The sequence below is a fragment of the Nomascus leucogenys genome, chromosome 15 (assembly GCF_006542625.1).
Source record: "Nomascus leucogenys isolate Asia chromosome 15, Asia_NLE_v1, whole genome shotgun sequence".
In the NCBI taxonomy this organism is placed as follows: Eukaryota; Metazoa; Chordata; class Mammalia; order Primates; family Hylobatidae; genus Nomascus; species Nomascus leucogenys.
In genome coordinates, this window is record NC_044395.1 from 67708714 (window position 1) to 67780802 (window position 72089).

The 72089-nt window shown below is 37.0% G+C and overlaps 4 protein-coding genes and 1 pseudogene across 4 annotated transcripts; 3 read left to right on the top strand and 2 right to left on the bottom strand.

The window, feature by feature from the left end:
• Positions 1 to 13272: 13272 nt before the first annotated feature.
• Positions 13273 to 15336, bottom strand: LOC115838604 (annotated as a pseudogene).
• Positions 15337 to 16104: 768 nt separating this feature from the next.
• LOC100602783 (olfactory receptor 10A5) lies at positions 16105 to 18060 on the top strand. Its single transcript, XM_003254875.3, has one exon. It carries the CDS (start codon positions 16118 to 16120, stop codon positions 17081 to 17083), a length of 966 nt encoding a protein of 321 aa, XP_003254923.2. The 5' UTR covers positions 16105 to 16117; the 3' UTR covers positions 17084 to 18060.
• A 14214-nt stretch (positions 18061 to 32274) lies between these two features.
• Positions 32275 to 33684, top strand: LOC100603125 (olfactory receptor 10A2). The gene has a single exon (XM_003254876.3). The coding sequence runs from the start codon at positions 32289 to 32291 to the stop codon at positions 33240 to 33242; it is 954 nt and encodes a 317-aa protein (XP_003254924.1). The 5' UTR covers positions 32275 to 32288; the 3' UTR covers positions 33243 to 33684.
• An 11633-nt stretch (positions 33685 to 45317) lies between these two features.
• Positions 45318 to 47747, top strand: LOC100587986 (olfactory receptor 10A4). The gene has a single exon (XM_030829662.1). It carries the CDS (start codon positions 46590 to 46592, stop codon positions 47562 to 47564), a length of 975 nt encoding a protein of 324 aa, XP_030685522.1. The 5' UTR covers positions 45318 to 46589; the 3' UTR covers positions 47565 to 47747.
• Positions 47748 to 60365: 12618 nt separating this feature from the next.
• On the bottom strand, positions 60366 to 64910 carry LOC100603472 (olfactory receptor 2D2). The gene has a single exon (XM_030829234.1). The coding sequence runs from the start codon at positions 62566 to 62568 to the stop codon at positions 61621 to 61623; it is 948 nt and encodes a 315-aa protein (XP_030685094.1). The 5' UTR covers positions 62569 to 64910; the 3' UTR covers positions 60366 to 61620.
• Positions 64911 to 72089: the final 7179 nt, after the last annotated feature.

Sequence of the window (72089 nt, forward strand, 5' to 3'; positions counted from 1 at the left end):
TGGATAATTTTTGTATTTTTAGTAGAGGCAGGGTTTCACCATGTTGGCCAGGATGATCTCGAACTTCTGACCTCAGGTGATTCACCTGCCTTGGCCTCCCAAAGTGCTGGGATTACAGGTGTGAGCCAAGTCTCCTAATCCTGTTAATTCTTCGTTGGAAAAATTCTTACTCAAACTTTGGTTCAATTCCCATTTTCATTGCTACTGCCATGAGCCTAGCCAAGCCCTTATTTCTAAATTGTTATCGTAGAGGCCACCTCACTGTCCTCAAATTCCATGCTCACTTCTGAATCCTCCTTTACATATACTAATAAGTACTGGATTTACAGTAGTGACCAAAACTGAGTCCTTGTCCTTAGAGACACTGTCACCCTATGAAAATTAAATAAAGAATTTACAAATAAATATATAATTATATATTGCTATTATTGCTATGAAGAAAAAGAACAAAATTCTCTGAGAAAGAATAAATGGAAATCCAAATACAAAAGAGTTAGAAAAGTGCTTTCTGGGGAAATGACAACAGAAAATGACGAAGTGGTATCAGAAAACTGAATAGGAGTTAACAAGGTGAAAATTAGGGGGAAAGGCATTAAAAAACAAATGTATTAACTTACATAAAGGTCCTGAGGCAGGAGAGTTTGGTGTATTGGAGAAAAAGAAGCCAATCTGACAAACATTGAGTGCGATTAAAGAAACAGTGTTGATGGCAGTAATAGTGGCAGTGATAGTCATCATATAGTCAGCTGGAATGCCCCTTCTCTTCCTTGATGGCAACCTTCAAGTGCAAGGTCAAATAGTATCATGATACAGCCTAATCATATATGACATTCACCAGGGTTTGGCATGTTTCCTACACTTTATCTCATTTCCTTTTCACAATGGGTATTGAGACATGGATTAATTTTAGTATGTTTATTTGAGTCATAAGGCAAGAAATTATTGGGGAAATAATCAGAATGAAAGTGTTGTTTTGTTTCAGGTATCTCTCTTTTTCCAAAAATTTTAATAAACATACATGATAAAATTAATTAAGTATGAAACAACACATAATTAAAATATTTCCCTCTCAATGCTGACCTTTCTGGTTCCCCACATCCCTGTACCAAAGGCAATAATATTAACAAATTTTTTGTGTATCCTTCCAGAAATTTTCTATTTACAGTCAACTCTCTATATCTTGGGCATTGGTTCTAGGAACCTCTCCACATGAACTGATATCTGTGCTGTGGAGACAAAAGTGACTCCATCTTGGATACTAATTTGTCATGTTGACTTTGGATTAGCCCAAGTTTCATGAATACTTCCTGATTCCTATTTTATTTTCCATCCTTAGTGTAAGAACTTGTACTCACTATAAATTCTGCCTTTGTGATATTATCATACAAGTTATAGGCTATGATGAATATAGCATTCTTGTCTGTTCCAGAAGGTTGCCTTTAATTGTCTTGCACAGAGGACATACACCCTTTCCCTATGGTATATAAGCCCTTGGTCTGAGGGTAACAGGTGCAGAGATCTACCTGTTTTGCTGCTGCCCAAGACCATACTTCTATCCATAAGTTCCCCAATAACTCACCTTTTACTGACAAACTGGATTTGTCTGCCTTGTTCTTTGGTTTCTCGGCTCTTTCTGCACATTTGAGGGTTGTTTTCCATATCGTGCCTAATAGAACTCAAGTGATAGAACAAATAATGCACAATATAGCACCTATGCTGTATTAGATTTGGCTTCTGCCTTCTTTAGCATCCCTATAGCCCTGACTCACAGGCATTATATTGATGACTATGCTAACCCCTGAAGACTTGTCATTACTACAGCAACACCTGGATGCATTGTGTACCATTCTCCAATGGATAGGATAGGTCATCAACCTGCAAAAGTTACAAGGCCCACGGCTCGCTGTAAAGTTCTCAGGGGTCACTTGGTTGGGTAAGACACATCTTATCCCAGGCACACTTTCCTTGGGTAAGACACATCTTATCCCAGGCATAGTCATTGACAAAATACAAGTTTTACACATCTAAGACAGTTAAACAGTTACAAATTTCCTAGGTCTTTTTGGATATTTACTTTGCATTTAACCTAACGTTTGTGTCCCCTATGCCAACTAGTAATGAAGGAATCTAGTTTGTGCTGAGATAAAGAAGAAGAGGACGCACATTAGAAGGCTAAAATACTAGTGGCTCAGGCACAAGGCTTAGGGTCCCCCCTTCTGGGGATACCAATGTCTTTGGATGTGACCATAATCCCTGAGGGACCAGTTGGGCCCTCTGGCAAGTCCAGCATGGGACAACGGTTCCTTTAGGATTCTGGTCACAACAATGAAAGGATGCTGAAACCTACTATTCCCTGATGAAACAACCAGTCCTGGGGGTAGACAAAGCTTTATGACAAGTTAAACCAGTAACTGTTGCTTTGCTGGTAACAATAAGAAGAGTTTTCCCTACTAAAGCCTGAATAGAAGTGTTGTTTGCTAGGTATGTATCAGCTATTGCTCAAGCCTCCACTTTACGAAGTGGCATGCATACCGGCAACCTGTAGTGGCTTCTCCACAAGTCCCTTGGGGAATGAACTACATGCTATCTTAGGGCCAGTATACTATGAGGCCTGTGCTGCCCTTCTTGTGAAACCCCCACAGGAGATACCTCCAATGGTAGCCAAAGGCATGGCCCATTTTCCTGAAAATATTTGGTACTTAGATGGATACAGCTGAGGTAACCCTTGTGTATGGACAGAAGTTGCTGTACAACCACAGACAGATGCTATCTGGTTTGAGATGGGAGTGCAGCAAAGCAGACAATGGGCAGAACTCTGAGCTATATGGTTGATTTGTACCCATGAGCCATGGCCTACAGTTATCTGTATAGACAGTTGTATAAAAATATACAATTTTTAATCAATCCCCTATTGATGGAATTAAGGTAATTTTCCCATTCTTTTGCTGTTAAAAATTGTAGTCCAACAAAAAAAATCATACTTTTTCCTCTCTCTAAAATTGTGATTCTGAAAGCCTGAATCACTATTTCTATCTTATGCTGCTCACTAACCATTTCAAAATCTTAGAGCCTCAATTCATTTGATCAACATTTGGACAAGAAATTATATCTCATACACTTTTCTTAACCATGACCAGCCTAAGATTAGCCAAAAAACCCCCAAATTTTATACTAAAGGAAGCCTATTTGATTGTGTCCTTTCTGTCAGCAGTTTCCTATTTCTCTCATCTCAAATTTTGTTTATAATGACTAGTCTTATGGACTTAATCATTCATTTGTTCAACGCCTGAATTCTGCCATTCAAATTTTGCTTTATGAGCACAGAGACTTCACATGTTTTGTTCATTTCTCTATCTCAGGGTCTAGAGCAATGCCTGGCATGTAGCAATTACTCAATACATATTTATTAAATAAATGAAAAATTATTGCCATATGATAGGTTATAGTAATATAATGTTAATGTGAGATATTTATTCGTATATATGTTGTAACATAATATATTAATATGATTGCTAATATATGTCATCTCATCACACCAATCCTATAAAATAAGCCTTACAATCTTTGTCTAAGCCATATGGAAACTGAAACTCAGGAAGTTTGATAAATGACTAAATACCTAAAGTCAGTGAGTTTGAGAGCTGGTTTTAAACTTAGATCACTAAGAATCCAAAACTTTTGTACTTTACTTTGCACAACCCTATATCCCTAGAGTATGGTTTTTCTTTTTGAATTCATCCTTTCGACATCCAATGTTTCTTTGGGCCCCAAAGGACAATAGATTCAAGAAAGGCCAGGTGCTCCTGAGGAAGGGAAAGAAGAGGAGCTTCGGTGAGCCCAGAAACATCAGGGAGGTGGCCGATGGGGATAGAGGTGCCAGCCCTTCAGCTGTCCCTGAGGACAAAAGAGGCACGACTGGGAATAATTTTCTGAAAGCCAGGACAGGGAGCATGGCCAACCCTCCTACTGTGCTCACTCACCTCTGACATGCCACTGACACACAAGGCAGCAGTGAGCAAGCTACAGCTTCAGCCATTAATAGCTCAGCCAGAACAAGGAATAGGACTTCCCTGATTTCTCTTTTGACTTTGCTGAAACAGAGAGAAAGCTCTTCGATTACATTTATGAAAGATGTGCATGAAGGGCATGCATGAAGTGTGGAAGTCAGGCAGAGCTGAACAAGGCACATGTTCTTGTTGGACACAGGTAAGCCTTTTTGCCAAGGACCTAATTTACCAGGGGCCACTCTCCAGCTTCAGTTGCTCAACTGGACAAGGTTTGAGCAGGGTTTGTGGGATACTTAATTTTATTCCTCTGCTCACACTAGGAAGATCTCATCAGTTCCCCTCTTCTCTAGGTCTGTTTTCTTTGCCTATATTATAAGGTAAGTGAGATCTAAGGCTGCAGAAGAAATAAATGACTCAGGATTTTTTTCCTAACTCTACCCTGTAAAGCTTTCCAGGTTAGAAAAATTTTAGTAGCTGGAGCTTCCATAGGACATACACCTCTTCCAGGTCTTGGTTTTCCTCACATTAATTCAGGGAAGACTTGCCTCACTAGAACATTCATGAGGCAGAGGACATCAGGAGACACTACTTCTTTAGGGAAGTTTTATGGTTACAGAAGGCCTAGGAGAGTGGGTTTCTATTCCAGGGACAGTTGCTCAGATGATTAGCAAATAGTTGTTCCTGGGGAAGTTCTAGAGGAACTGTCAAGGAGCCTGGGGGCTGGCCATGGGCCATCAGCTTCTTCAATGTCTCCCACACTGGACATAGGTTGCCAGCTCTTCTTCCCCAGTAGGTTCCAGAAGTTCTGTAGGAACCTCAGCAAGCCCTTTCATCTCTGCCATTCCTCCTCCACAATCCTCTCCACCAGCATCACACACAACACAGCCGTCATAAAATGGAGCTTCTAGTGAAAGTGGATTTTTGTTTGTTTGTTTGTCTGTTTGTGAGATAGAGTCTCACTCTGTCGCCCAGGCTGGAATGCAGTGGTGCGATCTCAGCTCACTGCAACCTCCGCCTCCCGGGCTCAAGCAATTCTCCTGTCTCAGTCTCCCAAGTAACTGGGTTTACAGGTGCCCGCCACCATGCCTGGCTAATTTTTGTATTTTTAATAGAGACAGGGTTCACCATGTTGGCCAGGCTGGTCTTGAACTCCTGACCTCAAGTGATCCGCCTGCCTCAGCCTCCCAAAGTGCTGGGATTATAGGTGTGAGACACCGTGCCTGGCCTGAAAGTCGTTTTAGTAGGATGTAGTTGGATATGAAATCCAATGGAAACTTAGGAATAACAAACTTCCTGAAATTCATGTATTTATTCTTACACTGATTCATCCAAAAATACACATAAATTGCTTAATATGGACAAGCATTAGGATTATTCCTATAAATAAAATAAGCAGTTTCTGGTCTGAAGGATTTTACAGATTAAATTTAAAAATTCAGATATCAATAGATAACTAAAATACAACTGAATAGCTAAAGAATTTTAAAAGCATACAGGAATAACCCTATCTGGAAGCATCACAGGGGAGACACATTTTAGTTTTTAAGATGAGAAGGAAGAAGTCAGCCAGGTGGAGGAGGGGGCACATGCAACCACAGGTGATGTCATGAGCAAAGATATAGACAGGGATTAGCAAACTACAACTCATGGGCCAAATCTATCCAGCCCTGTTTTATATGACCCACAAGCTAAAGATGACTTTTCACTTTTAAAATTGTCAAAAATGTCAAAAGAGTGACAGTTTATAGCATCCTAAAATTAAATAAAATTTTAATAAAATTTTGATGTCTATAAAGTTTTATTAGAACTCAGCCATGCACATTTGCTTAGGTATTGGATATGTTTATATACCTAATTATATATTTGTATACCTATATTATATATGTTAGGTATCATATATGATATTTATTTATTTTATGTGTGTGTGTGTGTGTTTATCTAGGTATTGAATAGTTATGACAGAGATCACATGGTCCACAAGCATGAAATATTTTATGTCTGGCCTTTTACAGAAAAAGTTTTCCAACTCCTGGTATAGAATCATGAAAAGAAGTAATTTGTTCAATAACACACAAATATGTTTATCCTCAGCATTAGTGAAGATTAAGGTACCTGTATGACAAAGGGACAAAAAAATGAGACCTAAGGGATATGTTGTATTCATATTGCATATCTTGCTAAAAACCCAGGTGTTGCTTTTATTATTTTTTCTGATTATGGTTTTGAATGCAGACTCTGCCTTTTACTGCCCATGTAAACAAGTTACCAAATTCTTTAACTAACAAATTACATAATGTATCTGAAGTTCAGTTCATTCAGTGGCAATAAGGGGAGAAAAATAACAGCGTCTAGATATTGTAAGAAGAATGTGAAAAAGGAAAAAGTAACATACATAGCATAATTCTATTATGTATTAGGCAAATGCTTCCAACTTGAGGTCACAATTTTTATTTTTATTATTACTGCTTTTATTACTGCTATATAATATGTGTAGCTCATTTTAGAATGCTTGAAAACCCAGAAAGCAAAATTAAGGAGATAGTCCCATCTCTCTTCCTACCACTTGAAAGTTACTATTGCTAAAAATTTGCATATTGCTATGCACATATTAATGAGTTTGGAATTTTACATGTAATCATATGTATTTTTGTGTTTTTTTCCATTTACTATTATATGGTGAGTATTATTCAATAGTGCTAATGTTCTTTAAAAATGACATATGATTACATGACATTTCCTTAAATGCTTGGGTCATAATTGACCCAATCATTTGTAGATTACTGACACAATTTTGACACTAAAATGATGCAACATTGAACACACTTATATGTGAAATCATTGTGCCTTTTGCTTGTGCGTATATGTGTGTGTGTGTAAAGAACACTTAAAACATGGATCTACTCACTTCAAAAAATTTGAGTACACAGTACTGTATTGTTAACTATAGGTACCATGTTGCAGAGCAGATCTCTAGAACTTATTCATCTTTCCCAACTGAAACCTTGGAAAGCAACTCCTGACTTTTACCCTCTCCCCAGAACCTAATATACACCACTCTACATTCCGTTTCTGTAAGTTGGATTATTTTAGATACCTCATGTAAGTGGAATCATGCACTGTCCTTCAATGACTGGCTTGGTTCACCTAGTATAATCTTCTCCACATTTATCCCTGTTGTTGCATAGAGCAGGCTTTCTTCTTTTAAGGCTAAATAATATTCCATTGTAGTTATATACCACATTTTCTTTATTCACTAACCTGTCAGCAAATGTTTAGGTTGTTTTAATATCTTGGCTATTGTGAACCACGTTGCAGTGAGCATGGGAGTGCACATATCACTTCAAAATCCTGATATCAGTTCCTTTGGATATATTTCCAAAAGCAGGATTGTTGGATGTATTTTTAAGTCCTAGAGGATCCTCCATAGTTTTTTCTGCAGTGGCTGCAACATGTTACATTCCCACCAACAGTGCACAAGGGTTCCAATGTCTCTACATCTTCACTAAAACTTGCTTTGTTTTGTTTCTTTGTTTTTGTCTGTTGGGTTTATTTATTTGCTAATAGCCATCCTGACAGGTGTGAGGTGATAACTCACTCTGGTTCTGCTTGGCATTTCCCTGATGACTACTGATGTGGAGCATCTTTTCATTGCCTGTTGGCCATTTGTATGTCTTCTTAAAGAAATATCGATTCAAGTCTTTTGTCCATTTTAAAATCAGCTTACTTATTTCCTTGGCTACTGAGTTGTAGGCATTTATTACATATTTGGGGTATCAATCTTTTATCAGATATATGGTTTGCAAATACTTACTTACATTCTGTAGGTTGTCTCTTTATTGACTTTGCTGCATAGAAGCTTTTTAGCTTGATGTTCCACTTGCTTAATTTTGCTTTTATTGCTTGTGACTTTGGTGCCATATCCAAAAAATCGTTGCCAGACCCAATGTCATAAAGCTATTTATCTATGTTTTTTTTTCCAGGAGTTTTGTAGTTTCAGTTTTTTTTTTTTTTTTTTTTTTTTTTTGTGAGATTACGTTTCCCTCTTGCTGCCCAGGCCGGAGTTCAATGGGGCAATCTTGGCTCACCGCAACCTCCGCCTCCTGGGTTCAAGTGACTTTCCTGGCTCAGCCTCCCAAATAGCTGGGATTACAGGCATGTGCCACCACACCTGGCTAATTTTTGTATTTTTAGGAGAGATAGGGTTTCGCCATATTGGCCAGGCTGGTCTTGAACTCCTGGCCTTGGTGATCTGCCCACCTTGGCCTCCCAAAGCACTGGGTAGCTTCAGTTCTTATATTTAAATTTTTAATTCATTTGGAGTTGATTATTGTATGTGGTATAACAAAAGGTAAAAGAAAATTTCATGATTTTGCATATGAATATTCAGTTTTCCCGAAATCTTTTGTTGAAGAGATTATCCTTTTCTCTATTATGTGTTCTTGGCACACTTGTTGAATATTGGTTGACTATGTATGTGTGAATTTATTTCTGGTTTCTCTGTTCCACTGGTCTATGTAGGCTTTTATGCCCCCTCTACCTAAATTCCTACTCTTTGAAAATCTGTAGGAATCTTTTGCCATATATCTTAAGACATTTTCTTATTTTTAATTTTAATTTTTTTTAAGTTTGGATTTTTATGTTTAAAATCATTTAATTTTTATTTGGGCTAATCAATCATCTTTTTTCTTTTCTTTTTCAATCATCTTTTTTCTTCAGGAATTTTGTTTTAGTATACTGCTTAGAAAGACCACAAACATATATAATAAAATATAAACATATTTTCTTCACACTCAACTAAAGCTTAATTTCAACATTTAAATCATCATCTATATTGAATGTAATTTTTTATGATAAAAGGTGAGAGTTTAACTGGGCTTGTTTTTGCATTGCCCCAGAGCTCTTTATTGTATTTTTCTTGTATATACACTATTTCTGGCCTTCATTATGTTTTCATGACTTATCTAATACAAATACAGTATACTTAAAGCATGTGTAGAGATATTATATAATATTTTCATGTTATAAATAATGTAATAAAATATTAAAAAGTTACAAAGTATTTTAACATATGGTCACAAACAGGAACTTTTTAATTTTGGAATTACTTTAAATATTTTTAATAATTTGACAAAAATTTATGTTTATAAAACCATTTCTCTAGTCATAAACACAGTATGACACTAAATTTGTTCAAGATTAGATTATGACATTTCATAAGGGCTTTGATTATTTTAAATAGGATACTAATTATTTCCTGATATGTTTATTTCAAAATTTTTGAATTTTATTGATAACATGAAATTTATTTTTTGACTGTTTTTTCCTTGTATATAAGAAGAATAATTCATTCTTAAAATACGTTGTATTACTTCAACAACTTAGTTGTCTGTCATTGAACAAGTTTTCTTCTGAAAGTAATAATTCTGTATTCCTTTTTTTTTGGAGACAGAGTCTCACTCTGTCACCTAGGCTGGAGTGCAGTGGCGCGATCTCAGCTCACTGCAACCTCCATCTCCTGGGTTCAAGCAATTCTCCTGCCTCAGCCTCCCGAGTAGCTGGGACTGCAAGCTCATGCTGCCACGCCCGGTTTTTTTTTTTTTGTATTTTTAGTAGAGATGGGATTTCACCATGTTGCCCAGGCTGCTTTTGAACTCCTGAGCTCAGGCAATCCACCCGCCTTGGCCTCCCAAAGTGCTAGGATTACAGGCATGAGCCACCGCACCCAGCCCCCCGTTTTCTTTTCCAATGTTTATACCTTGTTTATTATTCTTATTACTTTGGCCAGAATTTTTAAACCAATAGTGGGATTAAAATTTCAACAATATCTATGATCTTCAGAATATCCATAAATGCCCAAAAATTATATATAAAATTTTGTACATATGAATATATGTACATTTGGGAGGAAAAAGAGTTAATAACTGTTGTCAGATTGTAAAAGGGTTCCATAATCCCCAAATTCTCAGAACCATTGCTCTATTATTATACTACTAATCTCACAACTGACTGTTGTTTATATAATATTCAGGTTTCATTAAGAAAGTAGTTTTCTCTTCAAAAGTTATAAAACTTTGCTGTGCTGGATTTTTTTTTTTACAGATGAATGTTGAACTTTCAAACAGTTTTAGGATTTACTGAGGTTAACTTTTTTTATTGAAATGTTGATGATATAAATTATATTTGATTATTTCTTAATTACAAACCATATTTGCATTCCTATAATAAATCCTACTTGGCCATACATATACAGTTTTGGATTTAAAATGATTGCATTTTATTTCTTAATTTTGCACTTATATTTACAAGTCAGATTGGTCTTTGGGTTTTTTTTTGTGTGTATTATATTTGCCGCCTTGAAAACAGGTATAGGTAATTGTCATATTATTAATTGGAAAACACTGCACCTTTTTCTTTGTTCTGAAACAGTTCATCTAAAGATAAATCACAAGATTTACCTGTTCCCTGAAGGAATAAATTACCTCATCCATTAAACTATCCGTGTTAATGGCCTTTTTCATTGTAATCTTTTGATAAAATTACTTCGAACCACTCGTTTTTTATCTGTTTTATTCAAGGCCGAACCTTACATGCTACTAGAAAGCATTTCATTTTAAAAATCAGACATTTATTAATATAGTATTTGCTTATAATTTTAAAAGTTTCATTCCACATCTGAGATTATTTTACATATTTTATTCCTAGATTACATATTTTTGTTTTCTCCATTATTTCTTCAGTAGATTTTCCAACAATTTATCTTTACTTAATTTTTTTTTTTTTTTGAGACAGAGTCTTGCTCTGTCGCCCAGGCTGGAGTGCAGTGACACCATCTTGGCTCACTGCAACCTCTGCCTCCCGGGTTCAAGTGATTCTCCTGCCTCAGCCTCCCGAGTAGCTGGGATTACAGGTGCGTGCCACCACGCCCAGCTAATTTTTTGTATTTTTAGTAGAGACAGGGTTTCACCGTGTTAGCCAGGATGGTCTGGATCTCCTGACCTCGTGATCTGCCCGTTTCAGCCTCCCAAAGTGCTGGGATTACAGGCGTGCGCCACTGCACCAGGCCACTTAAATCTTTCTCTACCCTCAAAATTAAAAGGAAACTAGAACAATGATTAAGATATTATTGAGCATATTTCCATAAATTTTGTTGTATAGTAAGAAATATTTTGTTTAAAATTATTAGCTCAATAATTTTTATTTTTTACTATCATTTTGTCTATCATTTCTCTACTTTGATCTGCCATTCTATGTTCCTAGAAATTTATCTATTTTTATTTCCTGAATTTTTTATTTATTCTATAATTTTTATCATTTCATAGTATTCCTCAATTTCTCAAACATTCTCTTAATTCAGTTTCCTTCAGTATCCAGGACTGTTTTTCACAGTCTTTTAATTTCCTAATGACATTGTTTTATTTCCAGGTGTATTTTTCTTACAATATATTGAACATATTTAGGACTACCTATTCAACAGTATTTTGTTTTATGCTGTTGGTAGTACAGATTACAGATGCTTACATGTTTCTCCTATTATTAACATTTTTTTTTCAGAAGAGGGCCATCTCCTTTGATATCTTAGATATGTCCCATTAGTTTAAATTGTTACGTTCCTATCTCCCATGACTTTACTCTGTTTATTCTGAAGTACAAAAGTCTAGATTGTCTTATAATAAAACAGTAGTTTCTAATTTATATACTGTGTTTACTATCATGGATCCTTTTGTTTTATTCAAAATTTTATAGGTTTGTGTGTGTGTGTGTGTGTGCATGCGTGTGTGTGAAAGGAGAAAGAGAGAGAGCTTGAGCAATTACACTTGCTCAAATCTCCAATATTTTACTCAAAATTATAAATTTTGGTTTTTTGCTTGTTAGTGCCACAGAGCAGTCTAATTTCAGTGTGATATGTATTATTTTAAGAAATAATTTTTTTCTGCATAGATTCTGCAATGTTTTGAATATATTCTTGAAAACCAAATTGTTCATGGGGGCACACTGGTTGTTAGTCATTCTTTGATTTTTGCCTGCTGCTTCATGAGTTCTTGCTATTATCTAACTGATTTCTCTTTGCTTAGTAACATCTTCATTATCTTTCTTACTATTTATTATTCCAGCTCCATCTGTTTGGCTCACTTTTTCAGGGACATTAATTATTTGTTAAATTGTTTTCTGCTTTTTAAGTTTCATCTTATATTCATCTATTTCCCCATTTTCTGCATCTTATAGGAGAGAACTTCAAGCCTTTCTATGTAAGTTTTCTATTTTAGGCAGAGTCAGAGTCAAATCCATTCTTTACTGTTTTCAGTAAAAGTTTTGTTTCTGCTATTGCAGTTCAGTTTCATTACAATACTTTCAAATTACATATAGCACTCTGTTTATGCCTATTTTTTTAAGGACTGCCCAAAATGTAATTTTATTTTTGCATTCTTTATAAATAAAAAGCAACTGATAATCATTTTCCTCTTAACTTCGATGAGCATATTTTCAGGAACTACTGAAAGACTTCAAGTATGTTGTTCGTAAGGAATAGTTTATAATTACTGAATTTTACGTTTTTGCTTAATATACAAAATTTCTGCTTAATGTGTTAAGCATATTTTTGCTTAACATATTTTGTAAACTATAGTTAGCTCTCAGAATGTCTAAAGTAAGCTACCTTTATTGTCATTAATAAAAATGAGTAATTTAAAACTTCATGGACATGTAACATTTTAAATACCCAACTTCCTTAACATAAGGTAAAACAGTCTCAGGCAGGCTGCCACTGTTTTTTTTTTTTTTTTAATTAGAGGCAGGGTCTCACCATGTTGCCCAGGTTGATCTCGAACTCCTAGACTCAAGCGATCCTCCCATCTCAGCCTCCCAAAATGTTGAGATTACACGTGTGAGCCACCACACCTGGCCTGGGAAATTTTTTTTAATGTATGTGGTAATGCACATTTAGTATATGACCAGGTTAATTAAGAAGTCAAAAAACACATTAAATTTAAGAACAAATAGACTGGTTGTGGTGGCTCACGACTGTAATCCCAGCACTTTGGGAGGCCAAGGCGGGTGGATCACTCGAGGCCAGGAGTTCTAGACCAGCCTGGCCAACATGGCAAAACTCTGTCTCTATTAAAAACACAAAAATTAGTCAGGCATGGTGGGGCGCCCGTGATACCAGCTACCCAGGAGGCTGAGGCATGAGATTGCTTAAACTTGGTGGGCAGAGGTTGCAGTGAGCCGAGATTGCGCCACTGCACTCCACCCTGGGCAACAGACTGAGTTTCTGCCTCAAAAAAAAAAAAAAAAGTACAAATAGTTATTTGAAAAACTTCTGACATTTGTTTACTTCTGGACAAACAAATAAGTGGGAAGAGCCATCAGTATAAACCTCTTTTAATTTTAGTCTTTATCATTAAAATTGATAAAGTTCTTAGAACTGAGTTCTTAGAACACAGAACAAATTTGAATGCATTTGTGACAGTTTAATAATTTATATGTCTCATTATGATCTTTTAATGGGAAGTTTTAAAGCCAAAGCATAATTTACTGCAAAGATAAATTAGAAAAGGCAAATAAACTTTTGAATAATATGTTATAATGACCTGGACAAAACTGATTATTAACTAGTAATACAATAATTAGCACATGCAACAGATTGAGAAATTGAATCCTGTGCTATATACTTGTAAGTATTTTGTCAGACATGATATATATTTAATGTTTCTATCAATTGCATTCCTTTTGCCACATATATTAGTTTTTATTTAAAACAAGAAAACAATTCTCTTTCCTCCAGATTCTCATATTAATCGGTACAAAACATTGCAATTTTAGTAAAAATTGTTTATTACAATGTTATTTTAGAGAGGCTTATTCCTTAAACTATCAAAAATGTGCTTAAAAAATCCAAATTATGAGAATGATCAACTTCAATGGCTTCCTCTACATCCAGCTTGGCTTCTCCATGTCCCTCGTCTGACTCATCAAGAGAGGCCAGGGCCTCATTTTTGTCACTTGTAAAAGTTTCTCATGATATATCATCATCTTGAAAATTTAGACTTTTAATAGCTTATTTAATTTTTTCATTGTGTTCTCCTCTTCCTAGCAGCTTTTTAATTTTCATATTCCTTTTGATTTTCAATGTAGAAAATATCCTTAGTTTGTTCCTTGCTGATACTAGGAGTGTTTTTCAAGAGATTCAGAAAATCTCCACCCAGTGTTCTTCTTCAAATACTATTTATTATAAAGAGGCCACCATTTTGTTCCACTTCAGCAGTTTCCAGCTGAAGTTCAGTTGCCTTTTGTTCCCAATAATCCTCACTGCTTGAGCCATCAGATCTTTCTTTGGTTCCTGTAACCTGAATAACATTTCATCAGCCACTTTCTCTTGAGAATCTTCCTCTGTGATCTCGTATCGAACTTTATAGTTCATTTTTGGTTCTGATCTGTTCCCTAGCCTGTCTTTGACAGGTTGTTTCCTTTTGGGATGACTTTGCCCCTTTTCCTCTTCCTTTGATCCCATTTTTTTGTTTGTTTGTTTTTGCCACCATGCATATATTCAGCTAGTTCTTTGTCTCGTCCTTTTGTATGCTCTAGAGATTCCCTCTTAAGTTTCTTAGCAAGCAAATAATCATAGGTCTCAGATTGTCTGCTTCTGTCAGTAGTGCCCTCCATTCCCAAGATACCAAGTTCAGTGGCCACTGCATCTTAATTCTGTTCCTGCAGTACAGCACCCCATATGTTGTTAACCTTCTTTCCTCCAGAAACAGGTGGTTTCTGACTGCTCTGGCCAAACTGAAAAGACTCTGGTTTGGGAGGAGAGTTTAGATATTTCCATTCTGGTTTGGGAGGAGAGTTTAGATACTTCCGCTTCCAAAGACAGCTATCATCATCTGAATCAGAAAAACTCTCTTCACTTGAATCCACACTTTCAACAACTCGGTAATGTGATACTGGTGCACATGTAGTTGCCCTGCTCTGGAAGGCCCTCATAAGCACTGTCCCCACCTAGCACTTTCCACACTTGCTGCAGCTTGTTGCTGGGTGTGACCATTATGTCGGAATCTGAATCAGGTTGGAAAGCAGCCCATCTTCCATGTTGCTGGCCTCCAACACCATCTTCCCATGGTGCCTATGCCTATATTTTAGCCAACATTATTTTCATCTCTGTTGCCTAGAAAGCCTTTAAAGATTACGTTATGTGTCCCTGTGCCCCTTTAAGGTACTATATATTTTTGTATTTTGACTTTCATTGTGATGTGTTATAATTGATTATTTAAATATTTTATCTATTAAATTCTAAGCTTCAGTGAATAATCATTGTATCATCAGTGCTGCCATAGAAATTGAATAAATACAGACTCTCCTTTTATATCATTTAAGATTCTATCTCATTTCATAACTTTTTATCCTTGAATGTTTTCCTTTGAAACTTCACTCTAATGTTTCTTATATTTTTTATAGTTTTTTTTTGTGGGAGTGTGTTTTGTCTTTTCCAATTTTCCTGTTCTTGAAAGAGAAGTAGTCAGAATCTCCTTGGACACACTCACTTTCCACAGAATTGTAGTACAATACTCCTCTCAGATCTTAATTTTGAGAGTCAGTGGATTATGCAGGTACTAAGAATCAGTTGTCAATTATAGATATGCTGGACCAAAGAGGAAACTGCTAACATTGTTTCCCATAGTCTGATTTGGCAAGAAAGAATAAGTATTATGTGATTTGAAGTGGTCTACAATTCTTACATTGAGTGAGGGGGAAAATGCATTAAAACAACCACACCCTATAAACATTATTCTCACTCATCCTTTCCCCTCTATTATTTCTACTTTGAATAACTTCAAAATAAAATATGATACAAGATCAGATTTGTTTTAGTAAATAGGCTAACAAGATATAAAATGGAACATAAAAGAGAGGAGAAAGGTGACCTATTGCTCATTTCAGTGCTTAGGCTCTGATCACACTTTACTGTGTCTTTATTCTTAGCCAACACAAGACCCTTCCTCTTCCAGCTGAGGTGCTGACCTTGCCTCTACCCCTGACATTAAGAGAAAATCTGAAAAACAGATTGAAAATCTGACTTCCAATCAAGAATCTCTCTCCAGGACCACAGCTGGGGATTTATGCCCATACTTATGGCTATAGGAAACTGGACAGAAATAAGTGAATTTATCCTCATGAGCTTCTCTTCCCTGCCTACTGAAATTCAGTCATTGCTCTTCCTGACATTTCTAACCATCTATCTGGTCACCCTGATGGGAAACAGCCTCATCATTCTGGTTACCCTAGCTGACCCCATGCTACACAGCCCCATGTACTTCTTCCTCAGAAACTTATCTTTCCTGGAGATTGGCTTCAACCTAGTCATTGTGCCCAAAATGCTGGGGACCCTGCTTGCCCAGGACACAACCATCTCCTTCCTTGGCTGTGCCACTCAGATGTATTTCTTCTTCTTCTTTGGAGTGGCTGAATGCTTCCTCCTGGCTACCATGGCATATGACCGCTATGTGGCCATCTGCAGTCCCTTGCACTACCCAGTCATCATGAACCAAAGGACACGGGCCAAACTGGCTGCTGCTTCCTGGTTCCCAGGCTTTCCTGTAGCTACTGTGCAGACCACATGGCTCTTCAGTTTTCCATTCTGTGGCACCAACAAGGTAAACCACTTCTTCTGTGACAGCCCACCTGTGCTGAAGCTGGTCTGTGCAGACACAGCACTGTTTGAGATCTACGCCATCGTCGGAACCATTCTAGTGGTCATGATCCCCTGCTTGCTGATCTTGTGTTCCTACACTCGCATTGCTGCTGCCATCCTCAAGATCCCATCAGCTAAAGGGAAGCATAAAGCCTTCTCTACGTGCTCTTCACACCTCCTTGTTGTCTCTCTTTTCTATATATCTTCTAGCCTCACCTATTTCCGGCCTAAATCAAATAATTCTCCTGAGAGCAAGAAGTTGTTATCATTGTCCTACACTGTTGTGACTCCCATGTTGAACCCTATTATCTACAGCTTGAGAAATAGTGAGGTGAAGAATGCCCTCAGCAGGACCTTCCACAAGGTCCTAGCCCTCAGAAACTGTGTCCCATAGACCTTAGGAAGTAAGGCTAAATTCTATTGAATGACAATTAGTTTCATGTTTGGGACACCTCTCTGCCTCTCTTCACATAGCTATTGGAATGAAACCCAGCTATTGAAATGGCTACTGGAAAGCTCTGTGGAGAGAAGAGAGCCCAGTGTTGGTGTAAACCTGTCATTATCATCTGCCAAATTTCTTTACCTGCCCATGATAGATTTACTCTGTTTTTCTTATTGGTGCAATTGGCACTTTGAGACTTCTGTGGCCAAACCATTCGAGATATTTACTTTGCTAATGAGCACAAATGTGACATATATTGTGGACAATCTGAAACTACTTGTAATATGACTTTGGGGATACACAATGGGCAAGACAATGACAAGTATCAAATGTCATCTTGGCCATCATCTTGGTTTGGAAAATTCTGACACCATTTGGTAGAAAACCCTATAATACTTCTAGTACATAATTCTTGCTCTTCATTTCATTTTACATACCCCTAAGGAAGTGTTGGATTTTATGTTTGTTGATATTTAGCAAGGATAGAGAAAATAGGATCACTAATCCCCATACATGTTCCTTTATAAGCCCAATAGCCTTAAAAGACTCCTTCCTTAGGCTATTTTTCCCGGGTAGAATGAGCTGTTTCCAATTGTCTCTTGCAAATTCAGTTTCAGGTTCTTAATCCTTGTTAAAGTAATTTCAAAATTTCACAAACATAATTTCAATCATAATGCTGCTTTTTTCAAGGCTTACAGTGTATTTTAGCTGACTCCTATATTTGCTTAGTGCCTTTAAATTTTAAGTTTTTATATATTGTTGATATGAAAATACAAAATATCATAAAGCACAATCATTGCCATCAGAAGTGAATAATTTAATCAACAATGAGGGATTTAGATGAGGTAATTGCTAAAAGCAAATTCATTTTACAATTAAGCAAAGTAAGATTCAAGTTCTTCCTCCCCAGAAGCCAAGCAGATGCCAGTGCCATGCTTTTACAGCCATCAGAACTATGAGTCAATGAAATCCTTTTTCTTTATAAATTGACCACTGTCAGGGATTTCTTTATAGCAACGCAAGAATGGCCTAACACAGAAAATTAGTACTGGCAGTGGGGCGTTGCTATAAAGATACCTGAAAATATGGAAGCAACTTTGGAACTGGGTAACGGGCAGAGACTGGGGAGTATGAGGGGGCTCAAAAAAGACAGAAGGATGAGGGAAAGTTTGGAACTTCTTAGAGACCACTTAAATGGTGGTGACCAAAATGCCAATAGTGATATGGATGGTGAAGGCCAGGCTGCTGAGGTCTCAGATGGAAATGAGAAGCTTATTGGGAACTGGAGCAAAAGTCACATGTGTTATGCCTTGGCAAAGATCTTGGCTGCATTCTGTTCATGCCCTAGGGATCTGTGGAAGTTTGAACTGAAGAGTGATAATTTAGGGTACCTGGTGGAGGAAATATCTGAGCAGCAAAGTGTTCAAGATGTGATCAGTCTGCATCTAACAACCTATGGTAAGATATGGGAGCAAATAAATGATTTAAAGTTGGAATTTATATTTCAAGGAGAAGCAGAGCATAAACGTTTGGAAAATTTACAGCCTGGCCATGTGGTAGAAAATAAAAGCCCATTTTCAGGAGAAGAATCCAAGCAGGCTTCGGAGCAACAGTTTGGTAGAGAGATTTACATAACTAAAAATGAAGCCAAGTGCTAATAGCCAAGACAATGGGGAAAAAGTCTTGAAAGCATTTCAAATACCTCTGTGACAACAACTCTCATCACAGGCCCAGAGGTCTACGAGGGAAGAATGGTTTTTGGGTTCAGGACCAGGGCCTCATTGCCCTGTGCAGCCTCAGGATACTGTTCTCCACATCCAGGCTGCTCTGGTTCCAGCTGGGGCTCAAAGGGGCCAAGGTACACCTTGGGCCACCACTCCAGAGGGCACAGGCCAAAAGTGTTGGTGGCTTCCATTTGGTGTTAAGGTGGCAGGAACACAGTACAAGAGTGAAAGAGGCTTGGCAACCTCCACCTAGATTTCAGAAGATGTACGAGAAAACCTGGGTACCCAGGCAGCATCCTGCTGCATGGGTAGAACCCTCACAGAGAACCTCTACTAGGGAAGTGTTGAAGGAAAATGTGAGGTTGGAGGCCCCACACAGAGTCCTCACTGGGGAATTCCCTAATGGAGCTGTGAGAAGGGAGCCACCATCTACTAGACCCCAGAAGGATAGATCCACCAGCATCCTGCATCCCACACCTGGAAAAGCACAGAAACAGAACTGCCCAAAGCCTTGGGAGACTACCCCTCACACCAATGCACCCTGGATGTGGGACATGGCATCAAAAGAGATTATTTTGGAGCTTTAAGATTTAATGACTGCCCTCCTGGGTTTCAGACTTGCATGGGGCCTGCAGCCTCTTCCTTTTGGCCCATTTCACCCCTTTGGAGTGGAAATATTTAACAATTGCCTGTACCACCATTGTATCTTGAAAATAAATAACCTGTTTTGATTTTACAGGTTCATGGCTGGAAGGAAATCACTTCCAAATGAGACTCTGTACTTGAGACTTTGGACATGTGAGTGAGGCTAAAATGAATTGAGACTTTTAGGGGACTATTGAGAATGTATGATCGTATTTTGTGATGTGAGAAAAACATGAGATTTGAGGGGTCAGGGGAGGAATAATATAGTGGGACATCTATATTATTCCTCCCCTGACCCCTCAAATCTCATGTTTTTCTCACAATCTCATGTTGAAATCCCTCTAAATCTCATGTTGAATTATAATCCCCAATGTTGGAGGTAGGGCCTAGTAGGAGGTGTTTGGGTCATAGGGGTGGATTCCTTAGGGCTTTGTGCTATCCTCATGATAGTGAGTAAGTCTCATGAGATCTGGTTGTTTAAAAGTGCATGATACCGCTCCACCCATCTCTTGCGTCTGCTCCAGCCATGCAATGTGCCTGCTCCTGCTTCACCTTTGACCATGAGTAAAAGCTCCCTGAGGCCTTTCCAGAAGCTGAGCAGATGCCAGCACCATGCTTGTACAGCCTGCAGAAACATCAGCCAATTAAACTCCTTTTCTTTGTAAATTACACAGTCTCATCTATTTCTTTATAGAAACCCAAGAATAGCCTAACATGTTGTCATTTCTCTCTTAACTTTGCTTTTGGTAATATTTTATTCCTCAGGCTTAGGTGTCATATTTGGGTCTGCAAAAATATTCTTTTGTTACTTCTATTAATGCTTCTTTACTTTCATTGTTTAGTATTTAAATCTTCTTGGAATGTGGAATTTATCTGCTAGGAGGTATTTTTTTTTTTTCTCCAATAACTGGCCTTATAGTCCTAACATAATTTATTGAAAAATATGTTATTTCTCCTACTAACTGGAAATATCAATATACTCTTACATATAGTTACAATATTCATAAGAATATGCATAGGAATTCTAGATAACACTAAGAAACTTAAAATTTAATGGTCTTAAAGTTTTCAGAAAGTTAACAATACTGTACTTATTACCATGAAGAGAGAATAGAAAATTATCAACTTCAAGGAAACTTCAAAACATGTCAACACAATTGCAATTCATCCAGTTGGGTTGCTCTAAATTTTATAAATAACTTAAAATGGTAAAGTATTTATTCTGACATTTGGCTTTGAGCAAGTTCTAGATGTACTGGGTAGTATTTAAATAAGTGGCCCTATACTTATTAAAAGTTGTGAAAATTGCCCTAGAGGGAAAAAAGGAATAACAACACATATCATAAGAAAATAATATTTTAGGGGTTCCTTAGATGATGATATGTAAGCTAATTTTTGCAACTAGGTTAAGAGGTAGGAAAATGGCATTCTAGACTGAAAAAGATCACATAAGTCCCAGGTAAGGAAGAACTTGGTGCATTCTGAAAGTGCAAGAACACTGATATTTGCTGAAATGTTGTAAATATGGGAAAGAAAGGTGAAAAATGGCTTGATAGGTAGACAGAGGTCAGGTCATGGAGGAATTCCTTTTGAGCATGTTAAAGATTTTGGAGTTTAAACTGCATGCAGTAGTGCACTAGTCCCTTTTCACACTGCTATAAGGAACTTCCTGAGACAGGGTAATTTACAGAGGAAAAAGGTTTAATTGACTCACAGTTCCACATGGCTGGAGAGGCCTCAGGAAACTTGCAATCATGGTGGAAGAGGAAGCAGGCCTATCTTACATTGTGGCAGAGAAGAAAGAGAGAAACAGAGAGAGAAAAGCCCAGGGGAAACTGCCATTTATAAAACCATTACATCTCATGAGAACTCCCTCACTATCACAAGAATAGCACTGGGGAAACTGCCCCCATGATCCAGTCACCTCCCACCAGGTCTCTCCCTCAACACCTAGGGATTACAATTCAAGATGAGATTTGGGTGGGGACACGAAGTCTAATCATATCATTTCATCCCAGCCTCTCCCAAATCTTATGTCCTTACATTTCAAAACCAATCATGCCTTCCCAAAATTTCTTCCGTCAGATACCCTAAATCATCTCTCTTAAGTTCAAAGTTCCACAAATCTCTAGGCCAGGGGCAAAATGCCACCAGTCTCTTTGCTAAAACATAACAAGAGTCACTTTTGCTCCAGTTCCCAACAAGTTCCTCATCTCCATCTGAGACCACCTCAGCCTGGACTTTATTGTTCATATCACTATCAGCATTTTTGTCAAAGTCATTCAACAAGTCTCTAGGAAGTTCCAAAGTTTCCCACATTTTCCTGTCTTCTTCTGAGCCCTCCAAACTGTTTCAGCCTCTGCCTGTTACCCAGTTCGAAGTCACTTCCACATTTTCAGGTATTTTTCAGCAACGCTGAGCTATAATGGTGCAAATTTACTGTATTAGTTCATATTCACACTGCTGATAAAGACATTCCTGAGACTGGGCAATATACAAAAGAAAGAGGTTTAATTGGACTTACAATTCCACATGGCTGGAGAAGCCTCATAATCAGGCAGAAGGCAAGGAAGAGCAAGTCACATCTTACATGGATAGCAGCAGGCAAAGAGAGAGAGCTTGTGCAGGGGGATTCCTCTTTTTAAAACCATCAGATCTCATGAGAGTAATTCACTTTCACAAGAACAGCATAGGAAAGAACTTGCCCCCATGATTCAATTACCTCCTACTGGGTTCCTCCCACAACATGTGGGAATTCAAGACGAGATTTGGGTGGGACACAGCCAAACCATATCAGTTACCCTTTTCTCCCCTTTTCATACTGTACTCTTTGTAAAGAGGTCACCATGATAAGCCCACACTCAAAAGGTAGGGAGTAATGTTCCACCTCCTTATGGGCAAAGTAACTACATAAATTATGTTGAATTCTTTCAGACAGACTTGTTGAGTCTTCCTCATTTATTTCTTTATTCAATCATTTATTTACATCATATATACTCATAAGCATTTATTTTATATGTTGGTTTATAAACCAATACTACCTTATTTGTTGCTCAAATATTCCAGCTTTGGCTACTGGGAGCTCTTCATTTGGTTTCTGTGTTCCTTTGACATACCCAATAATGTCGGGTTTTTTTTCATCACTTTCTTAATTTCTGCATTACAAGAGTCTCCAGGATCATCTTGCATATTTCCTAACTCAGTCCTAGAATCAGCCATTTCTCCAGGGAACACGAGTTCCTGCTAATGGAAGACTGTATTAGAAAGAAATATTTGGGTGTTAGGTGTCCATCTTAAGTTTTTACATAAATATTAATGCATATCCCCAGTTACATTGTATTCCATTGTAGTCTATGGAAAATCCACAAGTTTTGAATCACTCTCCTATTAATGAAATCAAGATTTTTTTACATTATTTTGCAAGAAAATGTGCTGCATTAGCAAAAGTATCAACAGAGTAAACAGACATCCTATAGAATGGAAGAAAATATTTGGAAATTATGCATCTGATAAAGGTCTAATATCCAGCATCTATAAGGAATGTAAACAAATTTATGAGTAAAAACCAAAGAACTCCATTAAAAAGTGGGCAAAGAATATGAACAGACACTTTTCAGAAGAAGACATATATGCGGCCCAAAAGCACATGAGAAAAAGCTCAATATCATTAGAGAAATGCAAATCAAAACCACAATGAGATATCATCTTACACCAGTCAGAATGGCTATTATTAAAAAGCCAAAAATTAACAGATGCTGGCAAGGTTATGGAGAAAAGGGCATGCTTATACTCTGTTAATAGGAGCATAAATTAGTTCAACTATTGTGGAAAGCAGAGTGGCAATTCCTCAAAGAGCTAAAAACAGAACTACCATTTGACCTAGCAATCCCATTACTGGTTATATACCCAAAGGAGTACAAATCACTCTACCATAAAGACACATGCATGAGTATGTTCATTGCAACACTATTCACAATAGTAAAGACATTGAATCAACTTAAATGCCCATCAGTGGCAGATTGGGTAAAGAAAATGTGTTACATATACACCATGGAATATTATGCAGTCATAAAAAAAGAACAAGATCACGTCCTTTGCAAGAAAATAGGTGGAGCTGGAGACCATTATCCTTAGAAAACTAATGAAGGAACAGAAAACCATATACCATATATTCTCATTTACAAGTGGGACCCAAATGATGAGAACATATGGATACAAAGAGAGGAACAACAGACACACTGGGGCCTACTTGAGGGTGGAAGGTGGAAGGAGGGAGAGAATCAGGAAAAAATAACTAATGAATATTAGGCTTAGTACTTGGGTGACAAAATAATCTGTATGGAAACCTCCCATGACATATACCCCTGAATTTAAAAGTTTTTTAAACAATGATGCTACATTTAAAAAATAATTTCGGCCGGGCGTGGTGGCTCACACTTGTAATCTCAGCACTTTAGAAAGCTGAGGCAGGTGGATCACAAGGTCAGGAGATCGAGACCATCCTGGCTAACATGGTGAAATCCCATCTCTACTAAAAATACAAAAATAAGCTGGGTGTGGTGGTGTGTGCCTGTAATCCCAGCTACTTGAGAGGCTGAGGCAGGGGAATCACTTGAACCAGGGAGTTGGAGGTTGCAGTAAGTGGAGATCATGCCACTGCACTCCAGCCTGGTGACAAAGTGAGACTGTCTCAAAAAAAAAAAAAAAAAAAAGAGAGAATTTTTCCTTTCTCCAAAATGACTGGCTTTTAAAAGCATGGATCAATTTAATATCATTTTATCTCTATCTTGTACTGTTCACTAGCTATTTCAAAATTAGCCTCAATTCACCTGCAACACCCAAGAGACTGGGGATGATGTCTCCTACATTTTCCTTAACAATGACCAGCATAGGACCAAATAACAACAGCAAAAATTCTTATGCAAAAGTCTACATGTCTGCGTCCCACTTTCTGTACAGTTTCCTATTTCTTCCTTCTGGATTCAATAACAGCTATATTAGTCATATGTTCTTAGTTGTTATCTTATAATTTACCTAATTGTAGTTCACATTTCCCCATTAAAATGTAAGCTTTATGAATACAGGAACCAAATCTATTTTTGTTTTACTTCCATAACCTAATGCTTAGGAGAGTATTTGACATTTAGTAGATACTTAACGAACAATTATTCAGTGTGCGATAGGTTTAACTAAAAAAAGCCATTTAATTTCATCATAACACTAACTCTGTAAAATAAGAACATTTGTTATCTTTAAGAAATGTGGAAATCAAAGCTCAGCGATTTTAACAAAATTGCTAAGCATTACGCGCCAGAGTTCCAGTGCTGAGATTAAATTTAGGTTGCTCTGACTTCAAATTCTTATAGTGCTTCTCTACACAACGCTGCTTCCCCTAGCCTGGAGTTTGGTTTTTCTTTCTTGAATTTTATCCTGTTGGCATCTGAAATTCATTGTATTCTCAAAGGATGGTAGATTCAAACAAGACCAGGTCCCCTGAGGAAAGGAAGGAACAAGCCTATAAACACCTGGGGAAAAATACAGGTGTCATCCCTTCGACTAGCCCCAAGGACAAAAGAGGCACAGGTGGGAACAACTCTCCCAAAACCAGGACTGGGAGCATGGCCAAACTTCATAGTGAGCTTACTTGCCTGTGACACACAAGGCAGCAGTTAGCTGGCTACAGCTCCAGCCATTAATAGCTCAGCCAGGACAGGGAATAAGACTTCCCTGGTTCTTCTTTTGGCTTTGCTGAAACAGAAATAGAGCTGTTATATTACACGCATGAAGGACATGCATGAAGCATGGATGCCAGCCAGAGCTGAACAAGGCAGATGTTCCTGTTGGACACAGGTAAGGCTTTTTTTTTTTTTTTTTCCACCAAGGACTGAATCTACCAGAGGCCACTTTCCAAGTTCAGTTACTCAGCTGCACAAAATATGATCAGAGTTTGGATACCTAATTCTATTCTTCTGTCCACGTTGGGAGATCTCATCAGTTCCTCTCTCCTTGGGCATCAGTTTATTCTATGTCATAAGATAAGTGAGATCTGGGCTCACAAAAAAGACTGATATTACCCAGGCTTTTTCCAATTCTGTCCTCTAAAGTTTTCTGAGTCAGGAAGCTTCCAGGTCCCACAAACTTCACAGGACATATACCCCCCTTCAGGTCTTGATTTTCATCTAAGTAACACTAAAAAGACTTGCCTCAGTGGAACATTTATGAGACGGAGAACATTGGCGCAAACTACTACTTTACAACAACTCTACAGTCAGAGAAGACCTAGAAGAGTGGGTTCCAGGTCCTGGGACAGTCAGGTGATTAGCAAAGGATGTTCCTAGGGAAGTTCTAGAGCAAGTTTGTCCAACCTGTGGTCCATGGGCCACATGCGGCCCAAGGTGGCTTTGAATGTGGCCCAACATAAATTCATAAACTTTGTTAAAACATTATGAGATTTTTTTCCTTTCTTTTTTGCTCATAAGCTATCATTAGTCTTAGTGCATTTTATGTGTGACCAAGAAATTTTTCTACTTCCAATGGGAAGACAAAAGATTGGACACCCCTGTTCTAGAGGAAATGGCAAGAATGCTGTGGGCTGGCCATGAGCTGCCAACTTCTGCAATGCTTCTCCCACACTGGAGACAGGGTACTAGCTTTTCTTCCCCAGTAGTTTTCAGAAGTTCTATGGGAATCCCAGCAAGTGTTTCTGCCCCTCCTTCTCCCCAGTCTTCTCCACCAGTACCACATACAACACATGTGTCATGAGGCTTCTAGTTAAAGTGCAGTTCTAACAAAAAAAAAGACAGTCATTGAGAAAAAAAAAATCCTAATGGTGAATAAAAACTCCAAGAATGAACTTTGTAGAACTCGTGTAATCCTTTATACAATCAGCTGTCCAAAAACACGTATAAATAGCTTACTTGGTAAAAACACTGGGCTTCTTCTTATAAAGATAACTAAGATAGTTTAAACTATGGAGAAGTTTAAAGAGTGAGATATATATTGGTAGTATATATAGTAAATAATTAAAAAAGTATATATAGTAAATAATTAAAAATATTTTTAAAGGATAGAGGAAAATAGAGAAGATGACTAATCCTATCTGGAAGTATCACATGACAGACAGAGCTGAGTTTTGAGGATTTGAAGGAGTCAGCCAGATAGAGGAGGGGACGTGCAGGCAGAAATAATGTCACATGCAAAGGCAGGGGCAAGCAAAAAGAACTGTTTGGTAAATAGTAAGAAGCTCAACAGTGAAGCAGAAGAAGGAGAGATGGATGTGGGAGACCAAAGATGACATTTTGGGTGTAGCTTAAGTTCATTTCATATGGCTTGTTGAAAACCCCAATTTTTTTTTTTTTTTAATTCTAGCTTTCTCTTTTTTTTTTTTTTTCCTTTTTTCTCATAGTTTTTTTTTTATTATACTTTAGGTTTTAGGGTACATGTGCACAATGTGCAGGTTTGTTACATATGTATCCATGTGCCATGTTGATTTCCTGCACCCATTAACTCGTCATTTAGCATTAGGTATATCTCCTAATGCTGTCCCTCCCCCCACACATGCACACGTATGTTTATTGCGGCAATATTCACAATAGCAAAGAGTTGGAACCAACCCAAATGTCCAACAAAGATAGACTGGATTAAGAAAATGTGGCACATATACACCATGGAATACTATGCAGCCATAAAAAATGATGAGTTCATGTCCTTTGTAGAGACATGGATGAAACTGGAAGACATCATTCTCAGTAAACTATCACAAGGACAAAAAACCAAACACCGCATGTTCTCACTCATAGGTGGGAATTGAACAATGAGAAAACCCCAATTTTTTAATTATAAATTTTTCTCTGTTTTAAGTTCAGGCTCTGCCATTTATTTTCCATATAATTACAAAATTTCTTATATATATAAATATATATTTAATTAATTTAATTTAATTAATTAATTTCATTAATATATATTTATATATAAATGAACATATATGTTCATCTTACAATGAATGACATACATTGAATATTATGTTTTATTATAATATCTTGGTTACATAAAATTACATATCAGTTTGAAATTTGTTTATTCATCTCTAACATGGAGAGGATAATGGCACTTAAATCCTAGAGTTGTGAGAAAAAAATTAAGAGAATTACTATAAAGCACAAAGCATAAATCTATTACATACTCAGGGAATATTGCCAGCTTCATCATTATTATGATCATCATTTTCATTTTCAATGTTTTTATTGCTAATGCAGAGCAAATATACCTCACTGTAGAAAATTTGGAAATCCAGAAAAATAAAAATAAGAAAATAAATCCCCTCCTTTTACCACTTGAAATAGGTCACTTTTACATTTTGCATATAGCCTTTCAGTCTTTTTATATAGCATATATTTTTAAAATTGTAAATGTATCACATGTGTGCAGGCTGTGTTGTTTTTCATTTAATATTATATGGTGATTATTATATGACAGCATTAAATGTTCTTCAAAAATGACTTTAAAGATTACACGGTATTTCCTTAAATACATGCTCCATAATTGAGCCATTCATTCTGTTGATCATCATTTTCAGTTTATAATTATAATAGTCAGCACTGAACAAACAAATAATTGGCTATGCTTACTAAATATTCACACTGATTCAATAATTCTGACCCACAAATATGCAAAGATTTCATTGAAATATGACTGGGAAATTTCTATTTTTCCTGAGGCAATTTTTAAATAAATTAAGAAGATATTGTCTTTTATTATTTTAAAAAATGTGTTCAAAGCTTATTGCAACTCTATATTTAGCAGATTTAAAAAAATTCATTAGCAATTCTTTTTATCAGTTTTTTATGTGAGTAAATATGGAGTTTTACAGGAGACATAATCATTTCTGTCAACAGAATCATGTAATGATGAAAGTATTTGCAAACATCCAAATGACCCTCCATAGCAGAGGATTCCATTGCTAGGAAAATCTCCCACCTTGGTCTTTTATATCCAGACCTGCTTCCCTCTTGTCCCCACCCTCTCGTTAGTCACTGGCAATCACTAATCTCTTTTCCATTCCTATAATTTTTGTCATTACAGAAATGTTATGTAAGTGGAATAATAAAAAATGTGTCTTTTTTTCACTCAGAATTATCTGTAAATTCATTCATGTTATTGCATGTATCAATAGTTCATCTTCTCTACTGCTGAGTTTACTAAGGTATAAATGCATCATAATTTGTTTCATCATCTGGGTTTTTAACAATTCGAGGCTATTATGAATACAGCACTGAGGAATATTCATGTTTTTATATGAACATAGTCTTCATTTCTCAGGGATAAATACCCAAAGGTACAATTACTGATTGTACCGCAGTTGCTATGCTTAGTTTTTTCAGAGAACCGTCAAACTGTTTTCTACAGTGGCTATACCAAGCTTGTCCAACCCTGCAGGCCACATGCAGACCACGACGGCTTTGCATGGCCCAATAGAAATTTGTAAACTTTCTTAAACCTTTATGAGATTTTTTTTTAGGTTTTTTTTTTTTTTTTAATTTTAGCTTATCAGTCAATTCTTCTTCTTCCAATGTGGCCCAGTGAAGCCAAAAGATTGAACATCTCTGATACTATTTACATTTTCATCAGCAATGTATGAATGATCCAATTCATCAAATCCTCACCAGCATTTGGTGTTGTCACTTTTTTTTTTTAACCCATTCTTATATGTTTGTAGTGATATATCATTGGGGTCTTTATAAGCATATATGTATTATATGCATTTCCCTAATGGTGAACACTTTTTATTTTTTTGTTTGGTTGTGGTTTATAGGGGGTATTTTTGTTTTGTTTTATTTTGTTTTAATCATTTTCCAGTTTGGTTACTTATCAGAACTTTTCTCTATTTTCAGAATTTAAAAAAAAATCTTTCATTAAAATAAAAACATGTTTGTGTGAATATATTAAAATTTTCTTTCGTACTTAGGGATTCTTTGGGTTCAAAAAGTCATCTCTTCCATTAGATCAGAGATATTTATTCTTCCTCTGGTACTTCTTTGGATATTATTTCTACCCCTCTTCATTCTTTCTGTCATTCTGGAATACCTGTTATAGTGATTTTATTTCTTGTATTTTACTTCATTATTCTTCTTACAATTGTTATGTTTTCATAATTTTTCCCAGTAACTTGGGTGTAATTTTTCAAATTTGTATTCTAATTGACTCAGTTTTCTTAAGTTTCTGGCATTTTGCTCCACAAGGTTTAACTTCAATAATCATGGCTTTGTTTTGTCCCCCAAGGTGGTCTTTTCTGGCCCAACACTGTCATTTTCATGAGTACTTATTCAATATTCTATTATTATTATTATTATTACTGAGACAGAGTCTCCTTCTGTCGCCCAGGCTAGAATGCAGTGGTGCAGTCTTGGCTCACTGCAACCTCTGCCTCCCGAGTTCGTGCGCCACCACGGCCAGCTAATTTTTGTATTTTTAGTAGAGAGGGGGTTTCAGCATGTTGGCCAGGCTGTTCTCAAACTCCTGGCCTCAAGTGATCCTCCCACCTTGGCCTCCCAAAGTGCCGGGATTACAGGCATGAGCCACCATGCCTGGCCTCAATATTCAATATTTTATAGGGCTTTGTTGAGAGTAAGTAATAAAGACAATTTAATGTCTTTCAACTTTCTTTCAGATTCTTGTTTTTGAAAAGGGAAACAATTGATTTGATATCTTGGATTTCATCTCATTAACCTAAAGTGTTTTGTCTTCATATCTCCCATAACCTTCTCTGTTTACTTATGGGCTAGCTTGCCTTGGAATGACAGTAAAAGAGTTTCTATTTTTTTCTTTACTTTTTTTTTCTTTTTTGTTGAGACTGAGTCTCACTCTGTCACCCAGGCTGGAGTGCAGTCGCACAATCACAGCTCACTGTAGCCTCACCCTCCCGAGCTCTGGTGATCCTCCCACCTCAGCCTCCTGAGTAGCTAGGACAACAGGCATATGCCACCACACTTGGATAGTTTTTCCATTTTTTGTAGAGATGGGGTTTTGCCATCTTGCTGAGGCTGGTCTCAAACTCCTAGGCTCAAGTGATCCACCTGCCTCAGTCTCCCAAAGTGCTGGGATTACAGGCATGAGCCACCATGCCTGGCTTACAGTGAAAGAGTTTCTAGTTGAGATGATCTGTCTTTTCATCATTGGTTCTTTTATTATTTTTTAAACTTACATTTATTTTTCTGAAACCGAGCTAAAAACTGTAGACATTGCTTCATTTAATGTTTAGCATTGCTGAGAAATCTTAGATCAGTTTGATTATAATTCTTTTATAAGAATGGTGTTTTTTCCTTCATAGATGCTCTGGAGTTTTAAACATAACCTTGAAGTTCAAATTACTCACCAAGACCTGACTAATATTTAGCCTCTTTTAAATAAGTTGTCTGCTGCTTGAAAACGGATTGTGAGTAAAGACGGAGGGTAATTATAGATATACCATCTAGTCTTCTTGATCTGAGGCCTACAGCTTTTGATCCCTTCTCTATCCCATTCTATCAACAATGTCAGAGTGATCCTTCTACATAGCATTATGACAAGTAACTCTGCAGCTTCAAATATTCAGGTGAATCTCCTCATCTATAAAATGAAGTCCAAAATTCTCAGCATGTAATATAAGCCTATTAATGTAATATATCCAAAACACTGACCATATCTTTGTTTATCTTTTACTTTGTGTCAGTTCTGGTTTTTACTGCTCCTAATAATGTTTTTAATTTTTATTATTAATTTTTTTTACCACAGTTTGCTAACCACATTCATTTCTTTTTTTATTTATCCCAGCCTCTCAATTTCATTTTCCAGCTTAATATCACCATTTCTCCACTAGACTTCAATATTCTAGATTGCAAATACAATAAGAAGAGCCTCTAGATAACCAACTGCAAATTAGAAACCAGTAATACAAAATTGGGATTCAGTTATGTCTAGGAAATCTCCTAAACGTCTTAATGCTAATAATGTTGGTTCTCGTGCTTATCTTTGTCTGTCTTCACTGTGATTTTGCAGAAATCCCAATTCTAATTCTCCTACAAATTAAGGAGTTAGTCATCAGATAAGGCATGACAGTCCAACAAAGCATGATTTAGTAAAAATCTGAAGGGTTTTGTAATCCAATAGATGTGGTTTGGATTCAAGATCTGCCATGTAATTGGTGTTTCTTAAATTATCTGGGATCAGTTTCCTCATATATAAACCAGAGATATAAAAGAACAAAAACATGCATATGTAAATGGTCCTTAATACATGTTAACCTTTCACCCTCCTCTCAAATTCTAGCCAGTCAAGAAAGGTTCATGAAGAGTAGAAAACATATTATATGCATTCTTCATGATAGTTATAAATATATTTCTAAAGTTTTGATAAATTTAAATGTATGTGTTCTTTTACAAGATTATAAACACTCGGTGTGTTTCATAAGTTTAAGTGTTTTCAGAAACATCACTTTCTCCCAAAATGTATCCTTTGAGGGACCCTTCAGAAACTTGTGATTCTGACTTTGCATGGCCTTTCTGAATAACTTAATGTGTGAACAGAAATATCAGCTCCTCTAGAAGCTGATTCAGGCCCATCTCAGATATTAGGCTCTGGCTACTATTTATTGTGTTTTATTCTTAGACAACCCAAGGCACTTCCTCTGCCTGAGGTGCTGACCTTGCCTCTTTCCCTGACAGTAAGAGGGAGTCTGAAAAACAAATTGAGAATCTGACTTCCAATAAAGAATCTTTCTGCATGACCACAGTTGGGGACTTCTGCCCATACTTATGGCTACAGGAAACTGGACAAGAATATGTGAGTTTATCCTCATGAGCTTCTCTTCCCTGCCTACTGAAATACAGTCATTACTCTTCCTGACATTTCTAACCATCTACCTGGTCACCCTGATGGGAAACTGCCTCATCTTTCTGGTTACCCTAGCTGACCCCATGCTACACAGCCCCATGTACTTCTTCCTCAGAAACTTATCTTTCCTGGAGATTGGCTTCAACCTAGTCATTGTGCCCAAAATGCTGGGGACCCTGCTTGCCCAGGACACAACCATCTCCTTCCTTGGCTGTGCCACTCAGATGTATTTCTTCTTCTTCTTTGGAGTGGCTGAATGCTTCCTCCTGGCTACCATGGCATATGACCGCTATGTGGCCATCTGCAGTCCCTTGCACTACCCAGTCATCATGAACCAAAGGACACGGGCCAAACTGGCTGCTGCTTCCTGGTTCCCAGGCTTTCCTGTGGCTACTGTGCAGACCACATGGCTCTTCAGTTTTCCATTCTGTGGCACCAACAAGATGAACCACTTCTTCTGTGACAGCCCACCTGTGCTGAGGCTGGTCTGTGCAGACACAGCACTGTTTGAGATCTACGCCATCGTCGGAACCATTCTGGTGGTCATGATCCCCTGCTTGCTGATCTTGTGTTCCTATACTCGCATTGCTGCTGCCATCCTCAAGATCCCATCAGCTAAAGGGAAGAATAAAGCCTTCTCTACGTGTTCCTCACACCTCCTTGTTGTCTCTCTTTTCTATATATCATTAAGCCTCACATATTTTCGGCCTAAATCAAATAATTCTCCTGAGGGCAAGAAGCTGCTATCATTGTCCTACACTGTTGTGACTCCCATGTTGAACCCCATTATCTACAGCCTGAGAAATAACGAGGTGAAGAATGCCCTAAGCAGGATGGTCTGCAAGGCCCTAGCCCTCAGAAACTGTATCCCATAGACCTTAGGAAGTAAGGCTACATTTTACTGGATGGGAAACAATCAGTCCCAGATTTGAGATTCCTCTCTGCATCTTTCCACATCTCCAGTGAGATGAAGTCCTGTTGCTGAAATGGCTTTTGGAAAGCTGAGTGGAGAGAAAAGAGCACAGAAGTAGTTTCGAACTAGCACCACCAACTATGAAAACTCCTCTGTCTGCCCATTGTAGACTTACATTGTTTTCCTTGTTTCAACTGGTATGACAGCACTTCTGTGGCCAACTATTTCCATTGCATGCAACACAATTGTTTCTCTTTTCTTTTCTTTCTTTTTTTTTTTTTTTGAGACAGGGTCTGCTCTATTACTCAGGCTGCTGAGGTGCAATGGCACAAGCTTGGCTCACTACAACCTCCACCGTCTGGATTCAAGCAATTCTCATGCCTCAGCCTCTTGAGCAGCTGGGATTACAGGCATGCCAAGCCACGCCCAACTAATCTTTTTTTATTTTTTATTTTTTAGTAGACATGGAGTTTTACCATGTTGGAGCTCCTGGCCTCAAGTGATCTGCCTGCCTCAGCCTCCCAACAGCTGGGATTACAGGTGTGGGCCACCATGCCAGGCCAGGTATTTCCCTTTTAATAGGATGTATGCATTCCTGTAAAGCTTATGCAAACCTTTGCATTAAAAATATTATGGGGAAGTAGGGCTAGGGTTAGGGCTAGACTCAAAATACATGCAACTTTAAAGACAAGGCATTAGTAGAAACAACATTTGGTTCCCAGAGAGACAACGTAGACTGACCAGCAGGCAGCTCATTGAGGCTGGAGGTTGCCACAGTAGATATTTAAAATATACAACAACAGTAGAATGAAAATACCAACAATGTTTTGATGAGAACAATGATGTTTGATGCTGGGACAATTTGAACTGGGGTAGGGGGTAGTCCTTAGGTGGTCATGGGAGTCAATGCCACTTGCCAGGAGCCAAAAGCTGCATAAAATAAGGGATACTCCTCTTCGGGGATGAGGCCTAAGATGCAGGCACACTTTAAAATTTTTCTATAAAATAGACATAAGGGTTTCTGATGCCAAAGCCTAAAGACATTTATCTCACTGTGGAAGATTTGTCTTGCCCAAGAAAAACTTTCACATTACAATGAAATCACTCCTCTGATTTTTCAGTTGTGTATGAAAGAAGAATAAATGAGTGGGTAGTCTAACTGAGAAATGATGGTGACCTGGAGTGGAATGATATGAATAAGAAGTAATTTAAAATAATTTTGAGGAAAAATTCATAGGATTCTTATTCAACAACCCTTCATGCTAAAAACTCTCAATAAATTAGGTATTGATGGGACGTATCTCAAAATAATAAGAGCTATATATGACAAACCCACAGCCAATATCATACTGAATGGGCAAAAACTGGAAGCATTCCCTCTGAAAACTGGCACAAGACAGGGATGCCCTCTCTCACCGCTCCTATTCAACATAGTGCTGGAAGTTCTGGCCAGAGCAATCAGGCAGGAGAAGGAAATAAAGGGTATTCAATTAGGAAAAGAGGAAGTCAAATTGTCCCTGTTTGCAGATGACATGATTGTATATCTAGAAAATCCCATTGTCTCAGCCCAAAATCTCCTTAAGCTGATTAGCAACTTCAGCAAAGTCTCAGGATACAAAATCAATGTACAAAAATAACAAGCATTCTTGTACACCAATCACAGACAAACAGAGAGCCAAATCATGAGTGAACTCCCATTCACAATTGCTTCAAAGACAATAAAATACCTAGGAATCCAACTTACAAGGGATGTGAAGAACCTCTTGAAGGAGAACTACAAACCACTGCTCAATGAAATAAAAGAGGATACAAACAAATGGAAGAACATTCCATGCTCATGGGTTGGAAGAATCAATATCGTGAAAATGGCCATACTGCCCAAAGTAATTTATAGATTCAATGCCATCCCCATCAAGCTACCAATGACTTTCTTCACAGAATTGGAAAAAACTACTTTAAAGTTCATATGGAACCAAAAAAGAGCCCGCATCGCCAAGTCAATCCTAAGCCAAAAGAACAAAGCTGGAGGCATCACGCTACCTGACTTCAAACTATACTACAAGGCTACAGTAACCAAAACAGCATGGTACTGGTACCACAACAGAGATATAGATCAATGGAACAGAACAGAGCCCTCAGAAATGATGCCGCATATCTACAACTATCTGATCTTTGACAAACCTGACAAAAACAAGAAATGGGGAAAGGATTCCCTATTTAATAAATGGTGCTGGGAAATCTGGCTAGCCATATGTAGAAAGCTGAAACTAGATCCCTTCCTTATACCTTATACAAAAATTAATTCAAGATGGATTAAAGACTTAAATGTTAGACCTAAAACCATTAAAATCCTACAAGAAAACCTAGGCCATACCATTCAGGACATAGGTGTGGGCAAGGACTTCATGTCTAAAACACCAAAAGCAATGGCAACAAAAGCCAAAATTGACAAATGGGATCTAATTAAACTAAAGAGCTTCTGCACAGCAAAAGAAACCACCATCAGAGTGAACAGGCAACCTACAGAATGGGAGAAAATTTTTGCAACCTACTCATCTGACAAAGGGCTAATATCCAGAATCTACAATGAACTCAAACAAATTTACAAGAAAAAAACAAACAACCCCATCAAAAAGTGGGCAAAGGACATGAACAGACACTTCTCAAAAGAAGACATGTATGCAGCCAAAAAACACATGAAGAAATGGTCATCACCACTGGCCATCAGAGAAATGCAAATCAAAACCACAGTGAGATACCATCTCACACCAGTTAAAATGGCCATCATTAAAAAAGCAGGAAACAACAGGTGCTGGAAAGGATGTGGAGAAATAGGAACACTTACACTGTTGGTGGGACTGTAAACTAGTTCAACCATTGTGGAAGTCAGTGTGGCGATTCCTCAGGGATCTAGAACTAGAAATACTATTTGACCCAGCCATCCCATTACTGGGTATATACCCAAAGGACTATAAATCATGCTGCTATAAAGACACATGCACACGTATGTCTATTGCGGCACTATTCACAATAGCAAAGAGTTGGAACCAACCCAAATGTCCAACAACGATAGACTGGATTAAGAAAATGTGGCACATATACACCATGGAATACTATGCAGCCATAAAAAATGATGAGTTCGTGTCCTTTGTAGGGACATGGATGAAACTGGAAACCATCATTCTCAGTAAACTATCGCAAGGACAAAAAACCAAACACTGCATGTTCTCACTCATAGGTGGGAATTGAACAATGAGAACTCATGGACACAGGAAGGGGAATATCACATTCTGGGGACTGTTGTGGGGTGGGGGGAGGGGGGAGGAACAGCATTAGTAGATATACCTAATGCTAAATGACGAGTTAATGGGTGCAGGAAATCAACATGGCACATGGATACATATGTAACAAACCTGCACATTGTGCACATGTACCCTAAAACCTAAAGTATAATAAAAAAAAAAAAAGAATTGATAGGATTCTTAAAAGTAGATTACATGTGGGGAAATGCACTGCTCAAGAGAGGAAGGCTGATTCTTCAGCAAAATCAGTTCCTGTAGTAGAGCATAGGTGTTCTGAAAGCCTGGAAGAGATCCATAAAAGAGGTATAAAATAAATGAATATTCTTTACACAGAAAGTCAAGCCTGAAGCTTTTTCCTTCATATCTCCGTGTTATGAATCCCTTTCCACCTTTTAGGAATATCTATCCTCAACCAACGGCAATTAGACTTGTCTTAGGATACAAGACTTTCATCACAGGCTAGGTTTTCCTAGAATCAGATATGGAGCCAAGGACTCAAGTAAAGTTGACTTGTTAAAGCAAAACCATTAATTGAATGGGGAAAGTTGGGAGATATACCTAATGCTAAATGATGAGTTGATGGGTGCAGCACACCAGCATGGGACATGTATACATATGTGACAAACCTGAACATTGTGCACATGTACCCTAAAACTTAAATTATAATAATAATAAAATTAAAAAAAAAGAAATGGGGAAGAGGCTAAACAAAGGTACAATTTCAATTGAAATCCCAAATTCCACCTGATCCAGCAAGGAATTCCAGGGCATACATAAATCTGAGAGTTTGTTCACATCAGGGCATAGGAAGTAAGCTTTTGTTCCACTCCAGCCATCTATTGGCTACTGGTGGACTGTGGGGTGGGCAAAGGGGACAAGAAAAACTCTCAGGCATCTCTGTGTCCTGGAGAGGGTTCCTAATGCCCAAGGGCATTGTTTTGAAGGTGTCAGGTGCAAACTGTTAGAAAGAAATCAAGTAAAGGCTATGCTAAGTGTTCTTACTCCCTCCCCTACCCCCACCCCCCCACACACAAGGAAACGTTTGGAGGTGATGATAGGTTCATCACCTCCAAACGTTTGGAGGTGATGATGGAGGTTCATTACCTTGATAATTTTTTTAAAGTAAAGCTTGAAGAAGCTGAGAAAGGAGGCACAGAGCCAGTAAAAGTGACTCAGAAGTATTAAGAAGGAACTACAACAGTATCCACTACCATCCTCCTATTAGAAGTGCTTGTCATCGTCTGAGTGTATGAACCAGAAAAAAACAAAAGAATTTAATCGAAACATTTAAAAATTACCCTTGATAAAATGACTATAGTTAAATAGAGATATATTGTTCCAGGATGATGGACCCTAAATACTCTGACTTGATCACTTGATCATTCAGTATGTACATGTAACAAAGTTTCACGTGTCCCATCAATTTGTACAAATAAAAAGATTACCATGGAAAATAATGACCACTAACACCCTAAATCTAGAACACAGTTCGATGTGTGGTCACCTCTCCAAGTTCAACATCTACCCACCAGTGTGATTTTTCCATGAGTAATTTCAACCAAACACAAATATTCAAACTCATCTCCCAAAGATATGCATTATTAGAAGAGTCTACATATATGTAAAAAATAAATATTTTTTATTTCATTAATTATTTTCAAGGTATCTTTATTTTTCACAATGGACTCAGAACCATACATCATTACATAGGGCAGTGATATTTCTTTTTCTTCATCTCCCACTTTTATGGTGCCCCCCCTTTGGGATTTCTGGGACTGAGAAAGTAGCTCATGATGACTGATTTACCTCATAAAGACTTCTTGTTTAGCAATCCTAAAACATGGCTGAAGCTTTGGGGTTGCTGCTCATAATAATTTTATTAAATTATCATCCAGGTCTCTCATGCTTATAGTTTATAGCTAGGGAAAGGGGAAATGGTGGTGCTATTTTTGAAGATACATAGCTTTCTTCCAGTTACATGTTCATTACAATTGTAATTTCACATTTTTACATGGTTGTTTGATGTTTGTCTTCCCCTCTAAACTGTATGTTCCATGAGGCCAAGGACAATGTCCATTAAATTCATTATTAAATCTCTAGTGCTTGCTACTTGTTAGGCATCCACTAAATATTTGTCGGATAAATGAAGCAAGACTCAAAGTGGATCTTGTGCATTTGTTCATTGGTCATTGCATCCTGTGTTACAATTGTTCCTCCTCCAAATGCTAGAGAGCAGGACCAGGGGAGAGGGAGAGTATGAGAGGAAGAATGGCAGAGAGAAGTCGGGTGGCCATATCTACTCTCACATTATCTTTGGTTGTAATCCCAAGTAAGCATGGGAGCCAACAGGGATTTAGAGTACACACTGGAAGAAGATAAGGGTTATCAGGGGGAACAATAAATAGCTGTTAATTTTTATCCACTGAGTAATCTATTATCACTTTTTTTGGGGGGAAATGTGGAGTATTCTGTAGAACAAAGTACAAGATGAGCATGCCATCCTAATCAATCAAAATAGAAAATCTCAAGTTATATAGATAGGAGTGAGACAGGTCAGTACATTAAATATGCCTTGTGGAAAAATTCAAGCACATAAGTGCAGATACCATGCTAGATACCAAGCAAACAGTAACAATCAAGGCAGATAAGATTGCTGCTTTCAATAAGAAACATGCAATCAAAGGTCTCTTTCAAAAACAGTAAGGAATATTCAGATGTCCATTTGGGTCTTCGAATGAAGCCCTTATGTCTGGGGGGAATTATCCCAAAGCATTGACTTTACCTTACTTCCTCAACTTCAATTCCTATCGCAGAAAGGTTAGAATGTTGAAACTGTCAGTTGGAGTTTCTTCATCTTAGCATGGAGTTAATAACCTCCCCAACCAACAGCATCCCTAGTGAACTCTTTATGGTTTTTATTAATATTCTCTACTTGGTTTAGATAATGATTAATTGATTATCTTCCTCATGCCTGAAAACTTCTTCTGAGTTCAGATCAGAAATACTCCTGAGAACCAGCCCAAAAGAATGAAAAGTGAGGGGAACTATGGAAAGAATACTGGTATACTCCTCTAATCTCTCTTGGGTACAAACCTTGGAGGATGGATAGACCACTGAGTTTTGTCCCTTGACACATGTAGCCTCACAAATGCAGAAAAAGTTGGAGCTACAGTAAAGACCTTCCTCTAATTATAAATTGCAGAATCTTCAGAATTTTTGCACTCCTGGGAACTCCCCAATACTCATACCTGTCAGAAAGTGAATCTATGACTTCACCTTAGGAAAACAAAGCATTGGGGGAATCACTTCCCTACAGTAAACAGCAGAGAATGAAATAATCCTGAGACCCAGCCTGGAATCCTGCAGAGTGACTGACACAGACCCAGTGCAGAACTCCTCTAGAGTGACAAATGCTGCACAGCTAGGGGCTTATTTACAGGGACTGACCCAGCCACAGCCCAGGATTTGCCTGGAGTGACCGACACAACCCTGGGACAAAGCTTCTTTGAGAATGTGACAAAGGCACAATCCAGAATTCACTAGCATTGTGGGCTGAGACAAGCACAGCCCAGGGCATCTTTGGAATGACTGATGCCTCCGACAGAGCCCAGGCCTTCTCTGGAATGACTTGCACAGACAAAGCCATAATTTAGGACTCCCCTGGAGTCACTCACTCAGAAATAGCCTAAGGCTGCTCTAGAGTGACTGATATAGACCAGGGCTTCTCTGGAATTTATACAGACAGATGTCACTGGCAGGAGGTGAGTAAGGGTAAGAGGATGGGGCACAGACTTGAAAACTCTTGTATAGAGGCTCACCATAAAAAATGTGTCTTTTTGGACATATTTCTCAAAGACAAGAAAAGAGAGCATGGGTCTCAACTAAAGAAACTGGAGTTTTACAGGACTTGACAAATTAGGGAATCTAGGAAAAGACAGAACATAATGGTAAGATATGTATTGTGCTTTCGAATGTTCAAAATGTTTGCGTATATATTATCTCTCATTTTGCTCTAACAACCACCCTCTCAGGTAAGTAGGACATTTATTATAATTACCATTTTACAATTGAGAAAAACACAGTTCAGAAAAGGTCATGTCAGCAGCTCAGCATCTCAGTTAAAAATAAATAAATGAATAAATAAACAGCCAGAATTTTAACTCTGAACTTAAGGCTCCAAAGTCCTTGCCATTGTAACTATGTGGTCTCAGACCATCATTTATGTGGTAGTTTCACAAAGTTCTTATGTTATCTAGTTCTTCCATACTGAAACAAAATACAGACTCTCTAAGATATTGTCCCTGAAAGGAGACACTCTGGACAGAGAAGCGGCTGACCAGGCAACCTCAACTAAGTTTCCGCCTAGCTTTCCCCCGCCGCCCAGGGTTCTCTCCCATCTCTCTCTGATGGCTGCAGCCACAACCACACTTATCAAAGGTTCTGTGCTTTGCAAGACCAGTAGTAAAATAGTAGCTGAATTATACTGCATGATAACATTCTGACAGCCATAACTACATGCGTGCAGTTATAGGAATTCTTCACATCTTCCCAGCAACTTCCCCTCTACCATCCCTTCCCGACTTAGTAGAGGAAAAACCTAAAAAATTAAAAACAGAAGAGAAAGTTGAAGGGTATGAAAGAGAAAGTGAGGGAAGGATAAATCCAAAGAGAAAATATGAAGGAAAAGGTTGGAGAGGGATGAAGACAAATGAAGGAAAATATAGAATTACAAGTATAAGAAGGAGGCATTTGAAAAGCCCTAAATCAGGTTTTCACATTGTATTTCTTGCAGCCCTAGGGCCCTTAAGATGCCTGAGGGGGACATTTCAGGGGACAAGAGAAAGTAAAACCTAAGCAGTAGAGCCCTGAGGCCTTGCCCCTGCCCTTGCTTTTCCTTATGGATGTAAGTATTGCAATTCCCTATAAAATTTAGTTTGTAAAAAAGGAGAGGACATCCCTGCTCTAAAAGTAAAAAATAAATAAACAAATAAAAAAACAAACCTACTATTAGGTATATGTGGGTTCTCTCAGCTTCATTTACTGAGTATGCAGCAATACTCTGATAACGTCTGAATTTTCAGCCTGAGAACCTTTTTCTTCCCAGCCTTTAGTCACATGTAGGCCAGAGGCTAACTAGTATCTGGTTGTGTATCTTTAGGAAATTCTCAAACTATGCCGTGTTGCGCTTTTTCTCTGGTTTCAACTATAATGGGCTCGGCTACACTTCATTGGATTTTTTTCTATCTATCTAGCACTGTTTCACCAAAAATGTAAGTTCAGAGGTTTTTTTTTTTGAAAGTATAGTAATATCAGTGATAATAATTAGGACAATAAGAATTCAATTTGTATAGAGTTTTATAATTCTACATTTATTTCCATCTCTCTTATAATTTAAAACAGATAATAATTCAAAACATTGTTAAAAGGATTTTTTACAAAAACTTTTTTAAAAATAGCAATTATTTTGATCCATGATGGATTCACTAATGATTTCATGACAAAGAACGTCATTAATTTTTTAAGATAAATATTTGTATGGTAGGCCAATTAACTAATATTATGAAAATAAATGTTAATTCATAATTCAACAAATATTTATTGTTACTTAATATGTACCAAGCAATGTAATATGGACATAGTGATGGATATGATTTTGTTTGTGTCTCCAAGGAGTATACAATTTGCAGGACAGAACATATATGTAAAAATAATTAATATATAAAACCATTGTTATAATAAGGGTACTTTTAAATGTTATGATGAATACAACCAGAGAATAATTCATTTTACCCAGTTGGGGAATGAGGATGGTCAAAAAGACTTTACAAGGAAGTTGATATTAGATCTCAGATTAAGGAATGAGGGCCAAAATGGTTTAGCTGTGCTTCACTAAGATATTTGACCAATTCTTTCATGAGCTCTCTGTTGCCACATTAACAGAAGACAGTACTTATAACTGTTTTTTAAAAACCCAACCAGTGTCTGAAATGATTTAAGGTCACTGAGAAAAAAAATAGACAGCTTTGCCCAGAAAGTATAGATTAAAAAATTAGTGTCAATCAATTTTAGGATATGGTTTAATTGATGTGCCTCAGTGTCTTGACTCTCTCCCAGAAAACATTTTGATTAAATTTTAGGGGAGTGGATACCCAAAGCACACTGAGCAATGTAAAGCTATTATATTAGAGTAAAGCTTTTAAAATATTTTCTCAGAACATAGCAAAATATTTAAATAAAAGAAATATACATTGGAAGACAAAACCCAATAATATGCCACCTATTAAAAAAACACCCATAAGAGTTCTGACTTTGTAGGCTCATTTAGAGATCCAACAGTGTCATCAAAGTACTATAAAAATAATCAAACCTTAGGCTGCATTAAATACTGAGCAATTGGAGTTAAGCACTTTGTTAGGTGCAAAAAATACACGATGAACAAATAGATTTGTCCTCATGATGTTAACAATTAAGATAATATAAATAGATACACAGGTACACAATTATAAAAATACTCTAAGAGAGTTTTTCACAAAGCATTATGAGACAGCACAAAAACATTCTTGATTCTGCCAAGGGAGGACAAGAAACTTCAAAAAGAAAGTGATGTTTTAGCCAATTCTTACAAGATGAGCAGAAAGTTATACTTTTTTAAACTCCTACATATGAGTAAGAACATGTGATATTTATCTTTCTGTGCCTAGCTTATTTACTTAACATAATGACCATCCCAACACAAAGAAATGATGCTTGAGGTGATGGATATCCCAATTACCGTGATTTGATCATTATACATTGTATACATGTATCAAAATATCACATGTACTCCCAAAATATGTATAACTATTACATATCAATTAAAAATAAAGGGAGTATGAGTAAAGAATTTGAAGTAAAGCAAATAAGAATAACCCAAAACCTAAAAAAAAAGTTGTACATAGTTTCAGGGAAAGGATTCCCACAGAAGAGTGCCACATGCACAAACACAGGAGTACTGACAGACTATGATGTGTGTAAGGAACACAAAGTATTTTTGTGTGACGGAAAAATCAGCTACACTGGGGATTTGAAACCGGAAAAATAAGCAGAGATCACAGGAAAAGACCTCGTTAAAGGATTTACTTTATCCCAGGGGCCATACGGAGTAATTGAAAGACATTAAACAGGTAAGTGACTTAACCAGAGTTGCTGACAGATCACATACAAGCCAAGGATGGTTTGAAGAGAATGAACCAGAAGCAGGTTCCTACCATACTCCAGACCAGAGAAAATAAATCCAGAACCTAAAGGCAGTGGTGGTAGGGCTGGAGAAGGTGACATTGAATTAGTGTTTAGGAGTAAAAATAATCAAATTTGGGGGACAAATTAGATTATATCCCAGTTCCTGGCTTGTACTTCGGGGTGGTGCCATTTACTGAAATGGGGTATCTACAAAGAGAAGGTTTGAGGTGGAGGAAGCAGACAAGTACATTTATATCTTTTATCATTGTTTAAGTCTGTGTTAATTGTATGATGCTATATTATATTCTTTTGTGCCTTTGTCTAAATTCCTTATGAATGGGGCTCACTGTACCTACTTTGTGTCTGTGTAGATGTTTCCCTGATTATTTACCACATTTTATTCATTATCTATTAATTTATTCAATAACAATCTACTGGGCATCTACCTTTCTAGGCACTGGGGTAAAAAATTGAATAACACAATTTCTATTTCAAGGAGCATGTCATCTACTGTATGAGACAAATACATACAATAATGTTTATTCTAAAATAAGAACTATGAAAGTGGTATTCCAGTTCTCCAATGTTACTAATATATTGAAATTTTCTGCCCATCTTTAGAAATTGTGTTGCTTTATTCTTACTACCACCCTGTACTGGATACTGGCTTGTCCTCACCTGTGGGCTCAGATTTATTCCCATTCTGAAAAAGTGAGTGCAAGTGTCACTTGTTGGCCAAATCCCTGACTTGGACTCAGGCCACCCAGGATTCCAACACTTGCTGAAAAAACTACTCAATTTATCTGTGTCTCAGATTCCTTGACTGTAAAATGCGTATAATAATACTATCTGTATCTTCAGGTGTTGTGAGCATCAAATAAGATAATACATGCAAAACACTTAGAACGGTGCTTATTTGATGCTTCATAAATGTTCATTCTTACTATGAAAGTAGATGAGGTATCAAGGATGTTTTCATAAAAGAAGTGATTCCTTGGTTGCATTGTTTTAAATGAATATGAATCAGCAAAAATATTAAAATAGCATTTTCTCATTTTTTTCTCTTTACCGCCCTCTTTCCTTCACCAATCTAAATTCACTTCTTGCACCTGCTCAGAACTTTACTCAAATATCATATTCTCAGTGAAGCTTTCCCTGGCACTTTCCACCTCTAAATGTTTATCTCCTTCTCTACTACTTTATTCTTTTCCATTGCTGTTATATACTGTACTTTCTACTAACATAATTTATTTATTTATTTATTTTTGAGGTGGAATTTTGCTCTTGTTGCCCATGCTGGAGTACAATGGCGTGATCTCGGCTCACTGCAACTTCCACTTCCCGTGTTCCAGCGATTCTCCTGCCTCAGCCTCCTGAGTAGCTGGGATTACAGGCATGCACCACCACACCGAGCTAATTTTGTATTTTTAGTAGAGACAGGGTTTTTCTATGTTGGTCAGGCTGGTCTTGAACTCCCGACCTCAGGTGAATAGCTAGCCTCCACCTCCCAAAGTGCTGCGATTACAGGCGTGAGCCTCCGTGCCCAGCCTAACAGAATTTGTTTATAACCTGTCTTCCCTATGATGAGTTTTATGAGGGCAGAGATTTTTGCTTGTTTTATTTACTAATGTATTATCTTCAGTATCTAAAACAGAGCATAGCGTACAGAATTATCTTCTGATAATCAATATTTACTGAATTAATTATTTTATTTTAGAGATTGAATAGTAGGGGCTATAGTGAGTTTTGGCAATGAGCTGGATAAGAAGATTTAGAAGATAGATCTAGCATTATATCAATAATTATAATGGTTAACATTCATGGAACATGTACAGTATAGCAGACAACATGCTAAGTGCTTCAGATTTTATTCCTGCATGTTTATAGTCATCACAAAGAATTTCAGGGTACAAATTTTGAAGCTTCGTTATTAATGCAATGATGAAATCTTTTGTTTCATTTTCATGGGATTTCATATTATTAGTCACACTTGCATATTTAAGTTGTATTTTATTAACACGTAAAATGTGAGCCTCACGTTTCTTGAGAGTCAAGACACAAGTCAACCAAGAGAGCTGATGAAAAAGTTCATGCTTAACCCATTTAGATTCTGTCCATGGTTCTGATGCTATCTTGACACATACAACTACTTGGAAAATACTTATCCCTGGGATCAAGATAAGCCACACTGACTATGTTGTGTGTCTGCTTGTTTACACTGCAATTTTCAGAGTGTAGAAATTGAGATTCTTACAATATAGTGAAACCTTCCTGCGTATGGGCTTCTTGAGATTGGGACACATTCGGATCACCTCCTCAGGAATCATTTAGTAATTGCTGAATCAACTTCTTTGATTTTCTCCTTCCTACATTTTCGTTTTGCAAAAAATATACCTGCCTGACCTCATCACTTTTCATTATGTATCAAGACCTCTCTCTTCATAAATGCTTGGCCTGCCTTTCTTAGCACCATTATTGAAGAGAGATAAGGTAGGAGCATGAACGTAAAGCTGTGATTTTGGCCATTCTCTACAGAGAACAGAAAAATCATGACATGTATGGATATATATGGTATGTTAATTCAGTCTGGAAAAGTAGAATTCTTTCCCCCAAAATTGTGAATCTAATGGTCAAATTTGTTTTTATTATATTTTGGAGAGTGTAGATGTTTGATCCTCAACAACTCTAACGAGGAAAGTAAATAATGAGGCCACAGGAGGTCCCCTTTATAAGAATATAATAAAGGTATAAATAACATATGAGATTTCTTCCACCTTCCTAGATTTTGAATGCCCAGTGAAGTCCTGGGCAGAAGAATGATGTGTGAAAACTGGACAATTGTCAGTGAATTTGTTCTTGTGAGCTTCTCAGCCCTGTCCACTGAGCTTCAGGCTCTACTGTTTCTCCTTTTCGTGAACATTTACCTGGTTACTTTAATGGGCAATGTCCTCATCATCCTGGTCACTATAGCTGACTCTGCACTACAAAGTCCTATGTATTTCTTCCTCAGAAACTTGTCCTTCCTGGAGATAGGTTTCAACTTGGTCATTATGCCCAAGATGCTGGGGACCCTGATCATTCAAGACACAACCATCTCCTTCCTTGGATGTGCCACTCAGATGTATTTCTTCTTCTTTTTTGGGGCTGCTGAGTGCTGCCTCCTGGCCACCATGGCATATGACCGCTACGTGGCCATCTGTGACCCCTTGCACTACCCAGTCATCATGGGCCACAGTTCCTGTGCCCAGTTGGCAGCTGCCTCTTGGTTCTCAGGGTTTCCAGTGGCCACTGTGCAAACCACATGGATTTTCAGTTTCCCTTTTTGTGGCCCCAACAGGGTGAACCACTTCTTCTGTGACAGCCCTCCTGTTATTGCACTGGTCTGTGCTGACACCTCTCTGTTTGAACTGGAGGCTCTGACAGCCACTGTCCTATTCATTCTCTTTCCTTTCTTGCTGATCCTGGGATCCTATGTCCACATCCTCTCCACTACCTTCAGGATGCCATCAGCTGAGGGGAAACATAAGGCCTTCTCCACCTGTTCCTCCCACCTCTTGGTTGTCTCTCTCTTCTATAGCACTGCCATCCTCACGTATTTCCGACCCCGATCTAGTGCCTCTCCTGAGACCAAGAAGCTGCTGTCACTCTCTTACACAGTGGTGACTCCCATGTTGAACCCCATCATCTACAGCTTAAGGAATAATGAAGTGAAGGCTGCACTGAAGCGGGTTATCCACAGGACCCTGGGCTCTCAGAAACTATGACTGGCTTAGATGGAAACTGAAGGGGTAAAATGTAAGTACACACACAAAAAATAGAAAAATGAATTCGTCAAGTGGGTTTTGTGTTTCTACTCTTTCCAAGTGATACAGTATGCCTACTGAAATTTTTTACTTTCTACTAAGACCTATTTCTGAAAGAAAGAACATGAGTAATGTGCTACCTGACTTCAAACTATACTACAAGGCTACAGTAACCAAAACAGCATGGTATAATGGTACAAAAACAGAGATATAGACCAATGGCACAGAACAGAGCCCTCAGAAATAATACCACACATCTACAACCATCTGATCTTTCACAAACCTGACAAAAACAAGAAATGGGAAAAGGATTCCCTATTTAATAAATGGTGCTGGGAAATCTGGCTAGCCATATGTAGAAAGCTGAAACTGGATCCCTTCCTTACACCTTATACAAAAATTAATTCAAGATGGATTAAAGACTTAAATATTAGACCTAAAACCATAAAAACCCTAGAAGAAAATCTAGGCAATACCATTCAGGACATAGGCATGGGCAAGAACTTCATGTCTAAAACACCAAAAGCAATGGCAACAAAAGCCAAAATTGACAAATGGGATCTAATTAAACTAAAGAGCTTCTGCACAGCTAAAGAAACTACTATCAGAGTGAACAGGCAACCTACAGAATGGGAGAAAATTTTTGCAACCTACTCATCTGACAAAGGGCTAATATCCAGAATCTACAAAGAACTCAAACAAATTTACAAGAAAAAAACAAACAACCCCATCAACAAGTGGGAGAAGGATATGAACAGACACTTCTCAAAGAAGACATTTATGCAGCCAACAGACACATGAAAAAATGCTCATCATCACTGGCCATCAGAGAAATGCAAATCAAAACCACAGTGAGATACCATCTCACACCAGTTAGAATGGCAATCATTAAAAAGTCAGGAAACAGGTGCTGGGGAGGATGTGGAGAAACAGAACACTTTTACACCACTGGTGGGACTGTAAACTAGTTCAACCATTGTGGAAGTCAGTGTGGCGATTCCTCAGGGATCTAGAACTAGAAATACCATTTGACCCAGCCATCCCATTACTGGGTATATACCCAAAGGATTATAAATCATGCTGCTATAAAGACACATGCACATGTATGTTTATTGTGGCACTATTCACAATAGCAAAGACTTGGAACCAACCCAAATGTCCAACAATGATAGACTGGATTAAGAAAATGTGGCACATATACACCACGGAATACTATGCGGCCATAAAAAACGATGAGTTCATGTCCTTTGTAGGGACATGGATGAAGCTGGAAACCATCATTCTCAGCAAACTATCACAAGGACAAAAAACCAAACACCGCATGTTCTCACTCATAGGTGGGAATTGAGCAATGAGAACACTTGGACACAGGAAGGGGAACATCACACACTGGGGCCTGTTGTGGGTTGCGGGGAGGGGAGAGGGATAGCATTAGGAGATATACCTAATGTAAATGATGAGTTAATGGGTACAGCATACCAACATAGCACATGTATACATACGTAACAAACCTGCACGTTGTGCACATGTACCCTAGAACCTGAAGTATAATAAAATATATATATAATATATATATATAATATATATATATTATATATATATAAAAGAAAGAACATGAGTAATGAAAGAAAGCATTATAGTATCCCATAGTATCTATGGGATGGTGGTATCAGTGTCTCTGGAGATGCTGCTAGTTTATATAAATTAGGATCCTCAGAAGATCGATAATTACAATCCACCATGTTTTAAAATTTGTTTTAATCTTTCTTGAACTCCCACATCCATTTAATTTTATAATTTTCTGCTTTACTTTCTTCTATTTGTCCAAAACCTACCTGCATATTTCTAGGCTGTCTTTGTTTACAAAGTAATTAAAATAACAATAATAATGCTAATACATTGTAGAGTTTTGTTTTATTCTTTTACTCATGTTTTTCAACAAATTTGAGTTTGAACTCAAAATTTTAACAAATTTTTATTCAGCACTCAGCATGTTTCAGACTCTGTTTAGGGCCCTGAAGACACCTTGGTGAATAAAACAAGATAAATTTCTTACCCCATAGAATTTACATTCTAGTGATAAAACAGATAACAAAAAGATACTTCAATCCTCCAGTGGTTTATAAAGTATACATTTTCAGAGGACTAGCAACTGAAGAGTTCTGTCTCTGCTATCAGTCAGTCTGTGCCTTATCTGGAGAAAGGCTACTCCACAATGACAACTGTCTAAATCTGACATTATTCACCTGGTGTATGAGAACTGCTTGATAGCAAAGGTATAAAGAACTCTCAGTCAAGTATAAGTGCAGAAATTATGGGGAACTGCTATAAAGAACCCAAAGATTCTTTGCTTACGAGATTTTTTTCTGTAATCTTATTGTGATTGGATGGAATCAATTGTCTTTTTCAAGCTTGTGTATCTTTCAACTACATAGTAGCCTCTCTTCATGATTTTATCTAGTGAACACAGTCCAACTCTGGACTCAGCAAACAGCAGCATTGTGTATGGGCAACACAACTGTGTGTAAACATACTCCTGGCAATTCATTGATAATTATAGGGCAAAATTATTTTACTACACAGGCATGTCCGCCTCGCCAACTCTATAAACAACCCTATCTCTGTGTGCCATAGAAGTACCAGGAGCAGTTTCCTTTCCTGCACAAAGTGTCCTTCAGCTCTCGTGACACAAGGGCTTCAGAAAGATAGCTCATTCTGTAAAATGACCATAAGAATTTTCATAAGAAAAGGCAGATCATGGGGTTCTATTTGCATGATGGCAATCACACAATTAAACAGATTGACACCATTAAATATTGGTAGTCTCCAATTTCAGTCAAACTTTAATCACTTGTTCACATTCCTTTTTCTTGACCTTGGTGGGTAAGGTAAATAGTGGCCTCCCCCGAAGATATCTATATTCTAGTCCCTGGAACCTGTGAAGGTGGTACCTTCCATGGTAAAAGGGCTGCAGATGTGATTGACTTAAGGATTCTCATATAGGGAGATTATCTTGTGCTATCTGGATGGACTCAATCTAATCACAAGGATCCTTCTAAGAGGGAGGCAAGACGATCAGAAGGAGGGACAGAAAGATGTAAGTATGGGCAGAGGTTAGAGAAGACAGAAGGTGATACGCTACTGATTTTGAAATTAGAAGACAGGGCCATGATCCAGGAATGTAGGCAGCCTGTGGAAGCTGAAAAAGTCAAGGGGACAAAATTTTCCCGTAGAGCCTTCAGAAAATAATGTAGATCTAGCTGACACCTTAATTTTAGTGCGGTGAAACTGATTTTGGTCTTTTGAACTCTAGAATTCTCAGATACCAAATCTATGTTGTTTTAAGCTACTAGGTTTGTGGTAATTTGTTACAGCAGCAATATAACACTAATGCAGTTGGTCATACTTTATTCTTCTCAGCTGATATCCAAGTTTTTGTTACTTTTCCCTGTACCACTCTTCCTTCTTTTATTCAAGAAAACAACTTCTACTTCATCAAGAAAATTGGGGTGATCAGATTTAAATGACTTTTACTTATGCCCTTACATCTAAAAATGTTTCCATCTATGCCCACATCTATGCCTATTTCTCTTAATCTGAAAAATACTTGATTGCATAGCCTCTTGTCCATGAACCATGCTTCCTGTCGTATCTCATCTGTTTCACCTGTAACTTCAATCTCTTCCCCTGTTTTGTCTCAAGCTGTAAACATGCCCTGATCCTTAAAACAAAAATGAATTACAATCTTGATCACGTTTCTCTTATCTTTCTCATTTACTCTTGGACTACTTTTGTACCATCTTTATTGAAATAACTTACATATTATAAAACTCACCCATTTAAAGTTTATAATTCAATTTTTTTAGCATATTCACAATGTTGTGCAACAATCACCACGATCTAAGTTTACAACAATTTTATCACCCCTAAAAGAAAGCCCATACCCATTAGCATCAGACAACTTCTTGGGGAAAAAAAGTTTATAATTTCTATTTGATTTTCATTAAATTTACTATTTATTCACTGAAATCTAGTTTCTTCCCCTATCACTTCATTGCAATATATCTTTCAAAATCATTAATGGCCTCTATATTAACATGTCCAGTGTTTAATCTTAATTTTGCTACTCTATTACAACTCTTACATTGCTCATGTATTTCTTTTGAAAATTTCTACGCCTTTTATTTCCCAAATACCACTCTGTTCTGGTTTTCTTTCTGCATCTCTGAACACTCGTTCTTAATCTTCAAGGAGTTTTCTCACAAACACTTAACCATTAGAAACACTATGTTCCCCAAAGTTCCAATAATAATCTTGGTGCTTTTTTTCACTCTGTTGCTTTTTTAAAAAATAGCTATATTGAAGTATAAGTTATATATGGAAATTGCATATATTTAATGTATACAATTTGATGAGTTTGTACAAGGTCATATACCCATACCATACATACATGAACAAGGTGAGAGAGGGAGAGAGAGAAAGAGAGAGAGAAACCTCATCACTCTAAGCTTGAGAGTCAGATATTTGCAAGTGTCCATAAGACATATCCACATTGATTTCCAAAAGGCACTTCAAAGGTATCTTTTAACTCATGTCAAAAACTAAACTCATTTTCTTTATCAAATCCTGCTTCTTGAACTGAATTCCTATTTCAAAGACTGTCACTAGCATTACCTAGTCAGCAAAATCAGAAATCTGATAATCAGATGAAGCTCATCCTTCATACCAGAAAGTCCAATAAAAAGTCCTCACCTAACCAGCATGTTGTCAGTTACTTTCTGCCACAATACTATGTTACACATAATCTTCAATAAATTCTACCAGGACTGTATGATTCTTTTTCTGGATCATAATTTAGAAATACTGTTTACAAACAAGAGTTAAGTTTACTTCTTCCTAAAACTTTTTATTGCCTATTTAAAAATTTTATTACTATTCTGCTCATTCGAAATATTGTGATATATTCATAAATTGACCATCCTTCAAGATGTATTTCAGATGTTACCTCTTTCATGGCATGGGTTCAATTGCTTCCAACCTGACAGTATTTTCTTCTCTGAGAAAACACATGCACACAAACCTATGATCTATTTTTATTCTGTCCTACTTCTTTGCTCCTTGTTTATACTGTTTTCTTGTAAGGACAGGGTTTATAACATACTTATATCTCCTACATGGCCTAGCACAGTGACTTGAGCATGGGAAAAATGCAATTAATATACATTTGATTTCCCATGAAATAAATTGGAAGTGCTAAATAAGTCCAAACATTCAACTATCCAGGATCCCTCACAGATATCCATGTATAATCCCTGCAGAGAAATGTAGACTTATCAATATTTTAGGTTTCCAATATTTAAAACAATTCTATATTTATGATTAAATGTGGGAATTAAAAATGATAAAAACTTTGTATCTGTCCACCTGAAGGGTGTCTGTATTATCCAAGAAAATGTGTAAAATACATAACTTTTCCATCTACTCCCTGCCTGCAGTTAATCATTTCTATGTAAATTACATAATAGGGTTGGATTAGAAAATATAACAAAAAATATACATTTCTATAGTTTATAAGTTACATTTATAAAATTCCACTTTTATCTTTAAAACAGCCCTTTAAATTAACTATTGTTATTATTATTCTCATGTTAGAGATCATCTAAAAGATTTTATCTGGTTTCATACCTTTATATACTATGTATAGAGTACTGATCCCCAAAATTGTATCTTCAAATGTGATATCTCCACTGAGCTCAAATCCAATATCCAATTGTATTCTTCATCCCTCTGCATTTATGTCAAGTAGGCAGCTCAAACTTAATTCATCCAAAACACTTCCATAAAACTTGCTTTTTTATTCCCCTCTTCTACTCACCAGCAAATATTATCACCCTTTATTCAGTGACTCAAGCCAAAACCTTAAGAGCCATTCTTATTTACTCACTACCTTTCATCCCTCATATTCAACCTATCAGCAAACCTGACAAATGGTTTCCAAAATATATGCTATATCCAATTTTCTTTGATCTATGCTGCTATTATCCTAGACCAAGACACAATCGTTCTTTACCTTGACTACTGCAGTACTTCCTAACATATCTTCCTATTTCTATCTTGCTTCCCTATAATCCACTATCCATGGAGGATGCTGAGTAGTCTTTTCAATATGTAAATAAGATTATGTCATTCCCTTGCTTGAAAACTTTTCGCAGCTTCCCATCACTATTAAAGTAAAATGCAAAACCTTTACTAATTCTACATTCCCAACTTGTGCTAGTCTAGTCTCTATCCACCTTTCCAGCCTCACTTAAAATCCCCTGGCCTCTCAATTACATTGATATAGTACAATGATTTTGAACTGTGGATCAGAATCACCTGGAGAACTTTAAAGATACACTTAATGTCAGCACTTCTCTTTTGGCCACAAAGAAGTAGCTTGTATTTAAATAATTCTCCCCCAAACAACTACACAACTATAAAAGATTGACAAAACACACAAAACAAGTGCTTAGAGATACAGGAGAGCAGCAAATACAGGACTTGAAGAGAAGAGATAAGAGGAGGGAAGAACAATAAGATAAGTGCCACATTCACCCAAGTGTTTTCCCCAAGGGCGTTTGTCAGTTCTCTCAGAGGAAAAGAGAGTGTTAGCATAAAGTAGCAGTCACTGAAATAAGAGGGTAGAAATCAGAATTCGGGGTTGCCAAACATATTAACATTGAGAATCAAATCACAAAGATGAGGGTACCACAGATAAACAAGTCCAGAAATTTGCATGCAATATACTTATAAGTTGTTTGTCACTCCTAAACAGTGTATGCACAAGAAAAGACTCAAGGAAACTCAAAAGAAAGCAGCATATGAAAGGCTAAAAAAAAAATATATGAGCTGAGCATTTACTAACTGATTGGTACTGGGAGATAGAAGGTAGGGTTTAAGTCTTGTGAGGTAGATCACTCTTTGCTTTCAGCTGAGATCCCACAAAGGTAATAATTTAGGAACAAATGCAAAACTAGATAGAAAAAGCCTAAAAAAGCCTAAAACCAACCATCAATAGGACTGAATTGATCTGCTTATGTTTTTACCCTGTCCAAAGAAAACTGCATCCTCTTAGAAAGAAAAAAATCATCCAGAGCCTCTACAAGGGGACTGTTTAATGAAAAAATTATAAAACATGCTAATGAAAAAGGGTCAAAAATGACTGAAAACCGAGAGAAAAAATGGGCAATTTATCTATAAATGTTTGTGACATCTGTGACATTTGTTTGCCAATCTTTTATGGACAATTTATTTGTCTATGTTTAGATATATTGCCATTATTCATACAAGATTTAGAGGTGATTTAGATATTAGAGTTCTAAGTTCAAAATAACTATTATTAATACTTTTAAGAAAAGAGAAAGATTTTTTCATGAGATAACTACAATTCATAAAAAGAAAAATAGACACAAAACTAAAAAAGAAACTGAACTGAAAATGCACTAGGTAGGCTCAATAGCAAAGCACACAAAGCAGAAAAGATAATTTATAAACTGTAGTCTTGTTCAGTAGAAAGTATGGAGAGAGAAGCACAGAACAAAAAGGAGGGAAAATAAAGAAATGAGCATAAAAGTTCAACTAAGCAAAAAGGTCTAAATCATGGATAGTCAGATTTCCGGGAGAAAACAATAAAGTAAAAGAGATGCAATATCTGAAAAAAATACTAGCTCAGTGAACACCAATCGGATAGCTAAAGCAAACAAATAAGTAATCACATCAAAATGCTGAGAAAGATACAGAGAATATGTAAAAAGCATCTATGCAATCACAAAATCAGTGGAAGACGGAAGACAGAGGGATAATACTTTTAAACTGCTGAAAGAAAATACTGGCTATATAAATTTTTGTATTGAACAAAACTGTCATTCAAAACTACTCTCAAGGACTACTACTTTTAGCCAAAATTGGATAACAGGAATTGGATTTACCCCTCACCTAAAACAATAAAATAAGAAGCACATAAAATACATGAAACAATGATGCTTCAAGACACAGGCATCAAGCAACAAAGGAAAGTAGTTGCTGAGAGGCTGGAAACAAATGAGGTAAACCTTATGAATGTATAACAGAGAAGAGAGATCTGCAGAGAAAGAGAACCCCAAAGATCTAAAAGGGTTCCACTTTGCCTATTCGACAGAGTCAAGCATATACATCTGAAGAAACTGTCCAAGGCTGGGGAAATAGCCATCAGAAAGAATCAAAGGAAGCATCAGAGGTGTTTGGCGTGAACATAGCGTCCGTAGTAGTTCCTGTTCCCAACATTCAGGCTGGAAAAACTCGTAATTCATGGAATAGTGGGTAGAGGATACAGGAAGGTCTAGTTTCAGTAATGGGGAATACTTGTCCCTATACTGAGCACTGCTTCAGACTCACCTAACAAGTCATACAGCAAAACACAAAAGGACAAAATTATCTCCAAGTGAATTAACTGAATTCTAAAACAGAGCTCAAGAAGATTTATAGGAATACAAAAAATACCCAGTATCCACCAGAGTACAATTCACCAAGTCTGGCATTCAATAAAATATTATGAGTTATGTAAAGAGGCAAGGAAATAACGACTTATATAATGAGGAGAAAAATCAGTATAAATCAACCCAGAACTGACTCAAATGTTACAATTAACAGAGAAAAATATTAAAAGTTATAATCTTATTGCATAAGTTTAAAAAGTTAAGTAGAGACATGAAAGCTATAAATAAAAGACATTAAACTGCTAGAGATGAAAACTAAAATATCTGAGGTAAAAAATATGCTGAATGGGATTCACAGCAGGTTAAATATTACAGACGAAAGATTAGTGAGTTTGATGAATAGCCATAGAAATTATGCAAAATAAAACAGAAAAATGAATACAAAATATGAGAAGAAAATCAGTGGGCTATGGGACAGCTTCACACTGTGTGACATGAAGGTAGTTGTCATCACCAAGGCAGAGGAGAGGACAGAAAAAAAAATTGAAGAAATAATGGCCGAAAGTTTTCCAAACTTAATTAAAACTATAAACCACAGATCAAGAAACTCAGTAAATGCTAAGCACAAAAAAATGAAGACACATAACTAAAGGCACGTAATTATCAAATTGCTCAAAAACCAATGATAAAGAGAAAACATCAAAAGTGGCCAGTGGGAGGGAGGCGAGGCATTCTATGTATAGAGGTATAAAGATAAGAATAACATCAAATTTCTCATGAAAAACAATACAGGTAAATGAAAATGAAGCAAGACTTTTATGGTATTCAAAAGAATAACAATTTTTCAACCTGAAATTCTACACTTGGAAAAATATCATTCAGAAAGAAAGGCAAATAAAGATGTCTTCAGGCATACAAGATCTCAAAGATTTATCACCAGCAGAACCCACACCATGAGAAATATTAAAGAATGTCCTGTTGGCAGAAAGAAAAATGATACACAGGCCAGGTGCGGTGGCTCACGCCTGTAAATCCCAGCACTTTGGGAGGCTAAGGCGGGTGGATCATTTGAGGTCAGGAGTTCAAGACCAGCCTGTCCAACATGGCGAAACCCCATCTCTACTAAAAATACAAAAATTAGCTGGGCATAGAGGCATACACTTGTAATCCCAGCTACTCCGGAGGCTGAGGCAGAAGAATTGCTTGAACCTGGAAGGCGGAGGTTGCAGTGAGACAAGATCGTGCCATTGCACTCCAGCCTGGGCAACAGAGGGAGATTCTCTCTCTCAAAAAAAAAAAAAAAAAAAAAAGACACCATAGGAAAATCTGGTATTTAAAGAAATGGAGACCATAAAAATAGTAGTAATATAAGTAAATATATTTAAAAATTTACTTAGTATCCAAATTTTTTTTTTACCAGAAACAACATTATTTATTGATAAAACAGTCAATTTACCAGGAAGATATGACAATTATAAGAGAGAAATAGAAAACAACACAACAATAGTAGGAGATTTCAATATCCCACTACATCTATACACACACACACACACACACACACACACACACACACACACACATTAAGTTCTGGGATACATGTACAGAACATTCAGGTTTGTTACATGGGTATACACGTGCCATGGTGGTTTGCTGCGGCCATCAACCAGTCATCTACATTAGGTATTTCTCCTAATGCTACCCTTCCCCTAGTCCCCCATCCCCCGACAGGCCCCAGTGGGTGACGTTCCCCTCCCTGTGTCCATGTGTTCTCATTGTCCAACTCCCACTTATGAGTGAGAACATGCGGTGCTTGGTTTTCTGTTCCTGTGATAGTTTGCTGGGAATGATGGTTTCCAGCTTCATCCATGTCCCTGCAAAGGACATGAACTCATCCTTTTTTATGGCTGCATAGTATTCTATGGTGTATCTATGCCACATTTTCTTAATCCAGTCTATCACTGATGGGCATTTGGGTTGGTTCCAAGTCTTTGCTATTGTGAACAGTGCTGCAATAAATGTATGTGGGCATGTGTCTTTACAGTAGAATGATTTATAATCCTTTGAGTATATACCTAGTAATGGTATTTCTGGGTCAAATGGTATTTCTGGTTCTAGATCCTTGAGGAATTGCCACACTGTCTTCCACAATGGTTGAACACAATGGTTGAATGAGTGAATTTACACTCCCACCAACAGTGTAAAAACATTCCTATTTCTCCACAGTCTCGACAGCGTCTGTTGTTTCCTGACTTTTTAATAATCACCATTATAACTGGTGTGAGATGGTATCTCATTATGGTTTTGATTTGCATTTCTCTAATGACCAGTGATGATGAGCTTTTTTTTTTTCATATGTTTGTTGGCCACATCAGTGTCTTCTTTTGAGAAGTGTCTGTTCATATCCTTCACCCACTTTTTGATGGGGTTGTTTGCTTTTTCTTGAAAATTTGTTTAAGGTCCTTGTAGATTCTGGATATTAGATCTTTGTCAGATGGATAGATTGCAAAAATTTTCTCCCATTCTATAGGTTGCGGAACAGACACTTTTCAAAAGAAGACATACAAGTGGCAAATAAGCATATGAAAAAATGCTCAACATCACTAATCATTAGAGAAATGCAAATCAAAACCACAATGAGGTACCATCTCACACCAGTCAAAATGGCTACTATTAAAAAGTCAAAACAACAACAACACCAACAACAAAACAGATGCTGGCAAAGTTGTAGAGAAAAGGGAACACTTTTCTGGTGGGAATGTAAATTAGTTCAGCCACTGTAGAAAGCAGTTTGGTGATTTCTTGAATAACTTAAAACAGAACTACCATTCGACCCAACAATGCTATTACTGGGTATATACCCAGAGGAATATAAATCACTCTACCATAAAGACACGTGCATGGTTATGTTCATTGCAGCACTATTCACACAGAAAAGGCATGGAATCAACCTAAATGCCCATCAATAGCAGGAAATGTGGTACATATACACCATGGAATACTATACAGCCATGAAAAAGACCAAGATCATGTCTTTTGCAGCAACGTAGATGGAGCTAGAAGCTATTATCCTATCTTAACACGGGAACAGAAAACCAAATACTGTGTGTTCTCACTTATAAGTTGGAGGTAAATATTGAGTACACATGGGTACAAATAATAGAACAACAGATATTGTGGCCTACTGGAGGGTTGAGGGTAAGAGAAGGGTGAATATTAAAAAACCTGCCTATCAAGTACTATGCTTATTACCTGGGTGATGAAATAATCTGTACACTAAACCCTCGTGACACACAATTTACCTATATAATAAACCTGCACGTGTACCCCTGAAACTAAAAGTTAAAAAAAAAAACCACAGAATCATCAATAAATCAAATATTACAGGTAAGAAGTTTTAGGTTGCCACACCTGTTAAAAAAACTCCAGCGAGCTGAGCTTAAGGCAGAAAATAAGAAATCCATGAAAGGGTAGTGAAAGAACAAGCTATAATTATCAATTTATGTCTGGGGCAGGATTAGGAGCTACAATAGCTATGTTTTCTGCTAATTATTTGCTTTTTTTGCTCTTCCTCTTTCAACTTTCTTATATAAATAATCATGACAGGAGCTATTCTTTTATGTACCAAGTAGAAGTGTGAGCTACTTGATATCATGCTGCTATGATAAAGTTCTTAATGGAACTTTATGTGTTCCCTGTATTAGGAATATGAATTAATCACTGAAAGAAGATGTGGATGCTGAGGGCAAAAGGTGTGTACTTCACCAGTTGACCTTTCCAGATCTACCTTCTATCCTTTTTCAGCTTGCTATGTGCTGCAGAATGTTTGTGTCTTTTATGGATTATACCAAAAGGGTCCTTGTTCCCTGGCTTCTAATTGGAATACAATAGCAGGGGATCGGAAGGTGGGTGGAAAATGGGCTTGAGAAATATTTCTTCCCATGGCTTCCTTGCCTTCATATAGCCTAAGTCCACAGTTACTGTCTTGTGCCCTTAGCATATTTCTACCCTCTCCAGGTTCTAGTCCCCTCCTCTTGGTCATTCAGGCTTAGCATTAATTACAGCTTCTCACTCTTGCTATATGTCACTATTCTTGGAGTATGTCACTATTTCTTGCTGGTTTCCACAACTTCTATGTTCATCTTTATGAAGACGTATCCTGATAAATATGATACTTATGTTTCTAAAAGAGTGTGAGAAGGAGAGCAGAGCTCATATATTCTGCTTCATTGTACCCATGCTCTTCATTACCCACGTTAAGCACACATACAGGTGCACGTGCCAACACATACGTAGCACCTAGCTCATAGTAAGTGATTCAGTAATGTCTGTTTATTTATTGATCATTTGATGATGCAGAGAGATTCAGAAGTACCAAAAGATAAAGGACTTGGAGTAAGATCTGAAATAGATAGTTGATAATACACAGCATTATTAAAAAGATAGATTTTACAAGGCTTATAAAATGTGTGTGTTTCTCAGGGGATTTCTCAACCCTTAGGTGTCAAAGGACCAACCAGAAGGAAGCGTATCCTCCTTCCAATTGCTCCATGAATTATTGTCCTTCTCCTTCTATGAAAGAAACGCAGGATGAAGGATAGAGGGTGTGTCTACGGATAAGGCCCAAGAATAAGAATCTTACCATATTTTTTATTAATTTAAAATTTACAATTGACATCATTATACATAGTTTGGGAATACAGTGTGATGTTTCAATGCATGGAAACATTGTATAATAATCAAATTGGGGTAATTACCATATCCATCACTTTAAGTCTTACTATATTTTAGATTCACAAAGAAGAGGGCTACCCAGCAAATCTTTAATAATATAATTTTATTTTATCCAATATATCAAAATACTATTTTATTGTCATGTCATCCACATAAAATTACTAATGACATGGTTTATATTCTATTTTCATATAGGTGTGAAAATCTGAAATCTAATGTGCATTTTTTTCTTCTTTTCAACTTTTACTTTAAAATCGAGGGTACACACGCAGGTTTGTTACAGAGGTATATCACGTGATGCTGAGATTTGGAGTACAAATGGATCCATAACCCAGGTAGTGAGTAGGTAATAGGTAGTTTTTTAAACCCTTCCACCTCCCTCCCATAATCTAGTAGTCCCCAATGTCTATTGTTCCCACCTTTGTCTTCATATGTACCCAACGTTTAGTTCCTACTTATGAGTGAGAACATGAAGTATTTGGTTTTCTGTTTTTGTGCTAGTTCACTCAGGATAATGGTTTCAAGCTGCATCTATGTTTCTACAAATGACATGATTTCATTCTATTTTATGGCTGCATAGTATTCCATGGTGTATATGTACTTTTGTTTTCAGAGCAGGAGGGAAAGTTTATTAAAAAGCTTTAGAACAGTAAGGAAGGAAAAGCAAAGGAGAAAAAAGAAGCAAAGTACAACTTGGAAGGGAGCCAAGCAGGTGACTTGAGAAACCAAGTGTGCCAATGTACATTTAAAAAAATCCAATCCACCTGGGTTGATTCCATGTCTTCCCAGCAAGTCTTTGAAGTAGGAAGCCAAAAGGTTCTCTGAGCTCACTGTCAGTGTGAGATTCCAAGCCTGCATGGGAAATTCCTTGTGGCTACTTTCCTCAGAGCTCCCTTCACATCCTTGTTTCTCAGGCTATATATGAGGGGATTAAGCATGGGAGTCACCATTGCATAGAAAACAGACACCAATTTTTCCTGCTGTTTGGAAGACTTGGGTGTCATGTAAGTGATAATTGCTGATCCATAAAAAATTATGACCACCATGAGGTGGGAGCCACAGGTAGAAAATGCCTTGAGACTCCCCACAGTTGACTTCATCTTGACCACAGTTACTATGATATGGCCATAGGATATCAGAATCAGAAAAACAGGTATGAGGAGAATCATAATCCCCATAAGAAAAATGGCCATCTCTGACGCGTGGGTGTCTGTGGATGCCAAGATCAATAGTGCAGGGGCCTCACAAAAGAAATGAGCAATGCTGTTACTGCCTCGGTAGGGTAGCCTCAGTGTGAAGGTGGTGTCTACCACAGACACCAGAATGCCACTGGTCCATGATCCTGTTGCCAGCTGGACACACACTTTCCAGGTCATGATGCTAGGGTAATGCAGAGGATTGCAGATTGCAACATAACGATCATAGGACATCACTGCAAGAAGGGCACACTGTGTACACCCAAAAATGAGGAAAAAGAGAAGTTGAGCTGTGCAACGTGTGAATGAAATGACCTTCTTCCTGGAAAGCAGGTGGACTAGTGCCTGAGGAACTATGTTGGTAGAGAAACAGAGGTCAGCCAGAGACAAGTTGCAGAGAAAAAAATACATGGGTGTGTGAAGTCTGGAGTCAACATGAACAAGGGACATTAGAAGCAGATTTCCAAGCACAGTGACCAGGTAGACACCCAAGAATAAGATAAATAGCAGCTGCTGGGTGTGTGGCCCATCAGAGAGTCCCAGAAGGAGGAATTCTGTCACTTGTGTCTGATTTATCTGTCTCATAGTTTGTTGTCCTTTTCAGTAACAAGTCACTATGTGCTAACCATAGACATGCATACCTATAAAATTATATAATTCAGAAGTGCAGGCTTAGGAACTGCCCCAATTGCTACTGAAAATTTCAAGAACCCCCTTCATAAGATGATCATGTTTCTTTCATTGGAACATTTTCAGTGTTGTAAAACAAACTTTAAAAGATGTTGCATTCATTGCTGGTGTCATCTGGCAAGAATAGAGTAGATTTTTAAAATAATTTTTCTCCGAATACCACACTTTTAATAATACAATATTAAATACAGACTGAATTCATCCATAAAGTCCTGCCATTTAATTTCTGTTTGTTCTTAACTAAAACCCCTGAGTCTTAAGTGATCTTGTCACATCTCCTCTTCCCCACTTATGATTATGTAGCTTTCTGTTGTATTTTCCCGAAAGGACAGACACGAAGGTATAAGAAATCGGAAAGAGCCAAAGTACTGGTATGTTTTATTTAAGAAACTAACCTGTCTTATAGGAGCTGGGAAACCAAAGAGTAACTCAGGATACCCTTGGGAATCCTATCTGAAGCCTCAGCTTGAGTTTTGTTCAGTCTCAACTGTGAATGAACTTCCAACATAACAGACACATCATCAAAACAGAATTTTCATTTTAAGCCACCAGCGTGGCTAGTTTCATACTCAGCCCAAACAGTACTACTCTCCAGCTCTCTCTGCTAAAAATTATATGCATTAGCTGTCCACTCCCCCCGCAAAAGTAAAAGTTCCTTCGAAAATAGTTTCCATGTCTTTTTCACCTCTGTGTCCTTTATAAGACATAGCAAAGAACTTCATTTCATAAATGACCATTAATTCATTAAACAAATAACAATTTGATCGCATAATTAAGCAGAGTTGTTTAGAAGGTTTGCCAATATCCCTAGAGAGATTTAAAATAATTTGGAAATAATAATCCAATTTTGTGGAGTTGTTCCAAAAAGAAGGGAAACAAATTTACTTTAAAGTGTAAAGTTTAAGATCCTATACACGGGTTGGGCTATCAATCCTTTAACTGTCTGGTGAAAGTATCTCAGAATAATGTTTTAAATACATCAAATAAAGTGTATAGGATTACCAAGGAAACAAGTTATATCAAAATACAGTTATCAAAATAATTTTAGAAAACAGATTTGTAAACAGCAATATATGTGCCTCTTTATCAATACACTAAAATTTTGAAATGTAGTGGTGGGTCCAATAACCATCTTCATTTCAAAATAATGATGAGCTTAAATATTTGGAGATCTCTTTAACAACTGCAATACAATATAAAAATTCTTATAATTACTACTGCTGACCAAGTCATAAATACTTCTAATATTGGTGTGGGTTGGTTACTTGCATTCAAATTGGAAGGAAACATCAACTTTCAGTTACGGGAAAATAAAAATAAAGACGTAACATTTTACTCCAAGTTGCAGAACTCACTTGGGTTACAGGAATCCCCAGGAGATTTCTTAAAAAAAAAAAAAAAAGACATAATTACACCCTACATAATCTAGTAACAGAGTCTCAGCATCTGGATTGGTCTGTGAATCAAAGAAATGAAAGATTTCAATTCCTAATCGGTCTTCAGACTAAAGTTGGAATTTGGCATTGGGAGGAAGGTCCCTTTGCACTTCTACTTAACTGTTTGGTGCTTTAGATTTTTAGCATTGCTCCTCGCTCACTTTGTAGGCAGATCGCCTTAAGCAAACAGCTTAGTCCAACATGCATCACCTGTATGACAAAATCCAATTTATAATCCTTCCACCTTTGCCCACTACTGGTTAGCCATGGACTCTACACTCCTTTCCTCACTTCCTGGGATTTCTCCTACAACATCTTTTCTCCAGGCAGGAATTTAGTTGTCCTGGGCCAAAGTTACCACTAACAACCAATCTGGGAAAAGTTTGACCTAATTTCTTTTCTCTTCTCCACTTTTATTTTAACCACCAGAGGAAGAAGCCTGAAAACAATTTCACCTTACTGTTTTACTTTACAATGTACCAATTAATTATTTAAAAGCTTCTTTTTTAACTCAAAATACACATTTTCTTTATGTTATTCTTCTCTTTTACACATCTAGGAAAATCTGTCAAAACAAAAACAGTCTCATATCAAATCATATAAATGTAATGGTTACACAATATTACCGTTATATCAGGTAAATGGAGGTGTGGATGTTGATTCAATAGTAAAATAAAAACCAGTGCCACCGAACTCTAAAATCTTTGAAAGGATGAAAGCCTCTTACCTAATCCCTAAAAGGAACTCTATATTCCTTCTCAGTTTTGAAGATATGTTACTTAATTTTAACATTTTGTTTGCTTAATTGTATTTTAAATATACACCAAATATATATTTTTCAGAACAAAAGAAAAAAGTTAATAAATTGGACGTCATCAAAATTAAAAATGTTTGTGTTTCAAAAGACACCATTAAGGAAGTGAAAAGACAACCCACAGAGTGGGAGAAAATTTGTGCAAATTATATATCTGATAAGGGACTTATATTTAGAATATATAAGAAACATAACTTGGTAATAAAAAGGCCAATAATATAATTAATAACTGGGCAAAGAATCTAAATAGACATTGTTTCCAGAAGAGGTATGCAAATGGCCAGTAGGCACAGGAAAATATGCTGAATGTCATTAGCCACAAAGGAAATGCAAACCAAAACCACAATAGCATACAACTTTACACCTACTAGGATGGCTAGCAGGTTACCATATGAATCAGCCATCCCACCAGTAGGTATATACTCAAGAGAACTGAAAGCATATGTTGCACACAAGAACTTATACATGAATGTTTATGGCAACATTATTCATAATAGTCAAAAAGTGCAGTGATCCAAAGACAAAAAGTGAAATGTCTTTGAAAGTATAAATAAAAGGTGATATATCAGCTGGGTGTGGTGGCTCACGCCTGTAATCCCAGTACATTGAGAGACTGAGGCAGGCGTATCACTTAAGGTCAGGAGTTAGAGGCCAGCCTGGCCAATATGGTGAAACCCTGTCTCTACTAAAAATACAAAAATTAGCTGGGCATCATGGCACATGCCTATAGTCCCACCTAGTTGGGAGGCTGAGGCAGGAGAATCGTTTGAACAGGGTAGGCAGAGGTTGCAGTGAGCTGAGATCACTCCACTGCACTTCAGTCCATGTGACAGAGAGAGACCCCATCTCAAAAAAAAAAAAAGGTGATATATCCATATATATAAAGGATTGAACATGGTACAACATGAATAAACCTTACAAACATTATATTAAGTGAAAAAAGTAGTCACAAAGGATGACATATTGCATGATTCCATTTATATTAAATGTCAAGAACAGGCAAATCTATAGAGAAAGAAAGTAGATTGGTTGTTGCCTAGGGCTGGGGTTATAGGAGGACTGGATGATGATGACTAAGGAATGTATGATTTCTTTTTGGAGTAACGAAAAACTTCTAAAATTGATTGTGGTGATGGTTGCACAACTTTGTGAATATTCTAAAAGCCACTGAATTATACACTTTAAATGGTAAGTTGTGTGGTGTGTCCAACATGCATCACCCAAATGTATGGTAATACTAAGTCTCTTTCCAAACACCCTCAAGTCCAATACCCTTTCCATTAGTAACCATAGATCACAGGTTGGTATACATCTTTCCAGATGTCTATTAATTCAAATATGCATGTGTGTATGTACATGAGTATGCACACTTTTGTAATTAACATATGATTTAATGACTTAATTTTCCCAACAATTGCTATTATCTTGGAGACACCTCTTGACCAATATATATAGCCATAACTGTCTTGCTATTGATTTCATTATATTCCACACTACAGTTAAACCAAAACTTAGTTAACTATTCTCTTATTGTTGAACATTAATATTGGGGCCAATTTATGCTACCACAAACAATTATGTTATGAACATTCCTATACATATATTGTTTTTCACTGTTACCAATATATCTGTAAGGTAAACTACAAACATTCGAATTGCTAGATATGAGCTTTATCCAAGACGGAAGATATAAGGGTAGGCATCTCTTTACTTTTGATAGATGCTGCCAATATCTAAAAACTGCAATGCCTAGCAGTTATAGAAGTGCCTACCTTTATTTCAAGGGAAATCAACTCATTCAATAACTGATAAATAAAACATAATTATGAATTACATCTCTGCTTGATGATTACTTATGGCCCCACACTGAATATAGATAAATTCCACCCTCCCTTATCCATCTGTAGGCAACCTTACCAGCCTTATCCCATACCAACTAACTAGAACACACTGCATTTTTACACCCCACTGTTTTTTGCTCAGCATAGTCCCTCTACTCAGAGACATGCCCACTAAATCAAGGTATCATTACTTTCCTTGGGCACTCATCACACTTTGAATATTCAATCAATCTTATTTTTTGAGCAAATACTGTGTACCAAGCATATGCTAAAGACTGGGGATACAGACTGAAAACCCAGTTCCTAACACTAAAGAACTCCAGAGGGGAGGAGCCAAATTGTTTCATCCCCAGTGCCTACAGTGGTCCTTGGAATATCATACATTCACAGCCAATATTGGTTTAAGGAATCTATATAATCTATCATATAAAACTAATAGAGAATTGCTTCTAAAGAGAAAAATAGTGTATTATCAAAACAGCTGATATAAAAATAAATTTTAAGAATACAGGTAATTTAAACATTGCTACATTTTGAATTGCTGTCCATCTGGTGGAAGGTGCTACCTGGTTAGTTCTTAGAGGCTCTGGGATTTGGTTCAGCTCAGGATCTTTAGACTCAGTCCTCTTTCTGCCACAATTTTCACTCTTCTTAGAGTAGAATTTTATTTTTTTAGAATTTGATTACAACTGTATCAATAATGTGTCTAAATCTCAAGGAAAATTAAATGATAGACAATCTTTCTCAGTTTTGACAAAAGAAGATACTGAGCACAAAACTAAGCATCTTTCACAAAATTTAAAGTGATGACAACAGTCAGTGGTTAATTTAATGAAAGTGAAGCTACAGGATATTGCTATGATTTCTATCCCTTCTTCATCTGGCTCATAACCATAGCCAGATGAATTTTTTAAGATTCTGTGTAGGAAAAATATACTCCAGAAACAATTCCACAAACTTTCCCTATTCCTACCTCCAATACACATGGACATATACACACCAATACACACACTCACAAACAACTAGTCTATCTTAGATACACAAGTATACCTACAGCATCTTGTACTTACCTCCATCACAGCTCTTAACAAATTATACTAAAATTATTTTTCTTCCTCTGTGACTGTAAGATAGTCAAGGGTAGAGATCACATCTGAATCTTGAACTGATTTGACCTGAGCCAAAGTAGCAAGAGACAGAGAGGGGAATGTAAGGAAGAGATGAGTGTGATTTATGACTTGTCAGATGCTAGGAGTTCTCACTGACCCTGGGATTATGCACTGGAAGGCAGCACCCCAAACTCTCCTTATTTTTCCTTACAAATGTTATTCTCGCATGCAAATGTAGAGGACAAAATGTTCCTCCAGGTGACGTTGAATCTGCTCCCAGGGTCAAGAAGCTCCTATAAGAAAATCATGTTCACTGTCAACCTTTCTGCCATTTCACTTTACTTTTTTTTCTAGATTTAACATAAATTTGTGAGTTCATTTCTATAAAAATAAAATATGTCACTGGATATGGAAAAGGAAGTCAGGGTCACAGAAACATGCACTATCTAACCTGATGTGAATTTAAGAAGAAGAGACTGAGCAAACCCCTAAAGAACCAAGAGAAAACTACTAAATTTCTCTTCTGATTCCAAGATCCTTCACACTTAAAATCCTCTATTCCTTATCATCCATACCTATTTGCTTTCTTCCAAATCAAGTTCAACAAGGCAAGAGAACACTACTCAAATGAACAATACTGACTCCACGAAAGTTCTGCCTATATCTACATAAGGTGAGCGTCAGGATTCTTCTTCTCAGGTAATTTTGCATTGTAATTGTGGTTTGATAAGGTAGATCCACTGTGGAATAAAACCTTGGCTAAATCTATTACAGAAGATTTAGCTGCTCTATGAATCAGATTATTTGGACAAAATTAGTTGAATTTTAAAAACCAAATCTATGACAATGTTAAAACCAATTCACTCCCAATATATTTCTGGTTATCCCTTCTTTGTTCATCTTATGCCTTATCTTCCCCCACCCTCTAATAATCTTACCAATATTTTGTCCTATGATGGAGAAAGATCAAACTGGCATGGAAAGCCAATAAAGACACTCCACTACTGATGGGAAAGTGCTTCAGGTGCACTGGCGGCAGCATGGGCAGAACACGGACAGCAGGGATATTTTCATAAAGGCAAAGGGCTCAGTAGAATCTCCAAAGTCGAGAACAAAGCAGGAAGGAGAATCCCCACATCTCCCATGTCCTTCTGCTCCATCCAAAGGTCTTATCATGGACTTCACGGTATATTATGCAACAATAGTTCAATTTAAATGAGGTGAATAGCAGGGATACTAGAAGCAGTCTCTGGAGCAGGTGAAGTGCTCAGGAGAATTCTGAATCATTAGGGGGGATCTTGAGCTGGGCTTCCTCTCAGAAGGTTCCCAAATGGTTATAAGGAGGGCAGAAAATAACATGCAGTTAGCAGTCACATCTCTGTTTACAGGTCCCATCATGAATTCTTACATGTCTTCTCTTTGGGGAAGCATTGTATTGTTGCAATTAAGTATTTGGTTTCTGAAGGAAAAAATACTAGGTTGCAACTTAAGTCTACTCCATACACTGTATAATTTTGAGAAAGTTCGTCATTTGTAGAGTATAAATGTGATGTGACCTAGATAATAATAATTAGATGAATGTGATTAACATAATGTATTCATGTAGTAAGAACTCAATAAATACTCTCTCTGATTATTATAACCAGGGCTAGGGCATTGAGATTATAAATAGGTATCTGAGTTTTGGCATTGTTCAGGAAATCTATTACACATAAATTAATCCTAAATTGCCCAGAAAGATGAGAGGCTGAAAAACCTTCAAGTACTCTGATTAGCTTTTTAAAATTCCTCCAAAGAGTACTTGAAGCCGTGCTGGGCATGAGTGGAGGGAGTGGAGATCAGGGTCTGAAAAGAAGAGAGCCTCTGGCGCAAACCCCACTCTTTCAATTGCAACTCCTGAATGACTATCCTAAGACAAAAAGCCAACTGAACATGGACCAGCTCTCACAAAACATGACTGAATAGGATATTCTATCAGGTCAAGTTTGTCAATGGATGGTTAAAAACTTCATATCTTTACTGATTTTTCCATCAGTTTGTTTTTAAAGTTACAAAGGAAAGTTCATCAAAATACATGTGTAAATTTTATATTTGGTAAACTTTTGTTATTTTATAATTTTGTATTTAAAAATAATTTCAAATTGTCAAACAAGTTAAAATTGTACAAAACTCTCATACCTCTCTTACTCATATTCTCCAATTATTATTTTGTCACATTTTATCATTTGTCTGTATTTATAAACATATTATTTTAAGAACTTGACAGTAAGCTATAGGTGTGATGCCCAGAATATAATGAACTAGTAAAAATGAATAAGAAAAGTTGGAAATTTCCAGTTTTTTAGAATGGGCAGAAGACTTGAACAAGCACTTTCAATATAGGAGATAAAAATAACTAATAAGCACATGAAAAGGTGCACAACATAATTATCCCCCAGGGCATATAAACGAAAACCATTGTGAAATTCCACTAATCCTCATCAAAAAGGATAAAAAATGACTGAGGATGCGGAGTAATTTACATTGCTTATGGGAGCATAAATTCAGAGTCAATTTTAAAGTTCCATTTGGAAGTATCTTTGAATACAGAGCTAAACATGCCTTCCCTGTGACTCAGTAATTCCACTCCTGAGCACATACCTAATAGAGATGAGTGTTTATATCCACCAAAAATGTATACAAAGATGTTTATAACAGCTTTATTCATAATATCTCACACTGGAAACTATAAATTTATATGGGCAATAGAAAAGATTAATTTTGGTACAGTCATGCAGTGGAATACTATCAAATAATTTAAAATAGATGAACTACTGCTACAAATAACCATATAGATCAATCTCAAACAGTGATGTTTTAGTAAACAAAGCCAGGCGGCACTGTTGCAAAAAATAAAAGACTAATAAACAAATAGAAGAGAATGAAGACCTCATAGATAGACCCATGTGGAAATCGAATATACAATGATGTTAAGTCCAAAAATCATCAAGGAAGGGAAAATAGTTTATTAAATAGTGTTAGTAAAGTGGGTTTACTACATAGAGAAAAATAAAGCTGGATTCCTACCTAACATGAAAGAAGAAGGTAAACTCTAAATGAATTAAATATCTAAAAGTTACAAGAGAACAATGGCACAATTGAATAAAACATAGAACATCTTTCTGACTTAGAGTGAGGAGCTTCTAAAGCACAAACCATAATAATAATTTTGATAAATTTGATTTCATAAAAATCTGGTAATTGTCTTCAACGAAGGACATCATAGACAAAACTAAAAGACAGATGAGAGAATCGACGAGATATTTGCACTGTTTAAAACCAAAAAGAAATAAAAATCTAATACCAGGAATTTACAATAAACTTCTAAAAACCAATAAAAGAGGAAGAAACCTCCAAAAGAAAAACAGAGCAGAGGTAATAAAAAGGGAATTTATTAAAAAGTAACTTCATTGGGCTACAAGAATATAAAGCAATACTCAAATTCATCAGTAATCAAAGGTATGCAAATTAGAGCAACAAAGATATATCTAATAGGCCTGCAGATATTCAGAAGTCAGATACTGTAAAGTGTTGACAAAAAAGTAGAATATAACACTCATTTACAGTTGGGAAAGATGTAGAGAAGTGTAGCCACCCTGGAAAGGAATCTGGCAATTATTTGGTCCCTTTATACTTGCTTATTCTGTTATAGTCACTACTGTTAAAGATAGAGCCAAAAACATTGTGTTGCAGACATATGTGGTACACTCCTGAAATGTTTGTTGTTCTGTTGTTTGTATTGGTGAGGTGTTGTGTAATTTGGATATTACTTTACTCACCGGGAGAGAAGATGAATGAAAGTGTGACAGATGTATACCAAAGAAGATCCCACAGCAGTTAGAAAGAGATTAGATACACACATGCAACTTGAATGATCTTAAAGACAGAGGTGGGTGGAAAAGGGAGAAACAAAGAGGCATATAGCAAAATATCACTTATGTAAATTAAGAATACAGGCACAAAAATGTCATTTTTCAAAAACAAAATAAAAGTATTGCATACTTTAGAATGGTTACAGGGTCAGTAGGAATCAAGTTTGGGTATAAATTAAGCAAAAAAAAAAAAAACAGTAAATAATAAATAACAAGAGAGGGGCTTTGAAATGACTTTGAATGCATAGCAATGTGTCATATACTGAGAAATATTATTCACTCATTCCTCTGCATCTGATAAACAA

Excerpts from the sequence above, each read along its gene's own strand:
- LOC100602783 (XM_003254875.3), top strand. The coding sequence starts at position 16,118 with ATGCCCATACTTATGGCTATAGGAAACTGGACAGAAATAAGTGAATTT.
- LOC100603125 (XM_003254876.3), top strand. The coding sequence starts at position 32,289 with ATGGCTACAGGAAACTGGACAAGAATATGTGAGTTTATCCTCATGAGC.
- LOC100603472 (XM_030829234.1), bottom strand. The coding sequence starts at position 62,568 with ATGAGACAGATAAATCAGACACAAGTGACAGAATTCCTCCTTCTGGGA.
- LOC100587986 (XM_030829662.1), top strand. The coding sequence starts at position 46,590 with ATGCCCAGTGAAGTCCTGGGCAGAAGAATGATGTGTGAAAACTGGACA.